The sequence below is a fragment of the Parus major genome, chromosome 9, assembly GCF_001522545.3.
Source record: "Parus major isolate Abel chromosome 9, Parus_major1.1, whole genome shotgun sequence".
Lineage (NCBI taxonomy): Eukaryota > Metazoa > Chordata > Aves > Passeriformes > Paridae > Parus > Parus major.
In genome coordinates this window covers 23,025,130-23,090,253 of record NC_031778.1, presented here as the reverse complement: position 1 = coordinate 23,090,253, position 65,124 = coordinate 23,025,130, and the positions used below count along the sequence as shown (strand labels likewise).

The following is a 65,124-nucleotide window of genomic DNA, read 5'->3' as shown; positions in this document are numbered from 1 at the left end:
TATAAATATAAATATAATTTTTTTTGTTGTTTTTCCCTCATGAGTTTGATTAAGATTTGTTGAGAAACTTAAGGAGGGAACTCAGCCCTTTTTTTTTCTGGAGGGGTTCAACAGCATCCTTGTCTCTCTTCATTAAAGCCAAACTTTACATGCTATTAAAGCTGAGTTTGTTTGTTGCTGGTCTTTAATATAGGCAAGGAAAAAAGCTGCAAAACCCAGCAGAAAAAAAAAATAATTAGCAATGAAAATCACATTTAGGCAGAACAGGAGATCTTAGACAGCCTGCTCAGTTAAAATTACATTTACAGAAATCACTTGATGCTCAATGAACACTTTGAGTTACAAAACAACCCAGCTCACTGAGAAGAACACAAAGCTGTAAAATTAAGGATCAATCCAAACTGGGGCAGGGTTTTCCAAAGCCTCCCCTTTTCCTCGAGCTGCTGGATCCTATTTCAGGAGTCCTGCAGATTTTCCTCACAGCAGTGGATAACCCAGCCCGAACCTGGAAACAATGACCAGCAGAAATAGCATTTATTGCTGTTAATTCCATGCTATTGAGGTGATTCCATGATCCAAATTCAGCTGAGCAGTGCCAGGAGTTGGATTTGCATTTGTGGTTTGTGCTGTAGCTCAGCCCTATCCACTCCCTATCATTGGGGGATGGAGAAAAGGAACATCCCAGAGTCATCCAAGCTGGGAATTAAAGGATCCTGAACAGCTTTAATGTCTCTTAAAAAGTGCTGGGTAATTAGGAGCATGTCCTGATCACAAATGGGAGGTTTTGGGAATGTGATCCCAGGATAAAGGGTAGGTTCCCAACAGTTTTAGGCAGGGAAATGTAAGAAATCTGACAGGTCAGGTTCTAGGTGCAGAAATGAAAGGCTTTTAAAAAAAGAGATCAATTTAGGCTGGTCAATAGATGCCTCCTTTGGATTTTGGAATGCTGTGCTTCCAGAGGGCCCTGTTCCCTGTCTGTGCAGTTGATGGGATGTTCCCAAGGAGCGAGGCCCAGGTGCAGCCCCCTCAGGGCTGGCTTTTGGAGGCTCCTGCTGGATGCAGAGGCTGCTCCCCGCTCCTGGCACAGCATTTAACTGCAGCTGGAGCTTGGATTCGCCTTTCATCCACGAGCCAGGAGCTGCAGCCCCATCCCAACCTCATGGATGAGAGCCCGTGGGCAGAGCAGGAGTCTCCCTGGCCCTGCTCCACTGCAGCAGGACCAGGGCTGGAGCCAGAGCAGCTGCTGCCCTCGCTGACTTTGAGGCAGCACTGAATTTATCCCTCTCCCCACCCGCTATTCCCAAAACCTCTGCTCTCCCTGGTGACAGGCAGCTCTGTGCTGGTGCTGTAACTGCTGAGCAGGAACACAAAAATGGGTTTGGAAATAGAGAATCTGCTCTCAGGGCTAGGAAGGGGTTGCCAAGTGTGAATTATCTTTTCCTGTCTGGCTTGGAATTCCATGGAATGGGTGGTTTGGATGAATCATTGAGCCACAGAATGGAAGGGACATTAAATCTCATCCCATTCCACCCCTGCCATGGCAGGGACACTTCCACTGTCCCAGGCTGATCCAAGCCCCAATGTCCAACCCGGCCTTGGGCACTTCGAGGGCTCCAGGGGCAGCCCCAGCCCTGCCCACCCTCCCAGGGAACAATTCCTTCCCAATATTTCTTCCTAATATTTGATTTAAATCTACCCTGCTTCATCCTAAAGCCATTCCCCCTCGTCCTACAACTGCGTGCCCTTGTAAAAAGTCCTTTTCCAGTGGAAAGAAACAGGAGAAAGCAGATGAAAGTGTCGAACAGGAATATATTTCAGTTTGATTACATTGCCCTTATACAATGTATTTATGTGTGCACTGTTAGAGGAATGGGAACTGCAACTCCAGAGTGATTTTACTTTTGTAAAAGTCTCCATTTACTCCAATAGGAGGGAAATCCTGCCCTGCTGCAGCTCTATAGAGTGGTGTCAATGTTGTTTGGGAATTTCTGCAGGAGTTTATTCCTGTAGAATTTGAATGGCAGAGTTTGTGCAGCTTTGCCAGCCTCAGAATCACAGAATTTCGTATTATAAGATAAAAACACACCTCCAGCTCCTCCCCATATTTCTCCCAGCTCTCCTACACCCAGACCTTTCCCAAAACCTCTCAGACTTGTAGAAAACAGGCTGGATTTGGATCCAGAGGATCCGAGGTGTTGGTTCCAGCCTTTTCTTCTGACAGGGAATGGGATTTGCCCCGTCCTGGGCTGGGGTGGCTCCCTTAAACCTTCCATGGGGAGGTTTTTGTGCAGACCCAGCTCGGGAAATGGACCTGTGAGCTCACCCTGTGCTGCTTTTTGCCACCTCCACTGGGAGAAAAAACAAACATTTCCTGCCACTTCAGTCCCAAGTTTTGCCCAAACCCCTGAGGTCTGGGGCAAACCAGGGCTTGGGGTGTCAAAAGTGCTGTGCAAAATTTCAAATGGCTTTTAATTAACCTAATTAAAATTAATTACCTCTGCCTCTCTGGGGAGTCTGGGCCAGGATGAGCATTTTCATCTTCCCTGTGCAGCCCTTCATCCCTGCTCGTGTGCTTTGAGGGGAGTTTTCCCAGCTCTGCCATCAGCTCAAAGGTCTGTGTTAAGTAAGGGGAGAAGCTCTGCTTGTCTCTCACTTCCCAGGGTGTTTGGATGAATTTTAGCAACACAGATTTAATAGGAAAAAAGTAGAAAAAAAAGGGGAGATGCAATTAAAAAGGTAAAATGTGTGAAAGCTCTCAGGTGTTTTTGCTTTCCTCCTTCATGGCTGTTCTAATATGACCATTGACTTTCTTCTTTTTCCTCCATCAACAGTTTTTTTTTATTAATTTTGGGTCAAATGGAGCGGAAACCAAGTATGTTTAATTTTTTATCTCTGTTTGTGTTTGAGTCTAAGTAAAACTCTGACTTATTTAAAAATAGGGCTGTTCCAAAGGATTGACAGCTGCTCCAGTTCCCATTAAACTCTTTGGAAAGGCTCAATCCTGGCTGAGGACAGGATTGTCTGTGCTGGTGTCCATCAAAAATCAGAGCTTGCCACGAGTTCCCCTCGGAGCTGTGAGGTTCCATCATGCAGGAGATGATTCCTGTCACACCTGGGCACTTTTTAAGGCACAATCCTGACCTTGAAAGGGGATTATTGTCAGCCAGCTGCCCCAGAGTGCCTCTCACAGGATGGAATTATAAAAATAACAATAATCCACCATCTACACGCCTTAATTATTATTGTTTCACCTTTTAATTATTGAAAGGTTTGATTGAAAGATGTTCCTTAACATTTACCAAAGTTAAAATTGTTGGGATGAGGCTTGAACACCATAAAGGAGACACGATAATTTAAAATATTCATGTTGTCCGCATTGCACTTATTTGTTTGGTTTCTTTATTTGGGTTATTACAAAAGGGGAAAAAAAAAAAAAAAATCTGTTTTCAAAGTCATCTTCTTTTGCCAGCCAACATTTCACCCTCAGTGGTCCCGCAGTGAATGAATTATTGGGGATTTATGAACATATTAATCATCTCCATGGAAACAGTTCGCAATTTCACAGCACAGGAGTTTGACTTCCCTGCATGACAATGAAAAAAAAGGCAGGATCTGAAAAAGAGGAAGCTGAGGAGAGATGAAAACCCCTCCAAATTTAGACCCAAATTTAGCAATAACTACTCCTGCTCTGGAGGAGGAATCAGCATTTCCAGTGACCCCGAGACCTTTGGAATTTGCAGCCAATTCAGGTCATGGATCCTTCAAAAGACTCAACGTGCCCTCCATGAAGGGCTTTGGAAAGGGAATTAATTTAGTTTTTTTCCCCCCTGCAATGGTGTTATTTAAGGAATCTGCTCTCCAGGATGTGTTTGGCAATGGTTTGAGACTGGAGACCTCAGTAAATGAGAGATTTTCCACTGAGGAAAAAGTGTTGGGTGTGAGGCTGAGCAGAAATGTTTATCAATAACACAAATTTCAGGGGTTTGGGGCAAGAGAGGGAAAGGAAATAATGTTGTTTTAAAGCCATTCTGTAATACAGCAAAATTCGGAGAGAGAGGAAAAAATAGCAACACAAACAGATATTTTTTTAAAACTGTGATCTACTGGAATTTTGGAACAGTGTTGGAACACTGGTGGCTTCCTCCAAAAAGTCATTGTCCCTCCTGTGGGAACCCAGAGCAGGACACAGCTCCTGGTCCTGCTAAACCTCCTGAGATCCCATGGAATTTCCTGTAATTCCACTCAGATCCAAGCATTTCTTCTCAAACACTCCCTGCAGAGTCAGGAGGGGCTGTGCAGGTGCTCCCTGCCCTCCCAGCTGGAATTCCCAAATCCCCTCTGTTTTCCCTCCCACCTGTGGGGATTTGTGCTGCCCACCAGGAACAGCTGCTGCCCCTCGGGAAGGGAATTTAGCAGGGAAGGAAGGAGGGAAAGATGGAGCAGAGTTGTTTATTGGGGGTGTGGAATCCATGTAATCCAGGGATTTATGAATACAGAAGGATTGAATGTTCCTGGGAATGGGACAATTGTTTTCAAGGTAAGGAGTTTGGTTTGGTTTTGGGGTATTTTTCTGGACAAACCTTTCTCTGAGCAGGAGACTGAGGATGTGTTTTCCCCCCTGGGATGTCTGGTGGCTGCTGCAGGGGATCCTGCCCAGGGCTGCTAAATTCAGTTATTCCAGTGGCTCTCAGCATTCCCAGGATTTGTGCCTGTGCCAGGAGATCCTGGAGCCTCCTGGGTGTCAGTGTGAGCCTCCTGCTGGTGTCAGACAGGAGCTGGGTGCTGCTTTCTCCTCTGCTGTAGGAAGGAGAGTTCCTTTTTGTGCCTCAGGATGGTTTCCCACCGAATTTTCCCTTTTCTGGGCTGCAGGGAGCTGTAGGAAGGGGACTGGAGGAGTGGAGCAGTTGGCTTGGGGACAAAAGGTGTTACCTGTAAGTGCAGGGTTCTTGTCACCCAGCTTTGTGATGTGGCAATGAAAGGAAAATGAAGGGGAAAAAAAATGTGGTCAGGATGTGGAAAAAGCTCCATGTGGACACAGGGAGGTGGAGAGCAGCCCCTTGCTGGATTCCTTTTAATGGAAAGATTCCTATAACAGCAAATTATTTTATTGCTGTTGTTTCCTCTTCTGCACTTATTCCCCAGCTGGGAGCTTTCAGGCACTGCACATGAAGTGAAAATTAGAAGAATGAAATCCTTCCCAATACAACTTCCTTCCTTTAGGTCCCAAAAATTGTCAAATAAAACTCCTCAAGTCCTGGTGGAGCAGCCTTTTGGCTTTGGAGGCTTCAAAGCAGAAATTCAGTTTGGGCCATGGCTGCTGGGCCCGGGGGAGTTTTCCTGGCTGAACATCACAGCATCCAACTTCTCCCTCTGATGTTTAGACAAACATTTGCTCTTCCTGGTTTAAGTGGGACTGGACCATCTGCTGGTATCACAAAAATCATCTCTGCCCTAGAAGAATTCCTAATAAATGTTCTGCTGAAGAGGAAGAGATGGGACAGCCATGAAGTGTTTTGGTCAGAGGAGGACAGACTTCTCTTGGCCTGTCCTGCTGATCCTGGAGGATTTGCCTCTTGGCCCCATGAATGAAGAATTTGCTGATTATAAACAATGCTGGGGGGTGGGAGGGAAGTTGTGCATTAATGTTACTCAGTATTTTGAATTTCTGAGGAATATTTGAGGATTTATTTCAGTCTCTTGGCTTGAAAAACCCAATGGCAATTTGTGGCATCTTGCTGCCATTTATCTTTGGGAGTCTCTTTTTTGGGAGTAACCTGCTAAAATCTCTTGCCTTATGAACCTATTTGAGTAGAGTGGGTATTTCTATACCATCTTCAGTATAATTCCTCAAGCTGCCCAGTAACTGGATGTGTTGTGATGCTTTCCTCTGTGAGTGGTAATGCAGAAATATTTGTCTGGAAGCCTTTCTGCTTTCACCTTTTGTTTATGCAGCTGTTTTACCTCAGTTTAGGCTGGGAGAAATAATCTGTAATACACTTTGCTTGCCAGCTCTTCGTAGATTTCTTTGGAGATTTCTGTGTCGTGTTTCCAGTGTTTCAGCACGAGGAAATTCAACATGAAGTTAGGAGGAATTGGCCTACATCAGACAGAGCAGCTGCTGTGAAGGAAGGCAGGCAGAGAGATGAGAGAAGAATTTTGCTGAGGTGAATGGTTAATATGCTTTTGTGATAATAAGGGGCTTATTTATGCTGCATTAATATTTTGTACCACCGCCGTCTGCTTTAATGTTTAATCTCTCTGCTGAAAGCATTGAGAAACCCTTTTTAGCAGCATGGTTGTGCTGTGCTGGGAGGGACAGGGCAGGTTTTCCTGAGCCTGGAGAGCTCAGGGAGAGCTTTGGGGCTGGGATTTGGCATCCTCTGTGCAGCCCTGCTGTGGCTCCTGGGCACTGCTGGTGCCTCACCAGCAGCAGCAGCTCCTGGCATCAGGAGCAGATCTCCCACTGGATCATAAATTAATCCTGGGCTTGGCTTCATGTGCAAGGGTGGCCTCTGTGAGTGCTGGGAGGGAGGGGACAGCCCTTGGATCACAGGGGTGCAGCTGGGGCTGCTGCTCAGGGAGCAGGAGGGTGCTGGGATGTGCTGGAATCTGCAGGGTTTGCACTGAAATCCCAGTTTTGTGTCTTCAGGGTTGTTGGGATCCTCTTCTATTCACGTTGAAATCCCAGTTTTGTGCCTGCAGGGTTGCTGGGATCCCTTCTATTAACGCTGAAATCCCAGTTATATGTCTTCAGGTTGCTGGGATCCCTTCTATTCATGTTGAAATCCCAGTTTTGTGCCTGCAGGGTTGTTGGGATCCTTCTATTCATGTTGAAATCCCAGTTTTGTGCCTGCAGGGTTGCTGGGATCCCTTCTATTCATGTTGAAATCCCAGTTTTGTGCCTGCAGGGTTGTTGAGATCCCTTTTGCCCACATCTGTCAGTGCTGGGGCAGAGTGGCTGGAGCAGCCCAGTGGACAATGTGATAAAGCAGGACCTGGTGGTGCTGGCTGAACGTGAGCCCAGATGTGGCCAGATGTGGCCAGAAAAGCTGATGGCACCTGGCCTGGATCAAAAGCAGTGTGGGCAGCAGGAGCAGGGAAGGGTTTGTCCCCCTGTGCTCAGCACTGGTGAGACCCCACCTCAATTCCTGTGTCCAGCTCTGGGCCCTCGGTGCAAGGAGGACTTTGAGGGGCTGGAGTGTGACCAGGGAAGGGGCTGGAGCCCCAGGAGGGGCTGAGGGAGCTGGAAAGGGGCTCAGCCTGGAGAAAAGGGGGATCAGGGGGAATTTCTGGCTCTGCACAAGTCCCTGGCAGGAGGGGACAGCCGGGGGGATTTGGGATCTTATCCCAGGAACAGGGACAGGAGGAGAGGGAACAGCTCAGGCTGGGCCAGGGGAGGCTCAGGGTGGACAGCAGCAGGAATTTCCCCATGGAAAGGGCTGGAAGAGGCTGCCCAGGGAGGTTTGGAGTGCCCATCCCTGGAGGTGTCCAAGGAAGGGCTGGTGACAAGGTGGGGATCAGTCACAGGTCACAGTGGTGGGAAGGTTGATACTGTGTAGTTTTCCTTGGAGTGACATCCTTCTTTCACACTTTGACTACCCTGATTGTAGTTTTCTCAAATATTTACATTTTAATCAAATGTTCCCTATATTTTTGGCTTCCACTTCAGAGCTCTGTGACTGGTTAGGTTTTGTGAAGCACCTGTAATAATTCGGTTACTGATAATCCTCACAGAATGAAATCAGTCTTGCAGAAATATTCAGTGACAGAAATCCCTCTCCTTTCATCACTGCCTGATTGTGTTTCCAGGGCTGCTTTTCCTCTGTGTTTCCCTGTTTTGACAGGACTGGGCAAAAATTCGTGTGTTGAACTACACTTAGTAAATTTACAATCAATACAAAGTTATCTTTTTTAAGAGACTTTCCTTTCTCCTTGCTTTAACTGTATTAAACTCTTCACATTTACCTGTATTGAACCTCAGTGTCTGCTTCCCTTTCCAAAGGGACTTTGCATTCCTTGATAGGGCTCAAATATTTGTTCTTTAGGAATTAGGTGGACTTCATTTGGACTTGCCATTTAGTTTGTAATACCAAGAGAACTCCATTTCAAAGACTAATCAGGCAGTTGTGTATTTGCTCTACCTGGGTGCTGCAGCTGCTGGGCACTGATGGGATCTCTCCTCTAAAGAAAACAGGAAAAAAAAACAAACCCAGTTCTTCTTTCTGGGGTCTTGAATCTGTAAAAACCCTCCCATTTCTTGGGTCTGTTAGCATAGTCTTCTTTTAGGAACTGGGAATAAGGGAAAAGCTGCCACAGAAGAGAGAGGAAATGGAAAAGCTTGTCAGGAGGGCTGTTTCTCCTTTTTATTCTTTCCAAGCAGGATTTAAGGTGGCGTCTGGAAAAGTGCTGCTCTTAGAATGTGATTGAAAAACAGGATTTAAAGAGAAAGGAAGGGAGCTTGGGGTTAAAAAGCAGTGAGATAGGGGAGCAAGAAACCCAGGAGCAGCCAGGTGTTTGGGGGTGCTTTTACAGCGAATCCCAGGGTGGGTTGGGTTGGTGGGGCCCACAGTGATCCCCAGGCAGGGTGGTGGCACAGGGATGTGTCCAGGGCTGTGGAATATCCCAGCCAGGGAGATCCCAGGATCTGGAGTCTCCAACCAGCTGACAAAACTCCAACCCAGAGCAAGCCCAGCTGTGCTGGAGGCACGGGATGAGTCTTTAGGGTTTCCTGCCAATCTGGGACTTCCCACTGTCCCACTGGTCTGCTCCAGACCTGCCAGAGTCACGGACAATAAAGCTGATTATCCCAAAATCCATGAAGTTCCTTCAGAGGAGGGTGATGAGAACCTTCCTTGTGATTTAAACTGCATGCTCAGAGCCCTTTATGAGCGAACTGCTTCTGAATGTCTGCTCAAGGCGAGAGGGGTGAAGTAGTTGGGTATTTTTAGCTCTTTTCCATGCCTGTGGTTTTTATATGCTAATCTGTTTGTTTCTTTCCAGCCTTTGGAATATTCATCCCACAACATCTAAAATTTGACACCTGCTGTAGCTTGTGTATTATCACTTTCACCCTCAGAAACCCAGAAATTATTAAGGTGGAGTAATTACTATCCTATTATATAATAACTACTTTAATCCAGCAATCGTAACATGATTTGAAATGAACCCTTTTGTGCCATTGATTTTGGAATAATTACTGTTATATTGTACTTCTGCAAGAGTTATTCTCAGTTAACCACTTGAAAATAATACGCTCTACTTATTGAAAAAAATAAATCTGATTATCCCCCAAAGCTCGATGTTCTTTCTACATCTGTGCCTCAATTGTCTGCTGGTGACCTGAGATGCTCAAACAGGCTCCTTTCTGTGGCTACTCCAGGAAATATCTGTGGGCCAAATGCCTCCTCCCAATCAGCCTTTTCTTGGTGGGGGTTTTTCCCTCAGAACCAGGGATTTTCTCACTGTTCAGGCCTGGTGGGCTTGACAGCTGTTTAATCAGGATAGAGTGATAAAGGCTCAAGGAAAATACAGGATTTTTTCCCCTCTTCTTGCCTCCAAAATCTGATTTTCATTTGTCTTTCTAGGTACATAACAATCTCTAATAAAACCATCAAATTCAGCCAAATGAGGTTTTGAAGCCAGGCTGATCTGGAAGGAGCATGTTTAAAGACATGAAGAATAATATCCTGTGATTGTTGGTTGTGCATGGGAGAATTCACATTTTCAGTGTTTTGTCCTTCTGAACTTCTGAATTCTTGCTGGGACAGGGTTTTTTTTCAATCAGAAAATCATGGAAAAATTGTACATTCTCAGCTTTTTTGGACTTCATGGGAGCTCTGGTGTGGCCTCTTCCCTCCTGTGCTGCAGAATGGAGAGGAGGGAAGATGTTTGACCATTTATTTCCTTTGCATCTTTCCTTGCTGGGAGAGCAGGGATGAGTTTGGCTCCTTTAGTTATCGACAAACCTTTGCTGAAGAGATCAGAGCCTGTCTGAAATCTGATGAAACATTGATAAATTGAAAAAAAAAAAAATTAAATTCAATTGATAAATTGAAAAAAAATCAGAGTGGAAACAATGACAAAACTCTGATATAATTTTCCTGATACATGCATTTATTTGGGGCTAATACCCAGAATGAGTGAATGGAAGATCCCAAATGAAATCCCAGCTGTTCTTTGAGCCACCTTTGTAGTGGCTGCAGAAGAGAATTGTTAAAATGAGATTTGGGATTTCCAGCTTTGCTCCTACGTGGACAGGATTGTCACCTCTTTTCAGTGAGGCCCAGAACAGGGCTCAGCAAACTTGAGAGCAGCCGAGCAGGCTGATAAAACAGAAGTGAAAGACTCACTAATGTGTCAGGAATTGATGTTGCTGCAAGCTTTCCCTTGTCTCCTGCTCTGTGAGTAAATAATTCACCAAACTCCTGCTAGTCCTCGTGGTGATACCCAAGGATTTTTTCATTAATTCATGAATTTCATCTGGGAGGAGTTTGTGATGATTTCAGAGCTGTGCTGGTGGGGTGTGTGTTCCTTGGGTCTGTCCAGTTTTGCATGAGTGCTTTCCCTCACCTTTTCAAGGTGTGTGGATCTGCTGCTGGCTCTTCCTGAAAGGTCAGGCTGGAAATCCCAGTGACTGAGCAGAACTGAGCATGTTTTACAGTACAGCTCCAGTTGTTACTGAAATGGGAGCTGAATCATGACTGAAAGTGCAAGGGAAATGCTGATGGACTCAGGAATCCTCTCACTTGCACTTTTCCTCCTGCCTGCACCAAAAAAAGGGGATATTAATCTCATCCAAACCCATAACTCTTTTATAGACCTACACCTTCACCCTTATCACTGCAGCACTGGGATGATGTTTCTAGGACAGGTTCTCCACTCATTTTCCCCATTAATTTGGGATTTGGACTGTTGGCATTCCCACCCAAACCATGGGAAGTTGGCCGTGGCTGCTCCTCCTCCGTGTGCTGGCGGCTCTGTCCCCCTGGAATGTGCTCAGGGGCACGGAGGGAGATCCAAAAGCCTTTCCATGTTTGTCCTGCTTATCCCTGCGTGGCCCAGGTCGCTGCCAGAGGCAGGCAGGGTATTTATAGCTGGAATATTTGATGTTCGTGTCGCCTTCCCGAGGCCATGTCTGATTCCTTCGGGTTCAGCGGGCTCCATGAGACTTCTCCTGGTTTTTGTGCTCCAGGCACAGCTCCCTGAGTCAGTGCCAGCCTTCCCTTGGTGTTTGCAGTGGATTTTCCTTTAAAATATGCATTGCCCTTTGGATTTTGTGTAGGATCAGCACCTTCTGTGTCTGGCGCCCTGAGAGCCCTGAGGGGGTTTCAGGAGTGGCTCGTTTTGGATCATCATTCCCGTGTTTCTTTCCCAAAGCCCTTCCATTGAATTAACCCTGGAATTATTTATAGCAGCCCTTTTGAGCCAGGCCAGCCTCCAGTGCTCAGGAATTGCTGCAGGGCTGCTGGGAATCTCTGTGGTGGGAATTCTCTGGAGCTGGGAAGCACAGGGATATCTGTCCCTCAGTGCTCCCCTGGAGCCAAACCCTGGGATGGACATCACCTCTCTTTGGCACATCCTCACCGAGCCTTTCCTGCTGGATATTCTGCTTTTCCAAAGGAAAGAGCTGTGAATAGCCTCATGGAAATTTCTTGAGTTTCAGGGGTTTTTCCCCCCCTAAAAAAATACATCCATGAAGTGAAAGTGTCTGGGCCACAGGAATTTATTGGTGTTCAGGATTTAATTTAAAATCATGTTTATTCAGTCTTCACATGAAGACAATGAATTCAAACCTCAGTGCACACTCTGGAGCCAAGATTTACATCCTGTTTTCCTTTTGTCCCTGTCTTATTCCCCACCAATTTCCTTGACTTTAATCGCCATTTCAGTCCTTTCCTTGGGTTTTATTTCACTTCTTAGGAAAAGGAGAAAACCAGCTTCCCATTATTCTGTGGATTTCTGCAAATTGTGGGAAATAAGTAGTAAATAGGCTTTAGGATAAGTAGTTTCTTCATTTCCCATGGATAAATAGGAAGAGGTTGATGTGTTTGGGGTTTTACTCTTTTTTTTTTTTTGCTTTATTTTCTTTTTGACTTTATCCTGATGCTCCCTTTCTGTTCAGCTACCAGAACTTGGGAATTTCTTGTGTTAGTGCCAACATATTTAAGCTCAAGTTTAACAAAAATCAAGTGTTAATTTGGTAGTGGAGAAAAGACCCACCAAAGCCCAGCCTTGATGAAAGGAAGCTGTTGGTGACCAGGGAGGATCAGGGCAGTGGGAATTGATGATTTTTGGCCAAAACAGGTCCTACTTTTGAAATGCACCCGTTTCCTCATCCCAAATCCTGGAATTACACTCATCAGCCTCCTGTGCCTTGCCCAATTTTTTTTTCTCCAGTAGTTCCCAGAAGCATCTAAGGAATAAATTCAAAATTCATTGCTTTGTATTTTTAACTTCAGCCCTAAAATGCCGAGCCAGCTCAATGTGTCCAGAGCCACTTTCTGAATCCCAGTCGTTCCAACATCTGCCCCATGACTTGGTCAGCATTTATCTCTCTGATGTTTCTGCAAGAAAAAGTTGTCTCTGACACTATTCTAGGCAAGGTTTACAAGGTTTCATGATTAAAAATGCATTTTTATGCTGTTTCCAAAACACCACTTTCATTTTATTACTAAAGTGGTATAAATTCCAGGGTGAGCACTCCATGAAATGCTATTTATAGAAGAAATAAATGGAGCTGCAGCCCTGTGCTGGGGTTTGCTGGCTCAAGATGAGCTGTATTTTATACCTGGCAATTATGCACAGAAAAGCAAGAGGGAAAAAAATGCTGTTTGAAATGATTGTGGGGTTTGTGTGGCCCCGTGCAGCATCCAACAGCGGCTGGTGAGACCCGTCAGGATGATCTGAACTAAGAAATCAGGGAGGAAATCACAAATTGTCCTTTCCTGCTGCCTCTGTAATTCAATGAACCATTTTTGCTGGAATGGGGATTCCAGGGGACGCAGCAGCTGCAGCCTTTGCTGGGAATGTGGGCTTGGAGATGCTCCTGGGGTGATTTAGGGGCTGAACTCTGAGTCAAGCAGAGGAGTTTCTGTGCTGAGGAGCCTGGGAAGAGCCCTGTTCCCACCTTGGTGCTGTCTCCTGGGAGCACCTGAGGGCAGGAAACAGCCCCAGGCTGCACCAGAGGAGGCTGAGATTGGACAGAAGGAAAAATCCCTCTTGTCCAGCCCCAGCACAGCTGCCCAGGGCTGCGGTGGGATCCCCATCCCTGAAAAGGCACCAGGATGTGGCACCTGGGGACAGGGACAGTGTTTGGGCTCGGTGATCGTGGAGGGCTTCTCCCACCCAAATGAACCCGTGATTACCTCAGCAAACCAAACTTTGCTCTGAGGAACGCTAATTCCAGCTGGAATTCTCAGGTCTGGGCTGCAGGAGATGTGCAGAGCAGGGAATAAAACACCTCTGTCACAAGGGGATGTCTCATTTCCTTCCCCCTTCGGTGCAGAATTTGGTGTTGTACCAAAGCTTTTGGCACTTAGTGACAATTTCCCTTTAAAATTTAAAGGATTTATCTGTGGAAACAAATCCACCTTCATTTCTTCAGTGAAACCACACAATGTCCAGAGCATTGGAGAGCAATTTAAAGTGAGTAGGTTTGGGAGTTTCTGTGGTAAAATCTTGTATGGTTTAATGGAGGTTAGGAAAGAAAAGAACTTAATTTTGGGTGATTTCCTGCAAATCTTGAGCTGATTGTTTTCATGGCCTTATTCAAATTATGTCTACATCTTCCTCATATATTTCAATATATAGATATATATATAAATATATCTGTGTTTAATATATCAGCATTAAAATCTAACACTCAGAAATAAAATTAATATAACTAATACAAGTAAACTGCTACAAACCCATTTAATCTGATGTTATTTATGATTAAATCCAAAGTTTTGAAAGACTATCCCACAGCAGCCTTGGGAACGAGTTTGTCTCGGTGAAGCTGCCATGGGTGGATGGTAAATAATTGAGTTATTTCTGTTGTCATGGTAATGACACAGTTTTGAGGTGTTGAATGACAACTTTTTGGATTTTCCTGATATTTTTGAGTTGGGAGAGCTCCTGTCTGAGACCTCCATGGTGATGCTGGGATCTGTTTGGCAGGGGCAGGACTCAGCATCTGCCAGGCAAAATCCAATGGGAATGAGGAATTTTCCTGCTGGTGAGGAGCCAGTGCTGTCCCAGGGGTGTTGGTGCTGAGTGGGGACTCAGGGTCACTTTGCTGGCCTGATTTTGTCACTTAATTAAGGCTTAATTTAATGGTGTTATTTGGGTTTCTGCTGGTTTTTGAGAAATTAAGTGGTTGTGAAGCAGGTGTGTAAATAAATTACAGGCAGCGCTTTGCACCTCACCCTCAATTTAAAATAAAAATGGGGAAAAAACTACAAAAAAAATAATAATAATAATAAAAAAATCCCTTAATACACCCAAGGAAGAAGACTCCAATCAGAACATTGTTTTTTTAGTTTAAAATTCTTTTCCTGTTATTCTAACTCAGTTAATGAGGTTTTTATGACGAGACTGCAGAACCTGTGCTGCACTTGGGAAAGCCAAGAAAACAAGGATTTGGGAATGTGTGGAGTTTGTGGGGAGCCAGCCCCGTCCTGAGAACACCACCCAGCTGTCTGAGACATTTCAGAGTAACCAGGTTTTATTTTAACCTGCAAAATGTGACATCATGTGTGGAGGAAGGTTCTAAAAGCAAATGAAATTGTGGCAGCTGCTTTTATGGTCCCTTAACGCACAAGGTAACTATTTTTACATGGCTTGCTGAAGGAAAAAAAATCCATTAAAATACAAATTTGTCTTTTTTTTTTTTCCCTAAAAGAAATCTTTTACCCAGTGGCAGATTTGTTCCAAAAAAAGGAAAAGCTCCAAAGAGAGCTGCTGCTCCTGGGGACTGGAGGTCGGGTGTGGAAAAATCCCTCTGGAGAGGAAGGGGGAGAAACTTCCATGGAATTCAGGAGGCCACAACTTCAGGCCAACAAATGCCCTGCTGAACTCCCCAAACTCGCCTGTCAAACCCTTGAACTTAATTTTCTGACCGCGTGTTTAATGCAAAATTAAATCTCTCTTCAGAGAGTTGCAAACTTGCCAGACTGAGTTAGACACATGCAGCTGGGCCAGACTGGCTGAATATTTAATAAGCTGGTGCCAGATTTTTTTGTCTTCTTCAGTTTATTTCTATTTTTTCCCTGCTGTAAAAACCCCCCCAAACCCACATCTTGTTGTCTGAGGAAGGAGGAGAATTGAGGATCAAGTACTTTGCAAATCTTTTTACCTCAGTGTCTTAAACACGTTTTTGGATTGTGCTGAGAGGAATTTGATGTCAGAAATTATTTGTTAAAACTTCTCTCAGCTGCTCAGAACAGGAGTAATCTTTGATAAAATTTTGAAGAACATCTGTTGTCTGTTCTTTGGTCGCTGGCAAAACTGATTTTAGGTTTGTTTTTTTTTCTTTTTTAATTTAAATTGATGTTCTTTGGGATCCTGATGAAGCACAAATTATCCTGCCTTCGATTGGAGCCATTTTTAGTGCCAAAATAAAGCCCTTTAAAAGGGAATTCAGGCACTGGGACTGATGTGTGGAAAATGGAGATATTGGACAGGCAGGCTGGGACTTTTTGGAGTGGGATAAATGCAGTTGCAGCATCCGAGGGGAGAAGCCAATGGTTATTTCCTGCTGGCCTGGATTTATCTGGGGGCTTTTCCCGTGAATTGGGCTCCATACATGTGTTATTTTTAAAGGGCCTCCAGGGCGTTTGGGATGTGGAGGAAATCAGGAGGATGATCAAATTAAAAGTGAAGCTGTGACATAAAGTGAATAAATGTTAGGATTGGGTGACATAGCCATAAATAAGTGCTGGTAATTCCTCCTGACATGATCCATACAGATATTTTACCCAGCTCTCCTGAGAAGCAGTTACAAGTTCCCTGGAGTGTGGTTGAGTGCAGGCTGTGAATAGATTTCCTTTTTTATTTGGCCATTTATATTTACTGGATTTCTGGGGTTTTCTGATTCCGCACAGAAAAGGAAAACACACAAAATATTTGCTTTGGAAAGGCTGCTGAGGCACAAAGCGTGGCCTCAGCGTGTGGCAGAGCGATGAATTTTAATCAGAGGGTTGGATATGAATTTTCCTGCCCAAAAGTGGCATCAAACATCAGCACAGCTGCCCAGGGTGGTGATGTTTCCATTCCTGGAGGGATCCAAAAGCCACCAGGACATGGCACATGGGGCAGTGGTGGCCTTGGCAGTGCTGGGAATGGTTGGATTTGATGGTCTTGGAAATTTTTTCCAACTTTTCTAAGCCATGCTGTGATTTTTGCTCTGTATCCCTTCCTCAGGGACAGCTGGCTACGCTTTGGGGGGAGAAATAAATAGTTATTATTTTTGTGCACTTATGGTGGTGATCAACATTTAATTTATAAATTCCAGCCCATGGTCAAGCTTCATGCAAGGAACAGGATTAAAAAAAAAGGAGTAATTATGTTCTCTAATGGATGAAATCCTTCTCTGGAGCCTTCTCTGTGATAGCTTTGGAAATTTGGATTTTCTTCCTAAATTCTTGGAGAAGAAACTGGAATTGTTAAGAAATCTTGGACTGGGAGCCAAGCCTCTGGAAATGCATTAGGTCAAGTCTCCAATTATTCAGGAGGAGAAGGAAACACCAGAACTCCCTGAATTTTTTGGGAGTTTTTGTGGCATGAATTAATCATTTGCATAAAAATTCTCCCTTTTTTAATCTATTTTTTTTTTGTGGGATGAACCTTGGGTGTGTATTTGGGTGATATATGTTAGAATAAATTTTTGGATAAGTGAAAATACAGAATATTTTGGCTTGATTTCCAAAATTGGTCAGCTTGGTGTGAATTTTTCTGCTTTTTTGGCCCTCTGTGGTAAATGTCTATTTTTGGGCTGTAATATATTGTGGAGAGAAGGGAAGAACACACCGAGAAATTCAAACTATATTGCAAATCTTATCTGGATGGAATGGAATTATTCACCCTGACACAGCAGAAAATGCAGGGATATCACCTCAGGATGTGTGATTAAGCTGAGGTATTTTTCATCACCATATCTTGTGTTTTGATGGAGTGCAAGCAATCAGAAATTGCTCTGTACTTTGTAAACAGCTGCATTTCCTATTCCACACTTTTGTTCTGCAATATTTTTAAGCTCACAGACTTTTTACAATATAAAAAAAATAAGAATAATTGGGGTTTTTTTTTGTTTTGTGTTTTTTTTTTTGGCGGCATTTGAGAGACTTCGCCCGTCTCAAAATGACAAAACTCAATTTTCTATCGGAACCATTTAAGTCACAAATGAAGACTGATCGTCTCTCTGAACTCCCCTTCTGCTGAGCCACGACGTGGGGCTGGCACAAGCTGTTCCTCAAACAGGGAAAAGCTGGAGAACAAAGCTTGGCTTGATGAAGAATCCAGCAGGATGCGACTGCGGATTGTCGGGATAATTTTAATTTTGTCACGCTAATGAATCTTCTCCCTCGTCCTGGGCTTTATTTGGTGGGAGAGTTGGAAATTAAGGGAAGCAGATATTGGAATTACCAGGGCAATCAGGTTTCATAATCACCACCCAGCAGAGGATTTTATTTCAGCAGTGAACAGAAAACATTCAGGACAGTGGCAATAATATTTTCTCTTTGAGATAGGTTCAAATTAACCAATTCTAGGCCTATGACAAAGTGAATACCACACATACCCAGAGCATTTGCTGCACCCCAGATGATGAATTCTAAGCTCAAGGTAGGATTTTTACAGATATTTAGGCTCCTTCCATCTGAAAACTTTTGGGATTGGGAGCTTGGTATGGATTTTTTTTTGTTGTTGCTGTGTTTGGCTTGCAAGAATTTTTTTATGTACTTGAGTGAAAGAAAACTTAGTGAGTCCACATGCTCCCAGTAATACAAAGACTTCTAGGGACAGAAAAATAGCAGCTTAAATCAGAGCTCACATCTGTTGATGTAACTGTTTTGTCTCTTGTGTGGGGTTTTGTTGGGTTTTTTTCCTGTTTCCCTGCTCAGCTTGGAGCGATGGGGAGAAGTGTGGTTATTTCTGATAACGATGCTGTGGATCCTTCCCACCAGAGCAGCGAGGAGAGGCTGAGAGATGAGACAGAAAGGGTTGAGGGGCAGCCTCGTGGCAGGGTTTGCTCTCCCTGGATTTTAGGAGTCAGTTCCAATATGTGATTATATTTTCTCTCGTAGAACTTTGAAACTACTCTGGGCGCTGCCTTTTTATTTTTATTTCTCCTTTTTACTCCAGTCGTGTTCTTGGAGTGCTTGACTACTTTTTTTTTTTTATTATTATTTTTTTCCCCTTCATTTATTTTTCTGGAAATGGTTCAAAAGACATTTGGAGGAGTTAATGAGACAATTTGCAATTTATCTTGGTGGGGTTTTTTTCCCTCCTTTTGGGGATGATCCAAGGCCATTTGGAGGCTGCAGAATGGTCTCATTGACTCTGAGGAGCTATGGGTGAGGCCCTTGATGAGAATTGTTGTGAGTCTATTGACAATTAGGTGATGTCTCCATATGTGAAATGATAAAAGGCAAGTGTAAATGTTATAGCTGGGGATGTTTCAGTGCTGCTTTGCAGCTCTGTTTTTGCTGCAGTTACTCTGGTGGGGCCAAAACAGAGTTTGGGTGCAGGAACCACTTCAAAACAACCAGAGGCTGCTGGAATGATCAAAACCAGTCCCTAAAAAAAAAAAAAAAAAAAAAAGAAAAATAAGAAAGATCAAACCCAGGTTTATTTTTCCAATGGGGGTGTTGGGAATAGGGGGAACAAGGCTCCTTTTGGGTCAGTGTGGGTTGTAAGGCCCCTACAGAGTGGTGCTTAATGAACTTCATAATTACTAATTATACATGAACACATTTCCTTGCTGCCAGAGCAGAGGGTAAATATGGAGGCAAGGGAAGAAAGTGAGATAAAAGATGAGTGGAGAGGAGAATTGCAATTGGTCTCCCTGGTAAACAAGGCTCAAAGTCACCCCCTGTGTTTGCTGCCTGCTGAAGGTGAGGAGGGAGATGGGTGTTTGTGGCTGTGTCAATATTGGCACGTGAACAATGGGAGATAAAGCAGAGCTGAGCTGGGGGTGTTTCCCCCTGGGGCTCCAGCTGTGCTGCTGAGGAGTTTTGGGAAGGGTTCACCTCTGGGGGTTTCCCTGGCACGCAGCAATGATCCCACTCTGAGCGTTCCCAGCGCCTCCTGGAGCAGCAGCATCACAGCAGAGGTGACACAGGGGTGGATGTTCCACCTGGGAACTGTTCCAGAGCCAGAATTTGACCCTGTCCATCCCTTTTTCCCAGGCTGCAGCCCCAGGGAAGCTCTGCTTGGAGCTGTGCTGCTGCTTGGACAAACCAGGTCAGGAAGCAGCACCAGGTTGTTGGCAGCATCCTCTCTGAGCAGTGCCTGGATGATGCCTGGAAGCTCCCTCAGACAGGGGTTTTCCCAAAGTGCTGCTGGTTTATATTCTAGGGTGGCTTTGCCCCAATCTGAAGTGGCTGTAATTGCTATTTTTCTTTTGTCTCATTAATAATTTCCCATTATTTCTTTAACTGACAAAGCAATTGAGGTTTGGGGGTCTTATGTCTACACCTGGGCTTCTTTAATCATAGAATCATGGAATGATTTGGGTTGGAAGGGATCTTAAAGCCCACCCAGTCCCACCCCAGCCATGGGCAGGGACATCTTCCACCACCCCAGGTTGCTCCAAGCCCTGTCCAGCCTGGCCTTGAACTCTAACTTTTAATTTTGGGGTCAATTCATAGAAGTTTGGTTATCTTCCACCTAATAAGGTTTCATTGTGGAGTGGAGGCAAATGTCAACCCTCCACCTTTGTGCACATATTAAATGCCTGGTCCTCTCTCTTTGTGCTCAGAGAAGTTCTCACCTCTCAAGAAGAGCTGAGTGCAGCCAGCTCATCCTCCCATCACAAACCTGAATTTCTCAGAAACACAAGGAAATGACTCTCCTGATACAATTTTTTCCCTCCTCAAGTAGAAGCCAGCTGCTGACTAATATCTGGCTGTGGTGGGAAGTATGAATTCTTCCTGGCACCTCAGGGGGCTGCTTAACAGCTTTATCAGATAATTACAGTGCTGGAAACAATGTGTGATGTGTGCTGTGCTGTGGGGATTTGGGATGCACCCCGTCTCCCAGCGCTCTGAGCATTAATATCTCCTCTCCCCTCATCCATTTCGAGCAGCACAGGATGAGCTGGAGCAGATGGTGGTGCCTTTTGTCCCAGCCCAAATCCCAGCCCTGCTGCTCGTCCCCTGGCACTCTGTGCTATGAGCTCCACTTGGCTCTGCTCCAGCCCTTGGGAAAGGTCATCCCTGCCTCCTCCAGGGACATCTGATGGGATGAGGGACCCTCTGCTCCTCTGAGGGAGGAGCTGAGTGCTGGATGGCACATCTGTACCCAGGGAAGGCTTTGGTGGAGCTCAGTGCTGGGTCAGGGTGGTGGAACAAAAGCTCGGGGTCCTTTTTGAGCACAATCCACTTATTTTCTGTGAGGAGTTTTGGGTTTAGGATACAAACCACGTGGCTCCTGAGCAGCCTCAGGGACACTGCTTCATTCTGGGAAGGCTGAGTCACAGTTCCTAAATATGCCAAGTTAATATTAACAATAAGGGGGGGTCAGAGAAGGAGGGACAAAGCTGAAGGTCTGAGAAGTTCTCTCTTAACCTTTTCAGGGTGATAACACAACTCCCTGTAGGATGAACCAGCCTGTGTTAGAGGGCCTGAAATCCAACCTTAAATTAAATCCTTGGCTGAAGTTAAACCTTCTCCTGTAGAACTCCCCAGGGCCTGGAAAATCTTCCCTTCCACAGAGCTGGAAGAAGAGAACAGGGACCTTTCCCCAGCCTCTCCAGCCACTCCTTTCTCCTGTGAGCCCTCCTTGCTCCTGAGCCAGGTGTGAGGGTTTTGTCAGGCAGGTTCCTGGGTGCTGAACTTTGTATGATATTCCTTATTTTTGGCACATCAAAGGCCTCTGAGAAGAGAAAACGATGCTAATCGTGTGTTTGTGCACTTAGAAATATCAACTCATCGACTTGCAGAGCCAGAAGATGGAGGAAAAACTTGGAGGAGCGAAATATAAAATTCTCTTCCATCATCAAAGTAGCAGCATCAAGCCATGACCTCTCTGTGTTCAGACACGCTGCAAGCCAGAAGCAGAATTTAAATGGGCCTGGCCTCCTTGCTGCTTAAAAAGGGAGAGAAAAACAAGTAAAAAATTACTTTTACCAACTTTCCAAACCCTGCTCAAAGTTACTCTGTGGAAAATGTAGGCAGGGATTGCTTTCCACTGATTTTTGCCTTTCACCTCCACGTACCTGTACCAGTGTCCAGGTGTCCAACACCTGAAAAACACCTCAGAACCCTCCTCAGTGCCACCCTCAGCCTCCTGAAAACAACCAAAAATGCCTTCTGCCAGGGAATCTTTCATCTTTTTCCTGCAGATTGTCATGACTTCTCCAGGAATTTTGTAAGAGCCATGGGGATATTTGATGTTTAAACTAGGAATTTCTTCTAGAAACGGCAAACTGGTGACAACTGGAATTTCTTGGCAGACTCTTCAAGGACATTGCGTGGCCTGTCTGCTGGGAGTTCCAAGTGTCACTTGTCTCAATACCTGCGCTTGAACACGTCCCCTGACATGGAAATGATGAGCCACAAACGGCCCCATCAGTCTGTCTGAACATTTAACATCACAGCCCATGATCTTTACAGAGAACAAAATCCAAGGGCTTCACGGTATGGCCAGTCATTTCCTGCTAGATGGATAATTTATTTCAGTCAGGTCAGGTTGTATTCCTTATATAACAGCTCAGCCTAGAAAAAGGAGATTTATTTCATATTTTTGCACCTTCTATGAAGTTAATGAATGAATTCAAGTAGGTGTTTTACTACAGCACGAGGTGTTCAGCTGTGATTATACATCATGATTATGGTGTTAAATAAATAAATACTTGAGCTGTTTGGACATCAGGAAATTTGGAAATTGGGTGTTCCCATCTATCATTCCCATAGCCCTGGATAATTTTTGTCACATTTTTATATGCAAATATTTGCATATATGTGTGTGTGTGTATATATATATATAATATGTATAAAATAATGTGACTCTTTGTTCTTTCAGTCAATCCCATCAGCTGGATAAAGATTTTTTTTTTTCTCTGCATCCAACTAATTTTAGGAGTTTATTTCTACTCTGGAAGTGTCCTGAAGCACTGACTGCACAATTTACGAAGCTCATCAGGAAGGAACACGGCACAGAACATCCAGCCTGTGGGAAGCACCCAAAAGTGAGGGATTTTTCTCTCTCTGAGGAACCTCTCTGTTCAAATCTCTGTGTCCTACCCCAAAATGTTTTGTGAAGTTAAGGGTTTTTATAAAACTAAGGAGATAAATTTAGGATAGCAGTGGTTGCTATGACCTTTCATTTGGGGAAAATGGTTGAGCTCCCAGTCCTCATTTTTTTAAAAGCCTGGAGTTATTTTCCTTGGGGAAGGACAAATTTTCAGTTGCACATCATCAAATATTGAATATATTTGCCGCTTATGTAAAAGAGCATTTTAGCCTGGTGAGAGAGAAGAGATTAGAACAAGCAGGCTGCATCCCTAAATTCAATTGTTTGCTGGGAGATGCCACTCAGCCTGGCAAGAGATTGACACCGTGTCAACTCTGCTTCTCTCAAATTGCCCTCAAAGGAGGTGCCCTCTAAATCTGTCCCCGAAAACCGAGGCGGCACCTGATGAAATTAGGGAATTAAACTTCTGGGAAAGTCTTATCCGAGAGCACGGAGCCCTTTCCAATGGGATAATTTGTTTGAACGTTAAATTGAGCAATCTCCCCTCCCCAGAGCTCTGAGGAGCGCTGGAAGGAGCCAGCAGGGAATCTTCTGCCCCTTCTGGAGGGAAACACCTTTGCTTTTCCTGTTGGTTCCCCGCTCTGTCTTTGACCTCTTGGCCCCTCATGTATCCACAGTAAACAGACAGATTTAGGAGGATGTTGTTCCTGCAGGTAAAATTAGCTCCATGTCACAGGCCGTGGGATACATGGTGGCACTCGGCGAGGAGGTGACGGCTCCGGCCCCAGGCAGCCGCGGTTTGACGGCGCTAAGGGGGAATTTGACGGGAATTTGATGATGGCTGGGAGCAAATGCCATCAATAGCCAAGAGATCCTGCTGAAACCTTGTTTTCCTATCAGTCCTTATCGGGCTGGACACTGCCAGGAGAGGGGTGGGGATCAGATCCAGATTAAACCCCAGGGTTCTCTTATCGCCTCCCACGCCAAACGCTCCAGCCACAGCCCACCCAGCAGGGCAAGAGTTCAATATGAAAAGCGGGATCAGAAAAATGATAACATGCTTGTGTTCCTTGTAAATATCCTTTTCTTTCCTGCCCTGTCTTCCTGCATTCAGATCATATGAAAATATGCTTGGCTTTAGCAAAAAAATAAAAAATATATGAACAGCAGCAGGGTGGCACAGCCTGGGAGCTGGGGATCCTTAAGGCTTTAGGAGTAGAAAGGAATTATTTAAAATTATTTTTGTTGGGAGTAGAAGGGAATTCTTTATGTTATTTAATAATTAAATAAATGATTATTTATTCAATTATTAAAACATGAACACTGCTGTTTGCTGGTTGGTTGATTAAGCTTTCCAAACATTGGTAACAGCAATGTGCTTTTTCAGAACATGTTTTATGCACATTGGGATGTGCAGGATCCAAAATGCAGATTATTTACATGATAAATTTTACATTAAAAAATTCGCATAATAATGCAATAGGGCTGAGGGGTCCTGATTTTGGGCACTGGTGTTCGTGAGTGGATGAATTTTAAAAGTAATCATAGGGAAGTCAAATATCTTGGAGGACGAATTCAGCCATATTTCCTCAGCTTGAGGAGCATTTTTATCCTTTTCCTCTCTCCCCTAAAAATTTTAGCCAGATTTTGGGTTTTCAAGGCTGAAAAACGCAGAAAAAACATGATATTATTTGATTTTTGCATGTGAACTCTGTGTGGTTTAAGCAGCCTTTTAGGGCTGCAATTTAATTTAATTTATACCCAAATCTCTGGTCCTTGATGAGTATAAAGCTGGTGAATGAGCTCTGAAGAACAAATATCTGAAGGGTGTTCCTGAGGAGCATTTCTCTTCCAAAAGTGCTGCCAATTAGCTTCAGGAGCAGGAAATGAATGACAACCTGGAGAATGCCGTGTCTGAGGCAGACCTGGCTGGGATTTAAAGAAATGCAAACAGGCAGAAATTAAAATTAATCACCAAAAAGTGGAACTCGCCTGGTGCGGGGCTGAGGGTGAAATCAAAACCTCAGGAGCTAACGAGGGCTTTTGGTTTTATTTTCATGAAGTGTAACATTTGTGGAGGATAGACTCTGGTTTTTAGTGATTAACCATCAACAATCCATGGAAATGAGAACTTGTGGTTTAAAATACACAGAAAATTTAAGGGTTTTTAATGGCTGAAACTCAAATTTTCCTGGTTTTGCACTCTGGAGTTGTGATTTTCACCAGTGTAAATTCCCAAAGTCCCAGGAGACTCCTGTCCTGGTGGGATGCTCCCTCCTGCTCCCCTGAATAATCCCTTTGTTCTGGTCTCTGCAAAAGACATCAGAAATCATGGGAAAAGTGGATTTCAGGCTGCAGGAATCAGAGGTTTGAGTGTCCTCCCAAAAGCAGGATTCTTGAGCGCTGTGAAAATCTGGAGTTCCCTCTTGGACACGATGAGTTGTGCAGATATCTTGTGAAAATTCTGCTATTTTTAATTGATTTTAAAAGGATTTCAGTTCATCCATTAAAATGAAAAATCTCCTGTAGCAGCAGCATCTAAAAATTTGTTTTTATGTTTGTTTTGAACTTTCCTTTATAGCAGCAAGCCCCCAACTTGTGAAGGAAAATATTTGCAACAGAGCAAGAACTGAAAAAAAACCATTTGGTTTAAAATAGGTGATAATTATTATTAATTTTATTATTATGATTTCGACTTGACAAGTTCTGTTACACAAACCTGCCTCCACTTGGGTTTTAACCATTTAAATAATCGGGAAAAAATGTAATCCTAGTGGCTAAAAAAATAAAATAAAATAATAAATTTACCCTGAAGACCCAGTGGTGCTTCATTCCATATTAACTGATGTTTCTTACTGTGAAAAGTGAGTTCTCTCTTAGCAAAATGTCTTTTCTGTTCTGCCAGGCAATTTAAAATTAAAGCTTGACAGGCCATGCTAATGAAATAAAGCAATAAACATTTTCTGACAGGTGCAAAATACAGCCCTTGTTCGATAAGATGATATTTGGGGGAAAAATTTGCTTGGTAAATCTAATTTGTGTCAGCTCAATATTGGCTTGAGCATCAAATTCTAATTTATTGAAAGCACCAGCAAATACTAGAACCATTTGTTTAGCACAAAGCATTCAATCTATAAGGACCAACTCCATGAAATTTAATTTTCTGAGCCAAAAAAGACAATCAAAGTAGGAAAAACAGGAAAGAAACCCTTCATGTCGGAATAAAGGGAACTGCAACTTTAGAGGGTGAAAATATTTAATTTACTGTGAAAGAAAAGAGGAAAACCTCTATGAAATGAAAAAATTTGACAGATTTTTTTTTTTTTAGCTGTTTTTTGATTTTTATTTCTATTTTCCCTTTTTTAGTGGAAATGCTGATATTCCAGCACTTTTCCTGGCCACTCTTGGAGAGTTTTTTATGGATTGACAAGGAAATGTTGAGCAGTTGGAATGAGATGAGCTTTAAGGCCCCTTCCAACCCAATCCATTCTGTAATTCCACGATCCTCCAGTGTTTAAATCTCCACCAGTTTCCCCAGTTTGCCATTCTCAAAGCTGACTGGGACAGGGATAAATTTGAGAGGGAATTTCCCTTCTATTTATTTAATATTGGTGTTTAATATTGGACCTGCTGAAGTGGTAACTGCAGCATTCCAATGATGGAATCCCAAATTTCCCAGCTTCATTATATCCCCATTTTGGTTTATTTTTGAGGGGAATATTTAATGAACCCCCAGTGCAAACCAGGAGCAATCGTCTCTCCCAAGATCTCACACCTTGGATTGGATTCCTCTAAAATTGTTAATTGAAAATCAGAGATTTTTAGCATCTTTTTTGGGGGAGCTGGAAATCCTGCAAATATTTTTGCCTCTACTCTTTGACTTGCAGAAATTTAATATTTTATTTTTTCTCTTTATGAACACTCAACTAATGATCTAAATGCACAAAATAATTATAGATTAATCTGGCTGCTAATTAAGCACCGTTAACAAGATGCTGGGTTTATGATGTGTTTCCTTATTTTTTCCTTATATTTTCCTTTAATTTTTGGCTATTGCACAGAGCAGGAAGATTTTGGGAATTTCTTTATGTTGGCATTCCCAAACTCACCAGCACTTCTTCCCTGGCACCTTCTGCTGTGGTGCTGATGGGGAATTTGGGACAGATCCTGAGTGGAAACTCTTCACCTTTCCAGAGGGTCGATTGATGAGGATTTCCTAAGTTTAAACACCAGGATCACTCAAATCAGCAGGGTTAGATGGAATTAAAAAATGAGATTTCCTTAGAATTAGGATTTTGAAATGCTGAAATTCCCTTTGGGGTGCAGCAGGTGAGGAGCTGAGGGTGATGCTCGTGAGGAGCAGGGATTCCTCCAGCTGTGCCTCATCTGCACATCCAAACCTCCTCTGCCCCCAAAATTTGCTCTAAACCCCCGTCTCCACTGAAGAGATGCATCCTGAAATACCAGCAAGGCTGGGAATTGTGCTGCCTGGCCAAGTGATGTGGCAAAATTTAAAATCCAGGGAGGTTACTAAGCAATCCTTCTGCTGTTATGGCTTTTGGGGGATTGCTTCTGTTTACCCCTTGAACAACATTTTGAGTTGATGTTTTTTTTCCCCCTTTAAGTGAGGGGAATATTTCTCAATTTTATCTGTTGAGAGCTCATCCAAGCCCCTAAAAATCCTCAAAAAAAGAGGAAAAGTCCGTATGGCATATTTATAGCCAATTATTTTCCCTATTCTTCCTTTGTTCAACTCACAAGTTTTATGGGAGCTTCAGCTTTATCCATTTTTCACTCCAGCAAGCTTTGCAAATAAATACTGAAGGTTAAGAAGAGTTGCTGATTTATCCTGTTCCAAGGGTAGCTGGGGGGGAGCTGTAGCTCTGGAGCTGTCTGGATCCCATTGGTCCATGTTCAGTTTTCAACTCCTTCCTCGTGGGCTGCTCATTTCTTCCTTGTAACCACGGAGTCCTGAACTCAATTCTGGCCTCAACTTGCACAGGTTTTTTGGGAATGTTTTGCTCATTAAATTTTTCTGCAGGATGGGGGAAGAAACTCCTCATCCTCTGCCAAAAACCTCCTGTTATTATGTGGCTTTTGTGTGGCAGGGTTTTTACAGCAACGTGCTCCACTCTGAACAACTCCAAACTGCCACCTCTTGATTCTTTGGGAACCTCATTTCTGGTTGGAACTTTGGGATAATTGCTGTCTTCATTCTCAGTGTTTTTTGACCTGAAATTGTTTAGCTCTGAATACCACATGGAAATGTTTTTGGTGGGTATTGTTCTTACCTGAAAATCTGCATTAAAACCTGTTTTAGTCCAGGGATTAAGGGAGATGATTCTGGATGAGTGGGATAAGGAAAGGATTTGTATTTTTCCGTCTGTACCCTGGTTAATTAGAGTGTGTTTGGTACTTAAATGTACTTTTTTGGGTTTCAGGATGTCTTTGTTGAATTAAAACAATATTTTTTTCCATCTCTTGAAGTGTGCAAGGCCAGGCTGGATGGAGCTTGGAGCACCCTGGTCTAGTGGAAGGTGTCCCTGCCCATGGAATGGGTTGGAATTAGGCAATCTTTAAGATCTCTTCCAATCCCAACACACTCTATGATTTTATTGTTTTCAAATATCAGAATATCTTTACTATTATCCTGAACCCCTGAACAAAAATGTTCACATGTTCCATTCCATATTCCATTCCCAAATATCCACATGGCCATTCCTGAGCTGGACTTCTGCTGCACAATGGATTTTTGTTTCTATTCTGTTAAAAGCAGCTCAAACTGCTGGCACCATTTAGAGCATGGTGCTGATAACAGAGCCCAGACTGATATATTTATAAATACAACTGATTTTTGGAGCTCAAACAACACCTCCTTGGCCACAGAAGGCCATGTGATGGTTTTCAATATATTTCTACTGATATTTGCTCTCTTCAGTTCCCAAAAGGAGGTTGAAGCCAGGTGGGAGCTGACTCCTTCTCCCAGGTTAAAGTGACTGGATGTGAGGAAATTGTGCCAGGGGAGGTTTAGTTGGATATCAGGGAAAATTTCTTCACTTTTGATATAGATTTGGCCATGTAATCCCTGCTTCTTCTGTGTAAAAGTCCTCACAATCAAGCAAAATTCCTTTGGGGTTTGTTAAATTTGTTGAGTTTTATTTTTTAATCCTTTAAAAACGAAGGTGCCAATGAGACCTACACAAAAACACATGAAATTTATGAATATTTCCAGGGAGTCATTTTGAGAAAAGAGTGCAGAAGTTTCTCCCTGATGCACATCTGAGGTGAAGGTGTCTATTTAAGCACCTGAAAGGATAAATCTGGATGCCATGGTGATGGGAGGCTTTATATAGTCTAAAAGGATAATTGCATTACTTTGAATTTTCCTGGGCTGGGACAGGTCTGTAATTTGGATTCCACAGAGCTGATGGATCAAATTAGCAATGACTTTATTTGATAGAAATAACCTTCAATATTTTACTATTTAAAGCACCCACGTGATTTGCCACTAACTTTTCACCATGAGGTCGTGGTGCTCCTCGTTCCTTGGTTATCCCTTTGGGAAAAGTTGACTTTGGATCCACTTTGGAATTTATTTGGATCTTTTTTCCCATCAACAAAGGACAGGATAAGAGGAGAGAGCCTCAAGTTGCAAAAGAGGAGGTTTAGGTTGGATATTAGGGAAAATGTCTTGTTTGGTCAAGGTTTTATGACCCCAAATCTGCTTAAAGGGACTTTTCACCCAAATAATTTTTTCACTGAGATAAATGAAATCCAATCCTGCACTCACCAACCAGTCTGCATGTCCAGCTTGGCTGAATGACCAAATTTATTAAAAGAATTTAACTTTTAGTAAATTTACCTTGTGTTTTAATCCATTTGTTTTTTAACTTCTCCTTTGTTGTATGGTGGCCTCTTGATATATTTATTATTTCCTACTAAGTGTCCTCTTATCACCCTAAATCTACTCTTCTATTATCTTATTATAAAAACCTTAACAGGTGAATATTTCTTGGATGGGGAAGAAAAATTGCATGAAAAAAAGGAACATATTTTTCAATAATTTTTCTTCCATCATATTTTTTTACAATTTCTCTTAATTCCTTTCTCTTGCCATATCATGATTATTTTTGTATAGCTGGATCACATCCAGAGCGTGATAATTTGAATATATTTAAAATTGGGCAATGGGAATGGTTGACTTGATGTGTCTACAGAAAATGGGAAATCCAGATGTGCTGAGCATATTCTTATGTAAATATTTAATAAAAACATTCTTTATATGAGAAATTCTTCTGGATTTCCCTCACAATAATTTAATGCATTTTGGGGATTTCATGACCTGAATGTGAAAAGGTAATTTTCAATACAGAGAGAGAGAGAGAACTTTCCTAAACTTTTTCTTAAATTTATAATCTGTGCAAAGAATATAATCTTTAATTTTATATTTGACCCCATCAGCGTCCTCTTAATGCTCTCATTTGGAAGTGGAATTTTCCTTCCCACATGAAATTTGTGGATAATCACAGGAATTGTTTAAGGAAAGTAATTTCCTTATAATTTTTAAAATAATTTTATAATTATTAATATAATGACTTTGTAATTTAAGGAAAGTAATTTTTTTATATCTGATAATTAGTGGTTATTTGATGAACGAGAGGACAGCGAAGTAGGAAATGTAATTCTCATTTAGAATTTGGATTAAACACAGGAATCCTGAAGGCTGGAAACATCGATTTTTTTTGGTTTGATTTGCGAGTTTGTGCCACCCATTCATGAAAATCCGTGGATTTTCAGCTGATTTCCTTCAAATACTTTTTTTTTCCAGAGGTTGAAGATGTTTTGGGAGGGAGAGATAATGATAATCTGAATATCTGTCCCTGGTCCCCTGCTGAACTGCGGTGCTCAAGCACAAGGTGGCACTTCTGCCTCACAAATGAGGTTTTATTTTCTTCATTTGCTTTCGGTCCAGCTCCCAAAAATCCCAGTCGGTGCCTCCTAATCCCTCTTTCCTTTTCCCTAGGAATAAACATTCCTCACATCCCTGGAAAAGAAGCTCTTCACGGGACCACAGCTTTTAACTCGAGTTCAGCCCTGGAATGAAAACAGAGTAAAACCAGGAATAGGAGTGAGGCTGTAAAGCTTAATTTTCCTTTCACATCCTGAACTTTCCCCAGAATTATTTAGGCCAGTGAGGTGCTAAAATTGCTCTTATTGCTATTAAGATATATAATATATATAAATGCTGGCCGTGAGAATTCCATTATCCCTTCTTTTATCTGAATTTTATTATTTCTTGTATAATTTTTATTTAAAGCTCAAAGCCTCTTCCCCTGTCCCAGTAACGTGCTGGGAGCTGCTGGGCTCAAGCTGGGATATTCCAATAATTATTTTATTATTTTATTATATATGATTTTATTGTTATTTTATTTGTGACTCCGGGTATAAAATAACTTTTGGGATGAGCTTTCACACTTGCCTCGATCACTGAAGACCCAGATTTTGTTCCTCTCTTTCCCTTGGGAATATTTTATGGCTTGAAGATGGTTTGTCCCAGGAAACACCTGAGGGAGAGGGAAAACTCTTCCTTTTCCCTGCTGTTGAAAATGCTGGATATTCTGAGTCTTTTTGAAGGTTTATTCCTGCAAATCCCCTGGGTTTGTTGGGGGAGCCAGGTGGGGCTGGGCTGGTCCCTCAGGCTCTTTTTGGGATTGGGAATTCCTTGGAAAGGTGGGAATTGAGCTGCAGCTGCTGGAGAAAAGCTGTAATAAATCCCAATTTCTGGTTTCCCTCAGTTAATATTTATCTTACTCCTTTCCCTCAGGTCCCTCCTCTCCCTACCCTAAATTCCACGGTGGAACCTGTGGATAAATCTCACCTGGATCACTGGGAGCAGATACAGATCCCAGATAAATTATAACAAAAACAATTAACAATGCTTAACTGCCCCATATTTATTTCTCAGAGACACCCAACTCCATGAGGAGTTTGATAGCAAAAGAACGTTGTAGGGAACTTGTAGCTCAAAAACTCTTTAATTGGTTTTTTTTTGATGTTTTTCAGACACTTTTCCTTCATTTTCAGAATCAATCCTGTGATTTTGAAAGCAGTGTTAATCTAAAAAAAGATTTATTGTTATTTCTACTTATACACAAAGCATAATTCAACCTCACCACAGCACTGGATGCAGATGAACATTTTCCCCATACTAATTTCCTAACCTATCTTAGGCTTTTCCTTACTTTAACCTGTAAATTCCTATTTATTTTATTGTATTTGAACACTTTTGCTGAGCTCTGGCAAGCAGAAATCCCTTTGCTGCAGAGCTGATGCTTCAGGTAGGTCAGCAAATAATCCAAATATCCAGATGGGATCCCTGGGAAGGACTGGACCTCCTTTGGATGGCAAGAAAGCTTCGTCTCAGCTCTCAGCACAAAAATCAAATTGTATTTTTAGCTTTAAAGGTGGCTCTGAGGTGGAGGGGATGTGGTAATTCTGCTTTCTCATGCATCTGCTCCCTCTGCTAAACCCAAGGAATTGACATTTAAATTGGTTTAGGCCTTGCCTAAGTTCAGTTTTGGCAGGTGATGTCAGGATAAACATTTGATTAGATCATGAAGAATGAAGGAGCCAGGCAGCAAAAGGAGCAGTCATGGATTTGTTTGTTTTCCTGGAGGATTTCTAGGGATTATTTTCCTTCTCTGGCAAAAATCCTGGCCTGGTGTGGATCTGCACCTAAAAGCAAAACTGCTTCAGCAGATTGAGGAATCTTATCCTAAATCAAGGGAGATTTAATTTAAGAATTTTTTGAATCTGCTTTTGAATTTTGAATAATGGCTTAGAGAATTTCAGTGCTTTGATAAATTGGGTTTTTGATTATTTTTGGTGTTTTAAACCTGTCATTTTGGGCCTTTTTAATCCCTATCCCAGGATTTGAGTAACTGCTGTGTGTGTTTTGTTATCCCCATCCCAGGATTTAAATAATTCCTGGGTGTGCACAGTGCAGTTATGAACCTGATGCCACAGAGAGGTGCAAATTGTGAAAATAAGAGCAGAATTTTTGTTATTTTTCTTGGATGCCTCTGAAAACATCCCCAAGTCAGAAATGTGATTCCCCTTTCTCTGTTTCCAGCCCTTCACGTGTTGGTGAAATGCTGGGAAATATCAACTGACCTTTTTTTGTATATGGAAAAAAAATCAGATTTTTCAGCCAGGCTCCGAATTTCCATTGATTTTTGACATGTTTTGGTTTTATTGGGTTTTGCTGTTTGTTTGTCCTTATTGTAACACTGGATAAAGATTTATTCATTACCTCAAAATCTTATTTTTTGCTATGGAAAGGTTGCATCCAAACATTTATTTTTAAATCTTTTTTTGAAGTCCTGAATCTCCACCAATCAGAACAAAGAAATGGAATAACCAAGAACATTTTGCTGTCATCCCATGGAGTTATGGAGGTGACTTTTATTTTCCTCATTTGTGTTTTCTGACAAAATTCTTGGTCTGTTTTCTTCATGGTTTTTTTGAAATGTGTATCGTGTGGGAATTTTATTATTATTATTATTAATAGTAATTTTAATAATAAAATAATAAAAATAATTTTAATAATAATAAATGTATTGCCTATTTCTTTGTCTAACATATGCTTTGCTCCATGTTTTCCAGGGATAATTGGATAATTGTCACCCTGGAGACACGTGGAGCAAGGAGCTGATAAGAAATCCGATGGTGCCATATGGTTCCAAATGTTGTGGTGGAAACTTTTGGGATTTTTGAAATCCTTGATGATCCTTGCTTGGCTCTCAGCAAACGGTGGCAGGGAGCACGAGAGAGAACTTCTGCCATCCAGAAAATGCAGGTTAATGCCAAACTTATTTTCCATATGGAAATTCCCGTTGCCATCACACAAGGATGAGTTGGGAGGGTCACAGACACGGACAGAAATAACAACAACTGAATTTTTCCCGGGGAAAAAAATGCTCATTAAAGCCTTGAGGAGGATTAATTACTTGGGATTCTTGCAGGGAATGGGTTGGAAGGGACATTAAAAACCATCCTGCCAGGGGCAGGGACACCTTCCATGATTCCAGGCTGCTCCAAGCCTGGAAAAGGGAAGCTCCCAGTGCCTGAGGGAGCTGAGGAGATGGAGAAGACAATTGACAAAGGATGGGGGGCCAGGACCAGGGGAATGGCTTCAAACTAACAAAAATTAGGGAGAGATGGGATATTGGGAAGGAATTCCTGCCTGGGAGGGTGGGAATGCCCTGGCACAGGTGCCCAGAGCAGCTGGGGCTGCCCCTGGATCCCTGGAATGCCCAAGGCCAGGCTGGACGGGGCTGGGAGCAAACTGGGACAGTGGGAGGTGTCCCTGCCATGGTTTTTAATGTCCCCACCCATTCTGGGATCACCTCTGTAGATGTTTGACTGCAATCACTCAGCTTTGATCACTTTGCCAAAAGAATTCCTGGAATTTCTGCCCACAATCAGGAGTAAAACAGTATTTTGAGGCTTGTCAGGACGGGCTGGATGGCTGGAGTGGAGCTGGCTCCTCCCCAGGGCTGGTCTGGGAGCTTTCCCCCTCTCCAAAGTGGGTTTTGGAACATTAATCCCTGCAGCTCTGCACCTCCTTGCTTGTGTGAGGAGGAAATCACATCTTTGGCATCCCCAATTTCATAATGTGATTTCTATTTGTGTTCAGCTAAACCCTGGGTGGGACTGAGACTCTGCTTCTCCTTCACTTCACCCAGCAAATCAGGGCGGCAGAGCCACAACTTGTTTTTGTTTTCCAGTCCCTTTGAACAAGTGATTTTATTGCTACTTGAGCAGGAATTTTGGAGGATGAGGGGGTTGCTTGGCAACTGAACTGCAGTGTTTGCTCTGGTACCTGCTGGGGTGGCTTCTCCCTTTCCAGCACAGAGTTCTCTGGTTTTCCAGGACTCATCCAGGACTTGGTGCTGCTCCTCCAGCCCAGTTCTGTCCTGAGGGTCCAGGGGGACTCGTGGAAATTCCTGGCCCTTCTCAGGGGTTTGCAAACTGGTTTGGGTGAAATCCTCAACCTCTGGAGGTGCTGAAGCAAATCTGTGTCTGTGGAATCACAGGTTTGGGTTGGGAGGGATCTTAAATTCACCTTGTTCCACCCCCTGCTGTGGGCAGGGACATTTCCCACTATCCCTCATCACCCAAATCTCCCTCCAACCTGACCTAAAACTTTCCCATCAGAAAAGAAAGATCTAAGCCCAGACCCTTAAAAATGCTCCTTTTTCAGTTAAGCATGATTTAAGGAGTTTTTAAAGAGTCCTCAGGAAGGTCTGAATGACTTTTTTCTTACCCTACCAACGAGGATAATGGTAAATGATAATGGAAAAAAACTTAAAACTCTGGTAGAATGAAGGTCTCAAGTTTACAGAAATATTAATCCTGATGGGCTGGGCAGCCAACAGGAACAGCCTTCAGCAGCCCCTGTGTTTTATTTCATTTTTAACCGAGTCTTAAGGTGACAATCTAGCTTTTATTAATGGCAACTCCAGCTAATCTGCTACTTTTTTATTTTTTTTTGGAATTGAGAGAAGGCAGAATGTATCCCAAGATTAGTCATGCTCCATGATATAATGTGCACACAAAGGGCTATGTTTTATTCATTGCTGATATGCAAAGTGTATTTCCAAATAGAAACTTTCTTCCAGGCCTCCTCCAGCACCGTGTCTAACACCACTTTGTACAAATGCTCTGTTGAGAACACCTGATTTAAAAAAAGAGGGGAAAAACCCCCAAAAAACCTTTCTCTTGTGCTGTATGAACATCCTTGGGATGCTTAGAAATTATTTATCCTGTCCAGAAGCTAAAAATGAATGAAAATTGAAAAAAAAAAACCAAAACAAAAAAGCTTTACTGGAAAGGACAAAGATTTTTCCAAACTCTGTTTGCTCCTGGAATATTTAGTACAGAGAACTTGGCAAAATCTTTCCTATTATCAACAATATTAAGAACTTTTAAGGGACACAAAATACAGGAGGCCTGGAAGTGTGGCATGAGGGGATGGGTTTTTAGGATTCTCCCAGACTTGTCCAAGCTAAATAACTGAATCCTTGTTCCTTAAGTGATATTTTAAGAGGAAAAGGAAAAATATTTCATCTTCAGACAATGGTTTGTGAACCCTACTTGGGGAATTTTACCTCAGGGGGTGTGGGCAGCACAAGCAAGGAATGATCTCCAGGATGAGAGAGCTTTGGAACAGCTGGAAACCCATCTGGATCCAGGCAGAAATTGCAGGAAAATCTTCATTAATGGGAGTGTGATGCAGGCAAAGAGAGCTCAGAGCCCCTTGCAGGGCCTGGAGGGGCTCCAGGAGAGCTGGAGAGGGATTTGGGACAAAGGGATGGAGGGACAGGACACAGGGAATGTGTCAAATGGAGAGCACTGAGCATTTCCTCCCTTAAATTCAGAATTCTCTACATTTGCTGTTGCACAACTGCAAATTTCTGCCTGGATCCAGAAGGGTTTCCAGATGTTCCAAACGTTCTCTCATCCTGGGGGTTTAATGGGAAGAAAAAATAGGATTTTAGGTGTCTGCACCGAATTAGAAAATATCTTAACCACAACCACTTTTATCTTTGTGGTTATCACACCCAGACAAGCCATGCCCAGCACATAAAAATCATAACAAAATGTAGAAAACAAATTAAAATGCTCTTAAAATTAAAATATCAGCCAGCTCCAGGTTTTTCAAGAAAGCTTTTTTGATTTTTTTGGACCTCCAGCTGAAGGTGATTCTTCCTCACCCTCACCTGGGGCTCCTTCCAGCGCTCCTGGCACAGCCTGGGACCAAGGTCATAATTTCAGTAATTAACTTGATGAATGCTTCCTATCAAAACCCTCCAGTCCTGTGAGCTGCTACTGGGATACCCCATGTGAAAATAGGGAAAAAATTCCATTAAATATTAACTGAATCCTGCCTTTTTCCCCCTTTCTTTTCTCCAGGCCTGCTCTGCAGAGATGCAGGTTTTGGAATGAGGTTTTATAGTTTTTATTCTGATTTAAAATGTCCTTTGGTTTTGTCAGGGTTGTTGATTTAAATGTTGTTTATTGAGTGATAAACAACAGAAAGTTTTCAGGTGGAGAATGGGGATTTTTAGGTTCTTTCCACAAATATGATTTATTAGCAAAGCACAGGAGTTTGTGTAGAATTTACTGTTGCTTGTGGCAGAAAAATCACTTTAAAACTTTGTCTACATTGAGCTGTTTGCTTTGTCTCAGGGTGTAAAATGTGATGGCCCATACAGTAACTTTCTAATTGTCAGAGCTTTATTTTATTTAATTTTATTATTTTATTTTATTTTTTATGATTTTTTATTTTTTTTACTATTTTCTATTATTTTATTTTATTTTTTATTATTTTATTTTTAATAATTTTATTTTATTATTATTATTTTATTTTTAATTATTTTTATTTTTTACTATTTTATTTTTAATTATTTTATTTTTAATTATTTTATTTATATTTATATTTTTATTTATATTTTATTTTAATTTTATTTCTCTAAATGATTATTAAATTATTTATTATTATTTTAATTTTAATATTTTTTATTTTTCTTTATTACAATATTTATTTATATTTTTATTTATTTTTTCTAAATATTTCTTTAAAATTAATTTCTTTTATTTTAGTTTATTCCCCAGGACCCACCCACATTGTTGATACTTTGGCAACCTGAAACAGTTTTGCTGTCACTGCTGGAATTTTGATCCTGGCAGCAAAAATCTGCCCAGATTTTACTAATCTTGAGCTCCCTGATCTGATTTTCTCTTAGTTCTGACACAGAGGTGCTGACTGGCCCTGTAGAATATTCCCAGTGATCCAAAAAGGGGAGGGAAGACTCTGATTATCCTGGAAAAATAGAAATTCCCCCAGGATGGGCCAGAGATGCTGAGCTCACCTGTTTGTCCTGTGATTCAGAAGAACAAAGCCTTGAAATACAAATTATTCTGTAAAAATAAGGGCCAAAAAATTTAGATACTTTTCCTGGGAAAAGCTGGATCTGGCTGGTGTTTTAATTAAAAAATTTAAATTTATATTTAAATTATGAAGGAATTTCAGTGTGTTTGGTCCATTTTGCCATACTTTTTTACTGGTGTGATGGGAGTCACTTGTCTGAGTGTGGTTAAAATCTCAGAGATAAAAATGATTTTGGTTCAATATTTCCTAAGTCAGTGCAGACATTTAAAATCTTATTTTTTTTCCCATTGAACCCAGCCTGGACTCTACTGCTGTTCTGTACTGCAAGAAAAATCCCTGAAAATTCACATTAAATTTAACTGTGGCGTTTCCATAGAGATGATGTTTAGCATAAAAATAGCTGAAACATTTTGACACTGATTCCAAGCCTGTGGTTCATAACATCTCTCTTTTAAGCTGAAGTATGGAAATAAATCCCTCATTCCAACCACAAAAACCACGGGATGAAATATGGGAAGGTAAAAAGAATTTGTCTCCAATTTAAGATAATTAAAGGCAACTTCTCAGCAAATTGGAAACGGAACTTACCTTGTTAAATCAAAGATGAGTTGAAAGGAACATTGTAATATAAATTTGTCTCTAATTTAAAATAATTAACCCCAAATTCTCTGCAAATTGGAAGGTGTAACTTTGCTTGTTACATCGAGGATGAGCTAAAAGGAAAACTTTAATTTAAATTTCCAGGAATGGGTTGGGTGTTCATAGGCCTGGAGGACAGGACAAGGGAAGAGAGAATTATAGTCAAGAGAGATGGCTGAATTTTGGGTTAGAAGCCAAAAACGTTGATTTTGGATCATTTCCCACATTGGCAAGGACTGCAGGGAGAGTTTCAGAATAATTTCAAGTGTTTCTGGAGGTGAAGGGAAATGATCTCCCTGTCCAGGCTCCTGGGCTGGGATTTCTTGGGTTCCATCCTGGAAAAGGAGCCAGGTCTGATGGACGTGATGGAGCCGAAGGTTCAGTGATCCCAACACCGTTCCACAGGAAATTCACTCTGGGTGTTTGCCTTGGATGCTGGATTTGAGCAGGTGGAGCTGGAATAAAGAGGTGAAGGAAACCCAGAGGTTGGAAATTACAGGATAAGGAATTTTTTTGTTTGTTTGTTTTAGTGGGGGAAGAAATGAAGCTGCAGGATGGGGATGTTGAACGTGAAGAGCTGGGCTGTGCTCAGAGCAAAGCATCCCATGCCTGGAATCTGAGAGGTGTTCAGGGCATGGAAAATCCTTCCCAGCTGTGGAACATTGCTTGGACACCCAGGAAATTCCAGCAAACTCAGGGAAAACCTTGGCTTTGGTGGGATCCAAGCCGTGGTTTGGATCTTTGAATGGTTTAGGTTGGCAGGGACCTTTAAGAACATCAAATTCCAACCTTTTCCTGAACTTCTCTTGGTTTGGGATTTTAAACTCTGTTCTGTAGGTACTTCCTGGTAGATTTGAATAATTCAAATTCATGCTAATTAATATGACTAATTATCATTATTTATTTATTTGTTATTTATTTGTGAACCCTACTTGGAGAACTTTCCCATCAGGGGGCATGGGCAGAACAACCTGGGAATGATCTCCAGGACGAGAGAGCTTTGGAAAATCTGGAAACCCTTCTGGATCCAGGCAGAAATTGCCTGAATATTTATACATAAAGATTTATTATTTATTAAAGAAATAAATAATGCTATAATTAATAATTCAAACCAGCGAAACTGAGATTAAAAAAATAATAGAAACCCCAGTGATGATGGGAAAGAGGACAGGTGACCACGTGTGGAAGAGGGACACGCTGAGATCCCGGAGGTTGGGGACAGAAACTCTGAATTAATGAAATATTCCACGCAAATTTTACCTGGAATCCACCAGTCCAATGCACCTGGATGAAACTGAAGGTGTAAATATTCAACCCATTTCTTCCAGGCACAAATCCAGAGGGAATTCTTTCAGGCTGGACTTGGGATGGTCGCAGTAGGATGTCTCCAGTAAGAGCAGCTCGATTTGCTTGCATTAAACGCCAGATGCTCTGTCTTTGTGCCAAACACTCTTCCAAACCTTGGCACTCCACTTCCAGGGATATTCTCTTCAGGAATGATGCCATGTCCCTCAAAACCCCACTGCTGCTGCAAAAAAATCCATGGGTTATGATGGCAATATTGACCCAGGAGTAACAGGAATGTTCTTCCTTCTGGGAGCAAAGGCACTTCCCTAATTCAGGATACGGGGTTTTACATCCTTGTATTCCAAACAACAAGTTTTTCTGGGAAATTCCTCGTTCTTCCTCCTGAACTCTATCTTCTAATTCAAGCTCATGTCTTGCTGGGCACAAAAAATCCCCAAAATTTGAAATGAAATGATTTTAGTTTCAGGAAATGAAGATAATCAAGTGATTAGTGGGCTATGGGACTAATTAAGATGTTTGATTTTCATTCCCAGTGAGTCTCAGCACTGGTGAACCTCTGCATCCATGAAATGAATGGAGAGATATCCAAGGAACTTAGATAAAAATGGAATTTTTATAAGGGGTCTTTGGGATCCCTCCTTGAAAACACTTCAAAGGAGTAAAGCAATAGGATTTTGGGCTGGAAATCCTGATTTTTGAGGAGCAGCTGCTGGGAATGGCTGTGCCTTTTGGCTGGAGATTTGGGGCACCCACAGGAGGTAGGAAAAGCATTTCCAGGAGTATTTCCTGAATTTTCAGAGTGATCTCCAGAAAATCTGGCAGTGCTGGTGTTTCTTTGGAGCAGCTCAATATTCCAGACTCCACATTTTTGGGGGATCTCCCCCTCTTTGTCCGAGCTCTGCCTCGAGGCCCTCACAGCTGATATGCAAAAAAAAATAATTAAAAAGTCTAAAAAAGAAAGCATTGAACAGGTAAATGCTAAAAAAGAAAGCATTGAACAGGTAAAATCCTGTTTTTTGCTGGGAAATAAAAATCAAACCATAACCAGCGCCCTTAAATGGATGTTTACGAGAGAACTGAAATATTTGTGTGACTATTTTGTCATCCTGTAAAATGCTGTTATTTCCCACCAAAAATGATCAAAATATTTAAAACAGCTGTTTTAGACTGTGAAATTCTAGTTTTGGGTTGGGTTTTTTTTTCTGTCTGTCCTGATTTTCCTCATTTCAGTGACTCAGAAATGAGATCTTTACTCTTTTTGTAAAGAACTCGGCAGAGATGACACCAATGTCTCGTTACTGCTGCTTTTGAGGCTCCGGATAATCACAGGGAACTTATTTGGGGACTGATGTGGAAGTTGTTAAGCGGCTGTGCTCGACTTCCACTGAAAATCAGCCTTAATTAAAAGATAATTATTTGAAATTGTCCTGATCCTTTGGCAACAATATTAGAAACACGGAAGGGGAAAGCGAAGGGATTGATTTCAAATGAGATCCAGGCAATTAAAAGGAAGATTTGAAATGGAATTCTCCTGGAACACGGGGTGGAAAGGCAGAGGTCAGGTAAATTTCCTGGGAAAATTTCTGGCATCCAGACTAATTCCTGTGATTTGGAGTTATTGGAGAAGGGATATTGGTCAAACAGCCACTGGTTCAGCAGCTGCTTTTCACCAAGCTCTGCCATGAGGAACCAATCAATAAATAATCAATTAATGCAATCAATAATTCAGTATCTAATTCACTAAATCAAACCATCTTTGCAGCCACTGAAAAATTGGGAAGTTATCCTGTCCTTCCTGTGCTAAAGTCACAAAGAACTGATATCTGGAACCCTATTAAAATTTTAAAATTTAATTTATTATTATTATTACTAACTCTGTCAGCAATAAATATAAATATATTTAAATAGATTCTATATATGTAAATACAAAACTATACTTATATATTATAAATTATATATATCAATATATATTTAAATATAAAAATATAATTATTTAATGCTTAAATAAAAGTTAAGAAACCTGTGCTGATACCAGTGGCAGCTAAAAATAAAATGCAAAAAAGCTGAAAAAATTAAATGAAAATTAAATTATTGGCACTTGTGTCTGTCCTCTGCCTTGTGCCACTAAAATCCGATTTTAAAGCATCCAATATTTTTCTGCCTTTCAGTTAAAATCACTGTAAAAACAAAGATAACAAAAGTGTGAGGTGAATTTTAAGATGTTTTCAACACTTTTCCTTGCTGTAAGATTTTTGGAATGCATTTCTTTTTTTTTTTTTCCACATTGTTTTGCTGATATTATTTTAGGTGCAGATCAGAAAAAAATGTAAATATTAAAGTGTATATATATATATATATATATAGGGAGGGGGAAAAAATTTTCCTTGTGACCACTGGGTGAAATTTGTGTTAATTTGCAGCTCCTGCCTTGATAATCCACATGAATTATTCACCTGAATTATGGAGCTGAGCCTTTAGTGTGGCAGAGGAAAGCTGAGGGTGTCCATGTGGATCCCCAACACTTTCTTCACCTTCCTCATGGATCCTGGGATCTGGAACCTTTCAGTGGGTGCTTTTTCTACAACCAAAAATTCAAGTTGGCAGCAAATAATGAAGCAGCTTTGTTTTCTCTCCAGCTCTAAAGAACAAACAAAGGGAGGAGGGAGAGAAGGGGAATCCAGAACATGAATTTTTAATTATTTTTTTTCCTTGCTCAGCCTGAGGGAGGTGAAGGAAAATCCCAAGAGGCCCCAGACAAGGAATGGTGTTTCTCAGTGCTTCTCCTGCGGTGATCAGGGCTCTTTACAGGGAAAAAAATCCTCATTTTCAGGACATGTGTCACACTCTTTTCCAGAGAAGGATGTAAAGGCAAATTCAACTCCCCCTGAGCTGCTACAGCAAAAAATGACTGAGTTTGACTCTGAAACTGAAATTCTTTAGGGATTTTCAGATGTTTTCCCTCCCCAGACACTGGCAAGTACCAAAATCCAAAGGCTCCTGTCCCTCTGGGGAGCTCTGCCCCAGCTGCTGCCTAAAGAGCACATCCATGGCATTGATTTCCACCGGTTTGTTCCTCCTCGGAGAGCTTTGGAACCTGAGGCTGAACAAAAAATACAGATAGCAATCAAGGACATTATAAATTAATTCTCATGTGGGATCCTGGGGAATCCTCAGGGAGAAAAAGGTGGGTTTGTTTTGTTGTTTTTTGTCATGAATCCGTAATTTTAAATAATGCACTTGGTTTGTGCAGGGAAGTTCTTCAGACACTGGTGAAGGATGATGAGGAGACACAAACCCACAGTGGTTTTCTAAACTCCTTCTTGGAGAGAGGAAGTTGGGGATTATTCCTTCTGACAAGTGATTAGACAAAAAGGACTCAACCAGAATTATTTACACAGGGTATAAAAGCTGAAATTATTATTGTTGTGTGAAACAGGATAGTGCATTATAGCAAATAATATATTCAAGCAATGATATTGCTTTAGTTAAAAACAATAATATTATAGCAATGTTAATTATCATTAATAATAATAAGGCAATGATATTGCTTTAGTTAAAAATAATAAATCAATGTTAATTATTGTTAATAATAATATTAAAGCAATGCTGTTATTATATTATATTATTTTCATATTATATTATATTATTTTTATATTATATTATATTATTTTTATATTATATTATATTATTTCTATATTATATTATTTTTATATTATATTATATTATTTTTATATTATATTATTTATATATTATATTATTTATATATTATATTATATTATTTTATATTATATTATATTATTATTATATTGTATTATTATAATATTATATTATATTATATTATATTATTATTATATTATATTATTTTTATATTATATTATATTATTTTATATTATTTTATATTATATTTTATATTATATTATATATTATTCTATGTTATGTTATACTAAATTTTATTTTATGTTATATATATTATTTTATGTTATATTATATATTATATTATATTATATTATTATTATATTATATTATTTTTATATTATATTATATTATTTTATATTATTTTATATTATTATTATATTTTGCTTAACAAAAAGAAACAATTATTTGGGATTGATGGAATTCACCCAGTTAAGGGCTGTGCCTCGAGGGATGTCCTTGATGAGCATCCCAGAACCAACGGGAGGAACCTCCACGCATTCCAAGCAGGAATATGAGAGAAAAACCCACCCCATGGAAAGTTTTAATGATGAAAGGATTGGCAATTAAATCCTTCCAGATCAGTTTAGCAGCTTCTCTGTTAAACTCTGACCTCGAAGTCAGGATGAGGGTTTGAGGTTGGGGCTCCAGATGGGTTTTAGGGTAACTCCACCCCAAACCCCAGCCCGTGGCAGTCTGTCCCTACAGCCTGGCAAATAAATAGGGCATGGTTGGAGCTGCTTCTCCACATTCCCGAGCTTCCTGCTGCCAGGTGAATCCAGCAGCCTGAAAAATCTGGCCTTTCATCCTGCTCTAAAAGTTCTTTCAGCTCTGTCAGAACACAGGGCTTGTAAAGAAGAAACGAACAGGGTGAATCAGCTGTGGGTACAATAATGAGTTTCGGATTCTGCCGCCGTCAAAGGTGGAGTGACACCTAAAAAAAAATCAGATTTGTGAATGTTTCAGGCATTTCCAGGTGATGCAGCTGCCGTGTGCTTCGGCCACAGCCTGGTTTCGTTGTCAGCAGAACATCAATTCCTGTTTGAAGGCATTGTCTGCACCAGAAATGTGTTTGCCACGCAGGGAATTTGTTGGATTTGCTGGATTTTTGTGCTGCTCTGTAGTCAGAGACTCCTGTTCCAGCTTGGGCCAGCTCCTCTCTGCATTTCCTTCTGCCCACTGCCTCCACAAATTGCTTTCCCTGGAAATCAAAGGGGAACTGAAGCAATGAATTTTCTTATTCTGTTTACAGCCTCGAGCTTTCTGACCCTCTCTGTGACTTTCGCACTTGCAAAGATTTTTTTGGTGAGGAATGCAGAGCTACTGCCACACGAGCGTGTATTCACACGTGTACAAATCACCAAAACTGAACTCTTCCCTCAGGCACCCTGTGATGGACTAATGGGAATGGCTCAGAACTCCTCTGGGAGGTCTCCAATGGCATCAGGAAGCATTTCTTTACTGAGAGGATGGATAAACCCCAGAGGAGGCTTCCCAGAAAGGCCACGGGTACCCCCGGCCTGTTGGAGTTTAAAGAGGATTTGGAGAATGCCCTCAACAGCTTCACCTTTTGGTCAGGCAGCTGGGTTAGATCAATAAATGATTTTATATCCATAGAATGCTTTTCCCATCCCTAAGAACAAAGATGAGGTGAGTTGCAATGACTGTAATCTCAAAAATTTCCTATCCTGAATTCCTCTGGTTCCTTTATCATTATTTCTGATCAGGGATTGGCAGTAATCTGTTCAATATTTATATTATTTGTGCAAGATTTGAATCCTTCTGGTACTTTAAGGATGCTTGTGAAAAGGACTTTTGATATGGAGAAGGATTTTAAAGTGAAGGGAGGGAGATTAAATGTTGAGAAGGAATTCTTTACAGATGTTGGTCAAACAGGTTGTCCAGAGAAGCTGGGAATGTCAATTAAATGATGTTTAATTAGCAGATGGAAGTGCATGACTGAGAGAGAAAAACCTGATGGAATGAAAGCTTTTCCCTTGTCTTTCCCTGGAGTTTCAGGGTCCCTGCCCCTGATTCCTTCAGTGCCTTCCCTGCAGGGCCGTGTGTGAGCTCTGCTTTGTGCTCCTGGGACACAGGGAGAGTTTTAGTGATTAAAATTTTATTTTAGCTCAGCCTACAAACCAGAGCTTTATTTTTACAGGTATTTAACCAAGGGAAAGCTCAGAGCTCTGCATTTGAGTTTCAGGGAGAGGAAAAAATGTTTCACACAAGTTCAACAAGTACCCTGATGTTGTTTGGAGAAAAGTTCCCAGTTCAACAAGCAATTTTTTTTTTCTCCAAAAATAAAAATACCTTTTTAATTGCACCAATCTAGCGTGATTGCTTTTATTTTGGAGCATCATGATGATGAATCACGCTGAGATAATTGGCTTGAGTAAACGGAATAATCCCTACCTATGCAAATAAAAGATGGAAAAATTGGATATATTCTGAACATGTGGTGCTCAGGCAGGAGGGAGAGACTTCCACGGATGCTGAGGACCAAGATTAGTGCTCATCATCTGCAATTTATTAGTGCTTTTAAATTTTTATTCATATGCAAAATGGACTTTTTAAAGAAAGAATCCACTCAGTCAAGTCTGGAATAACTTCTGAATTTTGTGCAGTTATCCCGTTTTTTTCAGCTGCTGGGAATTTGTGTGGGAGACTCTTTGGATGCAGCACTGCTTGGAGTTGCACTCTGTGGTGATTTTCTCCTGAAAGTTTTCATTTTGTGTGTGTTTAAGACAATTTCAGGGAATTTAAGCACAATGTAGGAATACAATTTTTAAGATTTCTTTTTTTTTTTTTTTTTTTTATTTTTTAGGAGAAAGAGCTGTCAGGGATTTTGGAGACCTTTTTTTCTTGTCACTGTGATTCTCACAGCCATAAAGATTTTGCAAAGGAGTCAAAGCAGCTTTTCCTGACTGAGGTAAAGATGATCATGTCCAGGTGTTTCTCTTGGTGTCCTGAACACCTTCCCCACGTGAACAAACAGCTCCAGACTCATCTTAGCGAGGGAGGCTCCCACAATTTCAGTAAAGAAGGAGAAGCTGCAGCAGTTCCTGACCAGTTTCCAGTGGGAAGTGTCCTGGATTCAGCTGTGTTCAAATCACACCACAAGCAGGCCTCGTTTCTCACTCTTTATTCTCAGAATGGTTTGGGTTGGAAGGGATTTTAAAGCCCATCCCATTTCACTCTCCCAGGTTGCTCCAAGCCTTGTCCAGCCTGGCCTTGGACACTTCCAGGGATGGGTTATAATGTAGAATTTTATAGGTATTACCCTGTGGAGCCAAAAACTTAAAGTCCTGATATTTCAGAGAAGGTTTGTGCTGTACTCAACCTCCCCAGGAGGGACAGAGCTGTGGGCAGAGCTCTCCTGGGGCTTTCCCAGCTCCAGCTCCAGCAGGAACCCTTCCCTGTGCCCATCTGCAGCTGGCTCCTTGCTTCCCTCTCTTTCTTGGACAAACACAATGATATTTTTTCTCCTGGCAGCCCCTGTGGTGGTGGCAGAGCCTCATCAGTGTTCCCACATCCCATCCCTGCTGCTCCAGCCTCCTGCTCCCAGGTGATGCCGCAGGATTTCAGCTTTTATATTCATTTCTATTCCATTTGTAACCCTGCAGTTCTTTCCAGAACTCCAAACTCCACACACAGCGGCAGCTGCTGCTTTCCCATTCTGGGCAGACACAACAATTCCTCCCCAGGCCTGGCAATCAAGGACACCTCAGTGCCCCAGGCCCCAGAAATGGCAACAAAAGGGAGCTGGGCCAGCAAACTTGGGCTAAATGCCTTCATCAGCTGCAGCTGGAATTGCAGGATTGACCCCCAATGTGCAAATGGACCAAACTTGTCAAAGTGTGAAACCCGTGAGCCGTGGGACATTTTGGGTGCAGCCCCTGGGGGGCTTCCCCTGCCCTAAATGTGCCTGGAGGGCCCTCAAGAAATAGAAATACAACTGATTTTTATTCCCTTAATTCTGTCTGGCCTCTGTTTTTAGGTAGCCCCAAAAGGCATCACAGGCACACGACTCCTTCCTCCTCCCTCCCAGTCAGCGGTGGTTTAATGTCAAACTGGATTATGGAATTGAAGAAGAACTCTTGCAGGGTGATCATCAGAAATATGAAAGCATAATTGGAAGTGAAAGATTGGAGTTCAATCTCAGAGGTAATTAATTATCGTTGCATAAGCACACTGTATATACAATTACTTAAATCACTTTATCTAAGCTGTATCATTAATATTAGAAATATTTGGGTAGGAGACAGCAAAATTGCTGTACTTAGCATAAAGTTAATGAGTTAAACTACTATTATACCTAGAAAAAAAATTCTCAGTAGATGACAAATTATTGGTATTAAAGAGAGCAGGTATTTTTATAATTATTTTTCTTTGCACAATGCAGTGGAGTCAAGGGGTTCATAATAGATTTTTTAAAAAAATTAAGAGAAAATTTAAATACTTCCCAGAAATCAGGTAAAGCTGCCATGTGGTAATGTGATAAATGAGGGCTGAAAGCAGAGCCATCCTGAGCCAGCAGGAAAGATTAGATTAAAACAGCTGAGATAGAAAACCCTGGAAAAGTCATGAAAAGGGACGAGTGAGAGTTATCTGGGGAATGAAAGGGCAGGAATAGGATTCAGGATGAATGGCAGAGATCCTCCTGGACTGGGCATGAGGCTCACACAACAGCAGTGTCACCTGTCCAGGAGGAGGGGAGGATGAGGAGCTCCAGTCTGGGACAGCTGAACAGGCTGTTCCAGCTCTCTGGAGAAACAAGGATGTGGTTGGGATATTTGGGTCTGTAAAGAGCCAGAGTGAAGAGAGGATTTGTGCACCAGAGCAGCTGAGCTCCCTTTCCCAGAGAAGGTGGATGTGGTTCAGCCTTTTGGAGATGTTGGAATACCTTGACTCCGAGTCGTGGAGTGAGTTCAGGGGGATGGAGCAGCTCTGCTGGGAGGAAAGGCTGGGAAATTGGGATTGTTCAGCCTGGAGAAGAGAAGGTTTCAGGGTGAGCTCAGTGTGGCCTGAAGGGAGCTACAAGAAAGGTGGAGAAAGACTTTGGACAAGAGCTGGTAATGACAAGAAAAGAGGGAATGGCTTCAAATTGGCAGAGAGTTGGTTTGGATAAAATATTGGGAAGAAATTCTTCCCTGGGAGGGTGGGGAGGCCCTGGAATAGAATTTCCAGAGCAGCTGTGGCTGCCCCTGGATCCCTGGCAGTGCCCAAGGCCAGGCTGGACACTGGGGCTGGGAGCAGCCTGGGACAATGGGAGGTGTCCATGCCCATGGCAGGGTGCTGGAAAAAAGGGATCTTTAAGGACACTTCCACCCCAAACCATTTATAATTCTAGGAAGAAAACCACAAACTTTGCAGTTTCAGTCGCACTCCAGAGTTTGTGGATTCCTCTGGGCTCTGCCAGAGCTGCTCACTCCCAGTTTTCCCTCAGAGCCACGGAATGTCCGTGTGCCAGCTGAAGGCTCCACAATTGTGTGCCATTGCGATGGAGCAGCAGGAGAGGCACTGAAATAAATGATTTTTTTAAAATTTGATGTGCTCATTGTTTGAAAGCTGAGAATCGTTTTCCTCTTTATTCAGCTGTGAGCTTTTTTTTTTTTTGTGGCTTTTCAGACCAAATGAATAAAGAGCTGTAACAAATATTGAAGGCTTAGAATTCATAAAGCAGTGCATAAAAGTATCTCTCCCACTTTATAAATCATATTGTCCATTCGAAAGATTTTGCTTTAATGACTGGAAATAAATTGGAGGCTGAGGTGTTTTTCAAGGAGCTGTGAGGAACAAAATAGCTGTGGAAAACTCTGCAGCAGTTAAATGTACCGAGAGGAGAAGAATTGATTGAGAACCCCAAATGCGCGACGCCCTCCTTCAAATCAATGAAGAAATTGCTGGAAGTGTCATAATTAACGATAAGTGGGAATAGCACAGTTGCAGGAAAGGTGTTTTATGCAGATTTAATTATTCCAGGGATGCTGTTTCCCTCTGATTCCCTTCTCCAGGTGTTGTGTGCATGGACATCAGTCAGTGGGATTGATGGCACTGCCCAGCAGCCCCAGCTGGTTGTGGATGCAGGGACCAGACCCATCAAAGCTCTGAATAACACCAGGCTGGCACGGACTGGGAGCATCTGAAGGTTTGTTGAACACACTCCTGGTCTTAGGGATGGTTTTTCTTGCCTGTGAAGCTCATGTGAGGACAGCAGGGGTAAGCCAAGGATAAAAACCTGTTGGGATCAGGCTGTTCACAGCTCCACAGAGTCACCATTCCTCAGCTCAGGGTTGTGTTTCAGTAGATGAACTCACACTTTGATTTGTGCCAGCAGTGGTGTGGCCCGAGCATCTGCAGGTGCTTTGGACAAGAACTGCTCAGGGGGGTGGCATCTTCTGCCTGCTCATGGGACTAATTCAAAACACGGCTCTTTTCTCACCTTCAGCTTCCCAACCAGGCTGCTGTTCCTGAAACCTCTCCACAATTCCTTCAGTTCAAACAATTCCTTCTGTAACGTGTCCCCTCACCTGTTTCCATGGCAAAGGGTGAGCACCTGCTCCTGCACTGATTCACTGGTGTGTCATTTCCCCTCGGGACTGGTACTGGAGAGTGCTGTCCCTAGAATGTGGCAGCCTCCTCTTTGTCCTGAAGAATTGTTTTAGGATAGAGCATCCTCGGGGTTTAATTGCAGCCTGTTCTTAGGCCTGGCTCAACAGCTCTCCAGCTTTGGATTGAAGGTAAGGGGGCACCAGGGAAAGGAGACAAATCAAGGCTGTGAATGAAGAGAGTACCCAAAACCACTCTGAAAAGAAAAGCTCTGCTTAAGGAGCTGGTTTTTGGTTGGGTCTTTGTTTTCAAGGTTGTCTCTGTGCCCTCAATAACAACTAAATTAAGGTAGGCCTCAACTAAGCCCTCACCAAAATTAAGACACATCAAAGTAAATCCTGACTATAGTTTGCTTAACAGTCTTTGAGGATTTATTCCGCTGTTTGTATTTGCACCTTTTGGCTTCGTTAATTTAATGAGGAATTGGTGCTTTGGGAAGTAAGAGATGTGTTGACCAAGCAGTTCTGTGCCAGTGTTTTTGTGGAAGGAAATCCCAGGGTGAGAAGCAGATCCCCATAAACAGGAGGAGTTTATAGAGGAAGTTAAATTGGTGATCACAGTTTCACCAAGTCTGATGGGGGCTGTCGGTGGGTTTTGCTTGGTTCTACACAGTTAAAGGAAGCCCAGCTCAAAATACTCTAATTGAGACTATTAATTAAGGGGAAATGGTGCCCTGTAGCTTGATGGGTCATGGGGGGTAGAGCAGAGACACAACTTGGCAGTACCCAGTTAGGTCAACCAGAAGGTTTTTAATTTCCTTGTTTTGGGCAACTTTTAAAAGAGGTTGGGAATGAAGATACTTGGAATTGGAATAAAGATACTTGGAATTGCTGTCGTTGGGAGCTGCAATTCAGGGCAATGCAAGGAACTGGGTGCCATCAATGAAATTGTTACTGATAAAGAGGGGTTTGGCTCTTAGGATGGGTTCTGTGGAATTGCAGAGTAGGTGAGGAGAGAATTGAGGTTATGGCAGTGATAATCATTAAACCAGGGCTGTTTGCCTGTAAGAGAGGAGGGAGAGGATTGTCTGGACTAGGAGATGTTCCTATGGATCTGCTGGAGGCTGAAACTCTGAAACATCCAGTTATTGCAAACCTGTCCTCACCAAACCTGAGAAAGAACATCTAAACTGAAAAAAAAAAAAAAAAAAGGCAACAAAAAAGCTAATTTTAGCTCAGCCTCTGAGACCAAGATGGGACAGAATAAACCCAGCGTATTTAGAAGTGCCTGAGGCTTTTCCAGTGCACGGAGAATGCCGGATGCAGTTTGGAAATTCAGCAGATCCTGCTTTCCCATTGCTGTTATCACTCCAAAGATAACCCAGCTCCTCCCTATCTCTTTCCTGATGGTAGTTCTGATAAGTGCACATTTCTTTTTATGGCCCAAACCACTTTTGGAAGCATTGGTCTTTTTAAAATTGATATATTTTTAACCACGTAACAGAACAGAGACAATCCCAGTGGACTGCACACGTGGAATCTGCATCTGCTCCACGCAGAACCCACTCAGTCAATAACCAGCAAGAAACAGGAGTTTTCTGTATGTTTTTTTACAACTTTTTGCAAAGGGGGAAGAGAGAACTGTGAGTGAGCAGTAGATAATTCCTGAATTTTGAAGAGATGGGTTTGTTGGGTGTCAGCAGAACCTGTGGCCAACGAGTTTCTTTAAATGATACCCACTTTGGAGAAAAAAAACATCAAAACACGCCAAACACACCAAAAAAACGACCTAGTAGCCGTGATTGTGTACTGTAAACAAGGATTAACAGCAAAAACAAAGCATGAGACTGTTGGGGTGTCCCTCAAACTCCTGGGAGGATTTTTCCACCATCTCCTTCCCCATCCAAAGGTCACCATCTCTCTTCCAACCTATGTCCTTTTTCTCTCCCAAATAACAGTCAAAATTCAAAACTATCTAGAAAGTCAAGGGAGGTTTTTACCTGCTCTCAGAATTCTTTTTTTTTTGGGGGGGGTTGGTATTTTTATTTATTAATTTATTAAGCCTCGATTCAACTCCTGCCAACGTTTAAGGTTTTGGATACTTCCACTTTTTGCCTTTGTAGCCAGCAGGAGGAAAATCCAGAAAATATCCAAAAAAATGGTGGAGTCACCATCCCTGGATATATTCCAAAAACGTGGGGATGTGGCACTTGAGGGGATGGTTTAGGGGTGACCACAGTGGTGCTGGGCTGATGGGTGGAATTAAAGCTCTTAAAGGTCTTGTCCAAAACCACCAATTCTGTGATTTTATGATTCTATGAAAATATTTCAGATCTAGCATTGAAAGAAATCAGTTTTTGCTCAAGAAATAAGGATTGGCACAAAGTATGATTTGCTTTTGGTCACCTCCACTAATTCATTAGCCATATTTTTGTTTAGGGCAAAGGAGAAACTGTTTTTCCAAGTTTATGTTGAAACTCAGCTTCTTTTTTGGCTCTTGGCAGCAATTAATACAACACAGAAACCTCATTTCTATTGGGCTTTCTGTGTTGGAAAGGACTCACAGCTTTGAAATCAACACAAAAAATGCTACTTGCAATTTTTTTCCTGTCGATTTCAATAAATAGTGGATTTAACTCAGCCTTTCCCATCAAGAAACCAACTGTCCCAGTTGTTTCAGACAAAAAACAATGACCTGTTCTTGGATACGAAGCCATTCTTGTTCTGCTGTCACCTCAAGGGGTAGAACAGAACGTCTGCACCCATCTCTCTGCTCTGCCTCCAGTCTGAAATGTTCCTTCTGAGCGACTCCTGTCAATTATCGACTCCTGCCAATTATCCCTGGCCTGTCTGGGCTGACTCACAAAATGCTGGGAAAAACACAAAAGCCTCGTGAGTAATGGTATTGATGGGAACCCAGAGCAAACGATGATGTCTGGGAAATAAAGCCATGCATTCAAATCTCCTTAGAAAGTTTAGGAAAGGACGCAAGAACTGGATAACTTTTATATTGTTAGACAGGGACACGTTCTGTTCTTGTATTTATCCCTGCAAAATATCTTCTATCTTCTCTTGGAGTTATATTGACTGGGTGGTTATTTAAATCTGTAGTACTTCAACATTTTGAGTCCTTTTTGTAATTATATTTTTCTTCCATCCATTGTCATTCGTTTGTACTTTGTCAGGCTCTTCCTTTTGTTTGGATTTTATATTCTTTTCCCCAAGAGAGTTGTTATATCTGGTTTTATTTTCTTGCCTATTGTTTTCCTGAGCTAATCTCCTTGTTTTCCTTCATTTCGTTGCTCTCTTTGCCATTTAGACTCATTGTGTGTGTCTTTACTTCCAAGCCTGCCTTGCTCTCATTTTGCTGGGCAAGAATTGCTCCTTTTGGCTGCAGTTTCAAGCTGTATCTATTTTTGCTGATATTTTTTATTACCATGACAAATCCTTTTATTTAAGGGCAACTTGTTAAGACAGCATCTTGTTATTTTTGTTTCTTGTCTTCAGTGGGTTTAAAGCTTCTCTGCCAGCTTTGCTCATGAATTTTGTATTGTCCACTTCCAACATTAATTTGTGGAAGGTGTGCAGGCCCTTTCCCATAGCATTTCTCCCTAATTTTTCCTTGGATGCATCCTTTTTGGCCCTGAATTCCCTGCTGCTGGAATTCTGGGCCTGCAGGCATTGAAGGTGTGTTAATTCAGCTGTTCCATGCACAGGCTGCAGAGCCAGTTTTGCATTTTTGGGGGGCTGTTATTTGTTAAGAGGGCCCTGTACAGGTTCTCTGCTCCTGCAGTTCAGCTGGGCTTTGGAATCAGCTGGGATCAGACCCTTTTAGCTGGAATCAGCACATCTTTGTAATTGCAATGTCCTTAATCCTTGGAGCTCTTACACATCCCACTGGACTGGTTGTGGGAATTCTGTTTCCCTGCCAATTTCTCACAGAGAGACACTGAATTGCTTTTGTAAAAATTTCATGTACATAATAATTTCTCTTTGAAGGCGTAGCTTGAGGACTCCAGGAGCCCAAGAAGGAGCAGAAATCTGTGAGTGCCCTGTCAGGAGTGAAAAGGGTTTTCTCTTACAGCTGACAGGAAAAGGGGCCATTCATGACAGTCCCTTCAGAAAAAAAACATTAATTAACACGTGTCACCTGTGACAGTCACAGGGAATTCCCACAGTGACAGGTCTTTGCTCAGATTCCCATTTTTTCCTTTGACAACTGGACCGTGAATTCTAATTTTACCAGGCCAGAAAACGGTATCAGTGTCTATGCCAGGTTTTGAAAGGCAGCAAAACGAGCAGGGAAATGCCTGCAGAGCACTGGGAACGCCCAGGTGCTCCTCTCAGGGCAAGGGGCATTGCTCTGACAAGGAGCAACAAGTTATTAATTACAAACAGCTAATTGGCCTCATAGGGGAAGCCTGAGGAGCATAATCCAAAAAAGAAAATCCAAACAATTTGTAGATGGTTAACTGCAGTGAGGGAATTGATAACTGAATGCTTGGAAGACAATACTTGGCTTTCATTCTCTAGAGTATTTCTAATTAATGAGTTGATAGTGGCTATGAGTAGCCACTGAGTAATCCTGCACATAGGAGTAGCTACTGCCTTGGCAAGAATCCCAGAACCTCAGAATATCCTGAGTGGGAAGGGCCCCACAAGGATCATCCAGTCCAGGTTCTGGCCCTGCACAGGACACCCCAAAAACCCCACCCTGTGCCTGAGAGCTGGGAAATGGGAATAACCTGGGAAGATTTACACAGATCTGGCATCAACAGCGACATGAAACCCGAGAAAAACACTTCTCATTTCTGAGGAGATGAGAATGATTTCACCCCACATCTATCGGGTGTGCCTTCCTTTGACACCACCAGTGCAAATCCCAAATTCCTGGGATGATTTCTGCCCATTGGAGCTGATTCTCTCCATGGTTTCGGGGAGGTGCCAGAGTCCTCTCACAGATCATTGCTGAGCTTCAGCTCGTGGGGAAGGAACTACTCCACTTGGCACTGCACTTAATTATCTTTGTAGCTTCACACGCAGTGACTTTTTCCCCCCAGACAAGTTGGTCAGGCCTGGGTTTTGGAATGCCTCCAGCTCTTGTTTCAATCCATAATGTGCAGCTGAGCATATGCTTTAGGATCTCTTGAAGAACAAGCGTAGCATGAAGGCTGAAATGAGGCGTGGACGTGTCTGCTAATTAGAGCAGCAGAGCAGGGAGCTGGAAACGAGCTGGGAATCGGCTGCTCTGCACCAGTGATCTCCCTCACCTGCAGAAATTCGTATTTTGGGGCTCACGATGTTGGGAATTGCATTAAAAAACAGTGGGGATTGCCCTAAAAAATGTTGGGATTGATGTGATCTTCAGCCAGGGGTGATGACTGGGAGGGAGAACAACAGGGCTCTCCTGGGGCTTTTCCTGAGGGAAGAGAGAGCAGGGGGAATCCTGTCCAGAGAGGGGAATGAGGATGGAGTAGCAGGATGAGAAAGTTTTCCACAAGTATAATTGTAACTTGAATTTCTGCTGCAGGACTCCCCAGTAATTCCCAGTATCCTCCTGGTTGCTCAGTGCCTGTATCAGTGTCGGATCTTTCCTTCCACACTCCTGATAAAACTCTGAGTTACTCCACGAGGCCCCTGATGCCGAATTGGATATCCAGATATTCCCTCTTTTATCAGCAAACCCACACTCAGATACAGAAGCTTCCTCCAGCACGTGGCTTTGCTATTCCTTCCTGATAATCCCCCAATTCCCAAGTTTCACCAGCTTTGTCATATTCCACCCGATAGCAACTTTCTGCTGGATATTTCAGCCCGTTCTGGTGCTGAGATTGTGGTAACCCACACCCCTTGTGTTTGTCAGCCAGCAGCTCAGCACTGCCTGCCTCGACTGATGGACTTTTATCTATCTGTCATTTGCCTTATCTCAGCAGCTCTCCTCCTTTTCCAAGAGCAGCAAAGCCTGGCTGCTGCTCTCCCATAAAAAAGTTTATACATCAATCCAGGTGAGAAGGGAATTTAGCCTTAAACCTCTGTGCAAGTGCTGCGTGTTCTGCTGTTCAGGGAATGGGTAAAAGTTTGGCCCATAAATACTCATTCTATTAAAACAAGATTTATAGGGTTAGATCTGTGGCACAGAAGTGCTGAATTTACCTCATAATATCCCTGCAAGGCTTTGCCTTGTCTGTCCAGCTTGGATTTGTGAGTGTGCGTGCCTGTGTTAAACTTCTTTTTGCAGCTGCTATTTAGCTTTTTTAATCTGGTTTTATTGTGTTGTAAACTCCTTTCTCTCTTCTGGAAAGTAATTTCACTTCCCTCTGTGTGAGGAATGTGGTAAAAAACCTTACAACTATTAAGTAAAATAATATAGAGAGTTTTGTTTGCCTCCAGCCTGGGTTTTTATTTTACCTCTGGAAGCTTTTGGCAATATCCGTGGCCTGGGAAGTGATGCTCGTTTTGCAAAGGCAGCTTTTCAATTAAGCTGCTTTTCTTCATCAAATTCTGCTCTTGAGGACTTCCAGCATCTGCTGGCTCAGAGGAAAGGATTCTCAGTGAAAATCCCAATTTCAGAAGCACTTTCTAATCGCAGCATGTAAGTTTTCACAGGATATTTCAGATTTTCACCCCAAACTCTGACCTGTGTTTCAAGAGATAATTAAGCTCAGTCTTAGCCTTAAAGCAGCTGGGGAAGAAGGAGCAAAGGGAAGGGATTTATCCAAACTTCTGGCTACTCTGAGATGGGAAAATGCCTCTTTTAAAACACTGAAAGTTGAAAAAGCCACAAGAATCCATGGAGGAATAGCAGGAAAATTGTCTTCTTCTCCATTTCATGTTTATTTTATGGGTACTTGCCATGGCTGAATAAATTATAGGGACTCTTACATCCTAAATGACAGTTTTTGGCTGGTTTTAAACTGTTCCAGTTTTTCCTACAGGTTTTGAGGTTCCAACCTTGGGAAGTACCACAGAAGACCAGGGAAAATGGGGTTAATTTGGACCCAATGCTGTTGTTTTAAAAATGATTAATATTATTCTCATTATTGTATTAAATTTAATTAATAATTTTCTCTCTTTTTCGTTATTGTTTTATTATCCTTCTACTATAATTATTCTAATTATTCTCATTATTTTCAATGTGGAGCAGGGACTCTGCACCATTCACCAGATCAGGATTACATTTTTTTGTTCAGAGCTTTTCCCTGCATTTTTTCATTTTCAGCTCCAAGTTTTCAAGCCACCTCAAGGTAAATGTGGAATATTCTTGAGGAATGTGATGTCAGCCACAGAGAACTGACGTAGAGCCATATTTAAGTCAATTAAACCTTGACCTGGACAGCTAATTAATGTCTTTTTCATTAATGACAATGAAGGAAAAGTTAATAAATATAAATATTGTAACACCTGAAAAAAATCCAAAAACAACAAAATAATGAATTAAAGTAGAAAATCACCACCACAACCAAAAAAAATCCAAGCAATATTTCGTATTTTTCACATTAAAAGCCATTTATTTCAAATTACTCACAGAAAATATTATTACATTATTCAACTCTCCTTCAATATCCATTTGGGTTGATTATAAAAAACAAAACCCATAATTTTTTGAATGGTTTTTTCTGCAACAAAAGCGTGCTTAGAACAGTTGAAAATCTGTTTTTCTTTTTGTTCTGCCTCATTTATTTGTTGTATTCAGCCAAGCTTTTCAGTTGTGCACTGCAGAGTGTCAGAGGTGGTTAAAGAACATTATTGATTCCGAAACTGCTCAAAGACAGAACAAGTTTGGGATGAAGGGATCATTTTTCTGCATGGTGAAGGTTTCTCAGCCTCCAGTTTTGTTCCAGGGTGACTGGGTTGAAATGGGTTTTTAATGAGTTAAGTGCTAAACAACAGGAGAGAAAAAAAAAGCAGATTTTATAAGATTTAGGAGCAAAAAAAAAGGAGATTTTTGTAAATTTTGGAGCAAAAAGAGGCAGATTTTATAAAATTATTCAGGGGCAAAAATAATAAGAGGCAGATTTTATAAATTAATTCAGGTTTTCTTGGCTGAACAGGAAAAGTTGTTGGCTTGATCTACAGGAATTACTTGAAATGGTAGGAAAATCCAAGTTAAAACAGGCAGAATTATCAAGGTAAGCAAAGAGATAATGGATTTGGAAAGGAAAAAAATTATTTGACATTGCTGGGTGCAAAACCAAACAAGGATTTTTGCCAATTTTAGTGCTGCTTGGAGAAAACAAACAAAGGATTAAGAGGCTTAAAATTAGAGGAAGGAAATATTACCTCAATTATTATGTGGGAATTTGGGAATCCATGAGAGGAGCTGTTGAAATCTGAAACAACCACACAAAAATTGATTTTAGTGGTGTCTGTGGTACAAAGAAGGGAATTTTCTCCTATTTGTTGTGTTCCATATTTTAGGAATCAGGAAAAGTTGAATTGATTCCAGGATGTCCCTGGGGGAAATTTCCCAGATTTAGGTTGGGAACAGATCTGGAATCCCAGTGGCAAAAAACCCACCCTCGAATCTTGAAGCAGCAAATATTCTTGGGATCACAAAGAGCCAGGAAAAGGCTCCTTTTTCCTCATTTCTCACCTCATCCATCCCTTCCAGGAGCCACCTCAACATCCTGACCCGTGATTTCCACCTGCACTGGGATTTTTTTGGAATACAAGTCATGAAAGGTTGGAAAATCCCTAAAACCAACCCAACCTCTGGCTCAGCTCACCACCAAAGGCTGTCCCCAAGAGCCACAGTGGCCTGAACCATCCCAGGGATGGGCAATTCCACCTGCTCCAGTGCCTGAGCAACCTTCTGGTGGAGAAATTCTTCCTGATATTTAATCCAAACTCTCTTAAGGAACATCTGGGAGAGATTCCCATTGGATCAAGCTTCTCCATGAGGTCACACAGGTATACCTGATGCAGGAGTGGGTATTTTTTTCTCAATTTATTATACTTTAAAAAAAAAAAGAAGTTTATTTTGATGAGAAAGCAAAGGGATCACGTTTCTTGAGCTGTTCCATCTATTCCTGCTCTTCAATCCAGGGATGGGAATTGATCCTGTGGTGGGATTGCTCCTCTGGTGAGCTGGCAATAATGGAAAAGGAGATTCCATGGTTTCTGAAGGCTCCCTAACAGCTCTGTGGACAATTCTGTGTGGTTTTTCTTACCTGGCTTCCAGATTTAACAATCAATAAGTCCTGGGTATTTTCTGCCCTTTCAGAAGTGTAATTTCTCACGCTGCATTTAAAAATTGGCTTTTTCCAAAGCCATTTCTTGGAGTGGTTGGGGTTGAACATCGCTGTTTAAGATCAGCCCTTGACAGAAATCAGTTTTAAAGTGAAGAATGCTTTGCTGAGACACAGCAAGCTGAGATCTGACAGTGCCTTCAGCAGCTATTTTCAGTCTCTTCTCAAAGTTTTTATGCTTCATCCTGAGCCCTCCCTAGAGACTTGGTAAAGCAAATATGGAAAATGCCACTGTGCTCTTTATAAAAGTAGACTTAGAAGTGTTTCAAACCCCGAAGTTTATCTGTCAGCATCAGAGAAAGCTATATTTCATACACTGGCTGTGATTTGTTTCTCAGTGACAGCTCTTGCTCAGATCATTTTGTTGTAATTTTGACTGGGTTGAGTGAATACTCTTTAATTTTGGTGAAATTTTGGGTTGTTTTATGCATTCCTGGTATTTTTTCCAAAGGGAGCAGCTGTTAAAAAACTTAATTGTTACGTGGAGTTTTCTCTTGGTGGCTTTGCTTCTCTTTTCAGAATCACCTGATTTTAGAATAAGGGAAAGGAAATGGGTATTCACTCAAACTCCTGCCACTGATTTTCTCCTGGGCCTCTTGTCTCCTATTTTTTGCCAACCAAATTCCAAGGACAATCAATGAATTAAAAATTTGGGTGGTATTGTCCTGTATTCCAGAAGATTCCTTGGGAATATGACTCCACCTGGAGTGTGGGGATGGAATTAGAATGTTTCTATTGTGTAATGGAGCAAATCTAAGTCTTTTGTCACCTTGGAGGATTTGAAACCTTAATATAAACAATGAAATAATGACAGGTCTGGTTTCAGCTGCCCCTTGCCCATCCAATCTCTAAGATATCCATGACATAAAAAAATTGAGAGTCTTTGCTCTTGAGCTGCCTTTCCAAAGGGGTTAATGTGATTTATTCCACTGAAACTGCGAGTTTCCATTCAAAGACATTCCCTGTTTTGGGAGGGATGTAAAATTGTGGAAGAAATTTCATTGTGGTGTCTCCTCCCAGCTAAATCAACTCCCTGAGTTATATTTAGCAGCGTGTGATGCTCCTGAACTCGGGAACAAATCTGTCTGGGCTTTCAGGGGGGCTTGGGAATGATGAAAACTGATGCCCTGAATGCAATTTGTTTGGTTTTGTGCTCTCTGGCTTCATAAACTCTTGGAAATTGCTATAAATACAGCCAGGCACAAGGCAGCAGAACCAGAGGAAGGCATAAACCTTCCCCTCTGGATTTTCCAGTTCTGTGCACACTGTCTTTGAAATGCTCCTTTAAAATAAGGATTACTCATTGTATTCCTGTAGCCCTCAGAACATGACAGGAAACCAGGGACTCTGGGGCCTTGTCACTCACATCTGGGACATCAGCAGGCTGAGGGAGAGGAGCCTAAAGGGTGAAGGCAAACATTTAGCTGCATAAAAAGAAGAGTTTTGACCCTTTCACGTGTCAGTCATTCATCCTGTCCGTGGCAGGAGACACCTGACAAAAGGCTGAATTTTATTGTCCCACCTTGTTACTGTCAGATGCTCCTAAATAACCTTTGTTGTTGCAGCTGCCAGGACTCAGCTGATAAAAGATGTTTGGATTCAGCTCATCATCCCTTTTCTGGAGCCAGAGAAGTGAGGCAGCACTTCATCTTCTCTGAAGGGTGGAAAACAGAATTTAAAGCCTCAAAGTTTTAATTATTGGGAAGCTGTTCCCTGCCCCATTTGGATAAAATAAATTAGAGAATAGGAAAGAGATTTTTTGGAATATTTGCTAAGCTGTGCAGGGCTGGATCTCTTCTGGAATTGAGACATCATTCCAGAAAACAAGGGATATCATCTCATCTGTAGCCTTGTGCTTCTTGAAAATTAAGGTACATTTCTTGTCTGCTGTGGGCAGAACTGTCCTGAAGCCCTAAAAGAATAAAAGTGCCTTGAATACAGTTAGCTTTCAGGCAAAAACAAATAATAAAGGAATGTATTAAAATGATGGGTAAAAGTTATTCCTCCCTCTCTTCCATTAAGGCGCCCTTTTGACATTTGGCTCTCTGATTATTTTCTGAAATAAAAAAAAATAAAAATAAATATCCACATCCTGGTCTGCACAGCACTGAGGTCACTTCTCCTTGGTGGGTTTGACGTTGCAGGCAGGAACTGGACCTTTGTGAGTGTTAGAGCACGTCAGGAGAATTAGATCAAGGTTTATTGAGCCTTTCAGAGTCCCCTCCAATCACCAGTGGAGATCAGGATGGACAGGCTCTACCTAGAGGTGCAATTCCTGTAATGGGTGAGGAGGAGGAGGAAATCAATGACAACCTCTGCTTGTCCTCTGGCACCACCACCAAATAAATCCTCTGCCTTCCCTCCATCGTGCCAGACTCACATTTTTATTAAGTAAGAGCTGCTTATCACTTTTTGTTTTTCTTTAGAAACTTCTTTAAACTCAGTTTCTCTGTTAATTGGGTTCTATCTGCTGCTGGGGTGCAGTTGTTTTTCCTAGGAAGTACAAATAAAATTTCTTTGTGATTTTAAATTGCATCTATTGCTATTTCCACAGATTTCCTTTGTGGCCACCTCCCTTTTAGATTGCACATATTTTTTTAAATCTTCAAAAAACTATTCTGTAGGTAAATTATAACAATCATAAAAAATTATCCTTCAGGACCAACTTTGGCTTTAGCTCCTGTAAATCCATGAACTCTCCTGGACACATTGGATGGTGAGCACCACAATTTCTTAAAACTTTTAACCTCCAAACTTAAAACTCTTAAACCTCTTAAACTCCAAACCAAACTGGTTTCTCACCTGGTGATCTCCAGTAAAATACAAGTTATTTATGTAAAATGCAAGTTATTTATGTAAAATGCAAGTTTTTCACTTGTGTTTAGTCTCATGTGATTAAGACCTGAAACGATAAACTCTTCAAATCCCAAATTCAATTTAATATTATTGCTGTAAATTTCTTCCATTCTTTAAAATGCTCTGAAAAAATAGAATCAAATTCTCTAAGTGGCCTAAACAAGAGACAGAACTGTGCTTGGGGGAAAGAAAAAAGAGAGGAAATAAAGAATTGGCCAAGCAGAAATCAGAGCCCTCAGGGCTCCTGTTGGACTCACTGTCCCTGACAAGATGCTTCCCTGTTTTCCTCTGTGGGAAAAGAGAGGACTGGCAGGATTTGAATCCTTTCCCTTCTGATCCCAGGGCACTCTGGAAGAGATGACCCCAATCCTTTAACAGAGAGTGTTTTTCCTTGCACTGAAATGTGCTCTCTAAACACTCCCATGTAAAAATCCCATCTATTTTAGCAGGGCTCGGGAACACCAGAGATCATTCCTTTGGTGAAGTCAACTGCTCTCAACAGCTGATGCTTTGATCTGACTTGCAGATGAGGGAGGGATAAACAAGCATTTCCCAGCATTTTCCCTCCATTCTTACAGCAAGGATCAGGCATTGTCTGGGAGCAGCAGATCTATTGCTCAGCCCCATGTCTTGGCATAAATTACACATTAAAAATGCCTGTTTATCTGTTTGCCTTCTCCCCTCCTCGATTCCCAAAACCAAACTGAATTACAATGCATGCCTGAATTAAAAATAAAAGTAAAAATGGAGCAGTTAGATTTATTATTTTGAGTAGCTGGAGAAACACTTGTGAATCTTACCTAGGTATTAATAAATAATAATAATGTTAAATGAGCAGTACCCTGTTTTCTTGCCTTGTGCTCTGTTTTTTGTGCTGTACCTGCTGCTATAAATCATGCAGGATGTTCCTCCAGCTCCTGAGACACCCAGAAGAGGCTTTAGCTGGGTCATGAGTTTAGGAATCTGCTTTTTTTTACCCAAAACATCTGGTTTACATGCTCACCTTCACACCAGGTGAGAAATGGCAGGAGGAAAACATCATTATCTTTGGAGCTGTGCTTGGTTATTTGTACAGGAGCCATGCCCTGTACAAATTATTGGATGGCCTTATTGAAAAAGATGGATGTGGCCAACTGCAGGGAGCTGGGAGTGCTGGAATGACACGCTCAGCAAAGGAAAAAGTGTTTGTGGCAATAAAAATGTAAAGATGGGATTCTAACTGCTTCCCTCTGTGCAGAAGGGAGGCGAGGGATGGGGAGTGGGAAAGGACAAGGATGCTGAGGTGGAATAATCGCATGGGACTGATGGGAACCGAGGCCGGGAAAGAGGAATTTGAACGGGCTCATGGAAATCGGGATTTCTGCTGCAGAAACTTGTGGAAAATGTGGGGGTTCAGCCCAGCTGCTTGCAGAGATGTCAGATAAAGGGTAGATGTGGCTTTCCTGGGGTTGGCTCTGGCAGGGAGGTGGAGATGCTGCACTGCAGGGTGAGCTCAAGGTGCCGTGGCCAAGGCAAGGGAATCACTTGTAGGTCATTGACTGTGCTCTGACTGAGGGCAATGGTTGGGAATTCTGAGAAACTTGTGTTAAAACAAATACATTTCTCTTTTCAGGACAGTAATTGCATGGATTTTTCCCCTCTTTGGAGCCATTTTTCAGAAAGAGGCAAGAAATTGTTGTGCAGTGAGAAAACAGGAGCTGCCATATATCAAACAAGGTCCTTTGGTTTCCTCTTCTGTTTATTGGTTTATGTTTTCAGGTTGCTGTGATCCCCACTTACACCTAAAAAAATTCCTTGGAAGCTTTGTCTTCCCTGCATGTGTTGTCTCAGCCACAATCCCAAATTTTGTGTTCTTTTCTTCCATTTTCCTTTGTTCTGCTCAGTCCTGGCACCATGGGGCTCTGTCCCACAGGACCTGGCTCTGGGAATAACTGGATATCCATGAAAACCCCTTTCATCTGGAAAATCCTCAAGACAAGACTGGAGGAGAGAGGATTGGGGCAGGAAGAAGCTTGGATTGAAAGCAAAGGTAAGGGTTTCATTCCTAGTGGCTGAAATAATTGCCTGTGTTAATCTTTACAATCAGCTCTTCCAATTTCCTTTTGGATCAAGCAAAAGAAGCCAGACTTTTGGCTGATATTATCTTTTAAATTGTAATTCTTGATGTCCTTGTATTTATTTATTTCATGTAATTTCAGGATACAACATAATAATGGAAAAAGAGCTCTTGTTGGCAGCTTTTATTGAGCTTAATGTCTCTGTACTAAACTCAATTTAGGATTTACTCCACTTTGAGCATTTTGCACCCAGAATCTCATACTGTGGAAAAACTTCTCATTTTGGTGATGCAGGTATTTCCCTTGTTAGCTGCAGCCCGTGGTTTTTATGTTTGGATGGAATGAATCAATCTAGAGGCCAAAAATTCTGCTTTCAGGTTCCATTTCAGTCCCTGCCTAAGGAAAAAAAAATTACAGCTGCAGAAAATGTAAAAGCAACAAGGTAATAAGAAAAGTTTTAATTCCCAGGAGCTGGAGGAAGTGTGGCAGGGCAGCCTCATGCCTGATTTTCACATGTCTCAGCTGAAGGGCAAGAGGTGACCTGGAGCAAACTCAAAGCAGGGATAACTCAGGGAATGAGCACTTGGATCCTTTCTATTCCAAGGTTCCCAGGGTGTAAAACTCAAAATATTTTTTTTGTACAAAATTATTTGTGGCAGTCCCTAATCCGATGCAGACAAGGGATGGGAGGAGAGGTGATCACCCTGCTTCAAAGAGGAGGTTTTCCCCAAATTCCCATTTGTTAAATGGACACAAAGGATGTCTTGAAATTTGCAGTGGATCCCTTGCTGGTGCCATGGAATATTTCCTTCAGTTCTTCACCTGTGCTTTTCATTCCCACCGCACCTTTCAGGAGTTTAGGAGGACAATTCATCTCCAAAATCTAGGGAAAAATCAGAATAAACCATGAGAAGCTCATAATTTAACAAAGATGAAAACATCAGGTGTAGAAAAACTAAATCCAAATTATCCCTTCCTTGCCCCTCAAAATGTCCTTTACTCCCCAACAGACCAAAACTAGATTAGGAAAACTTTGCTTCAGGAGTAATTTCAGGATTAATGAGAGCGTAATTGTATCTCTCAAATAATTTTTATTCCATGGTCGGAAAAGTCTTTTTTGGGTGTGAATTTTCTCCCAATTACATCAGTGGGATCTTTTATAGGATTTCTCTCAGCCCTCAGCTGGGATGAGTCAATGTGTTTGCAGTTGGATGGGAGTGGGCAGGGAGAGCTGCAGGAAATGGGATGTGAAACATCCACACGGAGAAACAGGGCTGGGAAATGACTGCAAAACTCAACAGTTGCTCCTCTCAGACCAAAACACAGATTCCACACCAAACTCCACAAATATCACAGCTGCCACAAGCTGTGGAAGCAAAGATTCCCACGTGGAGAGGTTTAGACTGAATTTCAGGAAAAATTCC

General features: G+C 41.8%; 1 long non-coding RNA gene across 1 annotated transcript; it reads left to right on the top strand.

Moving 5' to 3' along the window:
* Positions 1–4,449: 4,449 nt before the first annotated feature.
* Positions 4,450–23,556, top strand: LOC117244858. The gene is made up of 3 exons (XR_004498696.1): positions 4,450–4,537; positions 21,653–21,836; positions 22,279–23,556. It is a non-coding gene; the product is annotated as an uncharacterized LOC117244858 (long non-coding RNA).
* The last annotated feature ends 41,568 nt before the right edge of the window (positions 23,557–65,124 follow it).